At 32.4% G+C, this 59,798-nt stretch overlaps 3 protein-coding genes and 3 pseudogenes across 3 annotated transcripts; all 6 read right to left on the bottom strand.

Moving 5' to 3' along the window:
• Positions 1 to 7,112: 7,112 nt before the first annotated feature.
• On the bottom strand, positions 7,113 to 10,312 carry LOC149515506 (receptor-like protein EIX2). Its single transcript, XM_089768941.1, has one exon. It carries the CDS (start codon positions 10,310 to 10,312, stop codon positions 7,286 to 7,288), a length of 3,027 nt encoding a protein of 1,008 aa, XP_089625067.1. The 3' UTR covers positions 7,113 to 7,285.
• Positions 10,313 to 24,611: 14,299 nt separating this feature from the next.
• LOC149515505 (peptidyl-prolyl cis-trans isomerase 1-like) lies at positions 24,612 to 25,045 on the bottom strand (annotated as a pseudogene).
• A 1,033-nt stretch (positions 25,046 to 26,078) lies between these two features.
• LOC149515504 (ethylene-response factor C3-like) lies at positions 26,079 to 26,826 on the bottom strand (annotated as a pseudogene).
• Positions 26,827 to 29,193: 2,367 nt separating this feature from the next.
• LOC111296302 (receptor-like protein EIX1) lies at positions 29,194 to 32,238 on the bottom strand. The gene is made up of 2 exons (XM_089741578.1): positions 31,518 to 32,238; positions 29,194 to 31,400 (listed from the first exon to the last, which is right to left on the bottom strand). Exons 1-2 carry the CDS (start codon positions 32,236 to 32,238, stop codon positions 29,194 to 29,196), a joined length of 2,928 nt encoding a protein of 975 aa, XP_089597704.1.
• Positions 32,239 to 41,199: 8,961 nt separating this feature from the next.
• Positions 41,200 to 44,115, bottom strand: LOC149515503 (receptor-like protein EIX1). The gene has a single exon (XM_089741577.1). It carries the CDS (start codon positions 43,989 to 43,991, stop codon positions 41,388 to 41,390), a length of 2,604 nt encoding a protein of 867 aa, XP_089597703.1. The 5' UTR covers positions 43,992 to 44,115; the 3' UTR covers positions 41,200 to 41,387.
• Positions 44,116 to 54,835: 10,720 nt separating this feature from the next.
• Positions 54,836 to 55,255, bottom strand: LOC111296777 (peptidyl-prolyl cis-trans isomerase 1-like; annotated as a pseudogene).
• Positions 55,256 to 59,798: the final 4,543 nt, after the last annotated feature.

Genomic DNA, 59,798 nt, shown 5'->3' with positions numbered 1-59,798 from the left:
AATGATAAATGCATTGAAAAGTAAAGAAGGAGCCTAAACCAACTTATCTACTCTGTATGGATGAAAACTGGTAACCAATGCTTTCCATCTTTTCATAGTAAGCTAACCACTTTGATTTGTTGAATTACAAAGAAAACTTGTGACCTCCAATTTTCAACTTGAATTTTCCACAAAAGGCATTTGATGGTCCATTGAAATTTGATAATTCTAGAAAGAAGAACAAAAAAGACTTGGCAAGTTACGTCCATCAATTTTATGGGAGTAAATCCCACGGCTAGACTATTAACTCTTTAGGTCTTAGAAAAGATAATAAATAAATAAATACATATTTTTAAAAAAAAGTAAAATTACAAAAAATTTAGAGAAGCTAAGACTTTTTTCCTTATTATTTTTTGCTATAGTTACTTTTTTTTTGGTTAAATCAAGTTTTACAATATATGTTAGACTCTTAAAATTAAGAAAATTATTGAAAAAACAATATTAATTCAAATATAAAACATGATTTTATATAAAAATGAAGTTATATAAAAATCTATGAAAGTCAAACGTTTAATTTTGCAAAAATTAAAATTTAGGTTTATCTTTCCTAGTTAACATAATCAATTTTTTTATCCACTACAACTTTAATCAGTAATATTAGTTTGATTTTCACAATTCCTAGTTACAGATATTAAGATTTGAATTCTAAATTTATTAAATGTTACCTTTTAAATGTGATTATATAAATTTGAAATGCAAGGGTACCAAGGCATTTATAATTTGGAAAAAAGGTAATCACATGGAAAAAGTTATGAGTGATGGTTTATCTCATTTTGCTTTGAATAAATCCTTTCTCCTTGAAGCCAAGATCTATTCTTGCGTCCTTTTCTATTGGGAATAGTGATTGAAATCCTATAAGAGATTTATTTGGGATTGATTAGATATTGTTTGATAGACAAAAAAACTTGTAGAAAAAGAATTTTAAGAGAAAAGAGATTCTTAATAGACAAGTTTGACTTGTAGAAGAAGAATTCCAAGAGAAAAAGGATTCTTAATAGGCAAGCTTTTATACTTATAAATAGGTAAAGTCTTTATAAGGTTAAAGATGAGAAAAATATACAAGAGAGTTATAGGTTTTTATAGGATAAACACCCCATAAGACTACAAAGATTTACATCTTATGGGTGTGTATGTTTGAATGTTTATAAATGGACTAGAGGAGACTGAGAGGGTCCACATAAGTATGATGCATGGAAGTGGATTAGAGGAGATTAAGAGGGTCCATATAGGTATGATGTATGGATACATATAGGTATGTGTTTGTTTGTTTTGAAATGGTGCACATGGGTTTGTATTTGTTTAGGTTGAGAATACTCTATAGCACTAAAGAAGATTGAGAGGGCCTATGTGTATTAATTGTTGAGTGCTTGATTTGATGTATGTTTGTAATTCTCTACAACTAGTAAATTTTTTTCTTATCCATGAATGTAAGTCAATTAGGTCGAACTACGTTAAATCATTACCTTTTGTGTGATTGATTAATCATTTGATTTTGTTTCTGCTAGTGGGATTGGATTAGAATTGAAGGTTCAAGACGTGAGAAGAGCTGAAAGTTCAAGCCATGGGAAAAGGCACGCCTAGAGGAGCTCGATTAAAGAGAAGAGTTCGAGTTCAAATTTTGAGGATTGAGGATTGATGTGCGTGAAGCGTAAGGACACATAAGAGAAGATGATTGTGAGACTTTCATTGCAGGTAGAGCCAAGCATGTCTAGTATGAAGACAGATGATTTGATGAAATATAAGTCAAGGTTGAGATTGTTGGGAATAGTGACTCAAATATCTAAGAGATTTGTTTGGGATTGATTAAATATTACTTGATGGACAAGAAGACTTGTAAAAGAAGAATTTTAAAAGAAAATTGATTATTAATAGGCAAGTTTGACTTGTAGAAGAAGAATTCTAAGAGGAAAGGGATTTCTAATAAGCAAGTTTGTATACTTATAAATAGGTAAATTCTTCATAGGGTTAAGTATGAAAAAAATATGTAAGATAGCTATAGGGTTTTATGGGATAGACACCCTATAAGACTACTGGAGATTTATATTTTATGGGTGTGTATATTTAAATGTTTATGAGTAGATTAGAAGAGACTGAGAGAGTTTAAATAGATATGATGCATAGGTACATATAGGTACGTGTTTGTTTGTGTTGAAAGCAAGCACATGTGTTTGTGTTTGTTTGGGTTAAAAATACTCCATAAGACTAGAAGAGATTGAGAGGGCTTATGGGTATTGATTGTTGAGTGCTTGATTTAATGTATGTCTGTAATTCTCTACAATTAACGAATTTTTTTCTCATCCATAAATGTAGGTCAATTGAGTTGAACCACGTTAAATTACTGTTTTTTATGTTATTGATTAATTGTTTGATTTTACTTCCATTATTGTGATTGGATTGGGGTTTTTAGCCCAACACTTTCCTGATTTAAAAGCATCTGCTATTGAGAAATCATCTAGTCTTAGTGCAGCGATAGCTGATACATGAGCAGCAGTTAAGCAGTTCTCTTAAGGCCAAAATCTTCGTACAAATACCATCCACAATAGTACACCTGATTCGACATCAAGTACAATGCAGACGATATTTGTAGAAGGCAATAAAATACCTGATAGTAACTTAAAGGAAGGATCTATAAAGTCAAATTCAGCCTTAGAACAAAGCAACTACTTTGAGGAAGAGGGAAGCAGTAGCTACAATCAACTTCCTGCACATCAGAAACATCATCCTGATTCCCTTTCTATTCCATTGCTTGATTAAAGTCCATGATGTAGGTGTTCTACCGGCCCATCAGCCGTATAATTGAACATTGAATGGGGTTGAGGTGGAAGAGGATATATAGAATGGTAATTGGCATTCTTAATATATTGTCATTTTCTTATTAATTTTCTCAATGTCTTAAATAATAAAATATTTAAGACATTCAAAACAATATAATATTCAAAGATCTCAACTGCCCTCTCAAAGCTACCAAAATTGAAAGTAGTAAAACTATTAGAACAATATAAAACTACTCTTCATATTCAGGGTTGCTTGATTGTAGATGAACCACTTTTTCCTTCAAAACCAGCATGTGCAAATGCCCTGTAACAGAAATGCTTATAATCTTCTGAATTTTTCGTAGTTTATAATTCTCATGCATGGCATTGAACTGTATATGATTTCAAACTTCAATTAGAGCCATGTCTCAATCCACAATGAACAGAAAAAATTAATAAAAAATGCATTATTTTGATGCTTTCAAATTTTCTGAGTTATATTCTAGAACTTAAGGGAGGTGATCGTAAAAATCCAGTCTATATGATTGTTGTGGCAGAAAAACTGGGAAACCAATCCCAATCAAAAGGCCTTCCCCAATGCCGAGCGGACCCGTTCATATGTCTGTTCCTCCAGCACCGTCTGACTGTTCAAGAGTTCTGCTGCTGCTTCCACCACCCACCAACACCACCTTATAATTCATGAATTCCACACATTACCTTTTTATTATTATATTTTTAATTTTTCCTCTACCTGATGAATAGTTTTGTGTAATTGTTAAATCTTCGATTTTTTTTTAATGTTTTCCTGGTAATATCTGCTATTTGGACTTTATATATAAAATGTTTTCAGCAGTGTGATTGGCTGATTGCTGTTGGTCAAAGAAACAAATACCTTTATCTTTATAATCAATGAAATAATGAAAAACTTAAATGGAATTGAAGTTTCCAAAGGCTCCAATAAAAAATGGTTAGATTAGAATTGAACTTTCGAATATTAAACTTTCAATCTGATATTTTGGAAAGATCTTATATTTATGTGTTTAGAATGGTCCAGACCACTTCAACACTTCCATCACATCTATCACATGATATAAACTTTACGTGTAATGTTAATAGGCCCATCACGAAAGGGTCAACAAACGGAGATTCAATTTTTTATAGAAATGAAATGGAAAAGATACATCCATTCAATTCCACTTCCACTTCCATAAGTAATTAACTTCTTCCATGTGTTTTTTTTAATTGAAATTATCAAAAATTAAATTTTAATAATTGAAAATAAGAGTTTAACACTTTATCATCATCTACTACCTTATATAATTCAGCCATTAAAACCCAAAATTAGCGAAGAAAGTAAAATCATGATTCCTTGGCATCCAACCAATTAACAGTTGGCAATTTGACTAATGGGGTTTTCAAACAATGACCAATTGGAGAACTTAGGATAGGAAAGGAGAAATAATTAACACCAACATGTCTTAAAAAAGTATGGAATGTATTATCTAGAGGTGGAAATACCCTATGTATTAGGGGTAGACTTTCAAACATGTTTCCCTTCCTTCTTTGTTTAAGAAAAAAGAAAAAAAAAATATATAAACATATAACAAAAACCTAAAATTTAATTAGCTCAAACTATTTCTCATTTTCCGTGTTTTTTTTATACATATAGAAGTCGTAATTTATGTATAAAAAAATAGGTTGTAGATGATAAGATTTGAATATTATATTTTAAAAATGATTATATAAATTAACTAAATTAAGTTGTAAGTTTTCGTTTTTCATTTTTATTCTTCTCCGAGGCCTATAGTTAAGTTTTGCTCAAAAGTATAGTTGGCAACGGCAGCACTCCCTAGAAGTATCTCCCCTGTAAAAGCTGTTTGAGATTGAACATAAGAAATGTTAACTTTGCTAATAGATTAATAAAAAAAGCTATTAAAGTCATCTCTTCTATCTTCTACAAGATACACATTATTTAATAGATATGAATTATGCTTACCACGTAATTGAATCAACACTTGACATCATAAAATAATTAGTTATCAATTTTGAAGAAAATCGTTAGGAGCATTTGATGGTCAAGAGGTATAATGGTTTTTTTTTTTTTTCTTTGAAGCTTTCAGTAAATAATTAGAGATACTTTTATCATTTTGTACTAATTTAATATATCAAATTAATCTGATACGTTCAATGTCACATCAGCTCAGTATTATTCTTATTATCCTCTAATGATCCATCATAATTTACTTATAAATATGAAGGTCCTAGCATCGTTAAGACAGCTTGATACTACTTCATTTTCTCTCATTCCCACTTCATTTCCAACGTGAATCTTTTTGACATATGTGTCAGAGTGCAAACGCAAGAAATTTATCTTACATTTGCCTCTAACCGTCCTTTTCTTCCCCATTGCCTTTCCAAAAACACCCCAAGGTCGGAGCTCAGCCATAACAAAAATATTAAGAACATTCTAATTAAGCTTAATAATTTACAATTTAATTAAAAAGATCCATCTATTCCTATATATATAAGAGCCAAAATGCCAAAATGGTAATAGGCTTCCACAATCAGAATGAAAGCATCCTTATCCATGATTGTAACTCCGTTGCTCTTAGTAGTTATTGATGGAATCAGTGCTAGAATGTGTTACGGCAGGGATATTCTGCTGCATTTTCATCAAATCCACCGTGAAAGAATGGCTTTGCAAGCTGTCACACGGTTGAAATCCACAGGGTTTCCATCGAACACCATATATCCACCACCAGCGGCCATTATAGAAAAGTTCAAACTGCACCAATTCCAAAGATATGGCTACTACAACTGCCACCATCACCGCCGCCACCATCCTCCTTTGGGATCAGCTTAGGTGATGAAAGAAGTGGTGTCAGAGGAGGCTGAAAGTGTAATCTCCAGTATTTTTAAAGAAGAGGGCCTTATTCTTCAATACCTCCTCATCGATTAGAAGTGATAATAATTTGGATCAAATCAAATTTGGTTCAATTTTTCAAATATTATATAATATTAAAAATTTTCAAAATTTAATCTAAATTCGAACTGATCTTTTGTACAATTTAATTTGAATCAAATCGAATTTTATTAATTTAATTCAGTTCAATTTATCAAATTTTAAAATTTAATTATTTATATATATTATTTCATATAAAATTTTATATATTTAAATATATTTTCATATACAATTATTATTTTTATTTTATAAAAATTAAAAAATATATAATTTTGTTCTATTCGATTTTTTTTGTTTTTTATTTTTTGATTTAAAATTGGATCCTAACCTAATATATATATATATATTTATTTAATATTCAAGCTGAATTAAAAAAAAATCAATATAAACCAAATCAAAACTATTATTTTAAATTGATTTTTAATTTTTTCAATATTTTTCACCTTAATACCCAAACCAATGTAGTAGAAAAGGACTTCAAATCCATAAAAAAAAAAAAAAAAAGAAAAAATTGATCATAGCTATCATTTTCTCCCCTTTCTCTGACCACATTTTGATTACACAATTAATAAAATTGACAATGATATATAATTAATATGGTCTCTAATATGTTATTGTTCAAAAATATGATTGTTCATATATATAAATCGGTCAATATTTTTTATGTTTTTATCCATTACTAGAATTTGAACCCTCACTACTTTAGGATAAGTTATTTTTCATTGTTTTTAATATATTTATAATTATTTTTAATACAAAAAAAAATACTCACATGTTGAATCTTATAAATATATCAAAATTAAAAATAATTAATATACGATGATTACGTTTTTGTTGTTGGTTTGTTTTTTTCTATGAAGTGAACTTTCATTTTTTATTTTTAAATTTTTAAACTATTTGATCAAATCTATGACCTTTTTTCAATTTATTTTAAATTATGAACATTTGAATCTTATAAATATATCAAAACTAAAAATAATTAATATATTATGAATACGTTTTTGTTGTTGGCTTTTTTTGTGCGATGATGTGAACTTTTATTTTTTATTTTTAAATTTATAAACGATTTGATCAAATCTATGACGTTTTTTCAATTTATTTTAAATTATAAACATTTTAAAAACCTTTAGAAAAAGAGAAAGAAAACTACGAAAAAAATTGTTTTCCCTTGTAAAACGACACTCTCTAATTTCTATATAATTGCAATAAAAGCTTTCAGTTCCTTTGGATTAATAAAAATTTTAGTTTTTGGAATTTTAATTTTGAACAACAAATCAAATCATAAATATGACTAGAATAAGAAATATTTCAAATAAGAGGATTTATAAAAAAAAGCACCCAACTCATATTGAATAAAACTCCAACACATATTTATGAGTCAAATACATTAGCACACATAATTTTATTTCATTTTAATAAATTATAACATGAAATATCACTTCCAAATCAGAATACATGGATTAAGTAAAGAGCATGCAAATCAAATTATTACATTACCAAACACACCGAAGTGAGCTACCATTACAAATAATTACATACCAATAGTAGCCCAAAACACGTACAGCTTGTCACCAATTTGCTCCAATTTTTTATAATAAGCAAACCTCCAAGACCTGATTAAAAATAGGGGAGCCACTACTCCCCAAAACCCCATCACAAATCCAAGCACTATGCTCACATAAAGCCAATTCACCTCTGATGTTTTCTTTCCTCCACTACTACCTCCATTTGTACCATCAGGTGCTTCGCCCTTTTTGTTGCAATTTTTAGTGACTGGAGGTCCGCAAAGATGATTGCCAATGTAAGAAGACTTGTCAAAGCTTTGGAGTTGGGTGCTTGATGGGATTTGTCCTGTCAAGTTGTTGTAGGACAAGTTGAAGTGATTCAAGAAATTCAAATTGGAAAAACTTGAAGGGATTTCACCATGGAGTCGGTTCATGGACAAGTCAAGAGATTCCAACATCTCCATATTACCAATGGTCTCTGGTATCTTTCCAGTTAGGAGATTCCCTGACAAATTTAATGACAGCAGTCCCATAAGATAACCAAGTTCTTTGGGGATCTCTCCTGTGAGACTGTTAACTGAAAGGTCTATGCCGGTAACAAGTCCGAGTGTGGTACTGTATTCATCCACTCTTCCTTTCATCACCAATAATGCACCAAAATAAAACGAGTTGTCAGGGTAGAATCTCGAGAACCAATTAGCCACGTGTGGGTTGAGGTTTGTGGCCATGGCACTTAGGTTACTAAAACATTTTGGAATAGCTCCTGAAATGTTGTTATAACCAAGATCCAAGACATGAAGAGAATTAAGAGCACAAATCTGATCAGGAATATAGTCTTGAAAGTTATTTGAACGGAGGTTTAGAATCACAAGGTTTGAGAGCTTGTCTCCAATCCATGCTGGAATACTTCCCGTCAATTGATTTTCACTAAGATCAAGAACAAGCATATTAACTAAATGCTGCAATATGGATGGTACTTCTCCAAACAGGTTATTGTTACGAAGGCTTAATGACTCAATAAGACGCATAGATCCCAAGGATCTAGGAATTTTCCCAGTTAGACTGTTGTTTCCTAAATTTAGGACTTCCAACATTGGCATATTTTCCCAACAATCTGGAATTTCACCTGACAGAAGATTTGATTCAACGTGAAGAATGTTCAAAACTTTCAGGTTATTTGAGGAATTACAAAGAAAATTAAAAAGTGATCCTGAAAAAAAGTTCTTGGACAAAAATAAATCCCCCAAATCTGAGAATATTGCCTGTGGCAATGGACCTGTGAATAGGTTGGAACTCAAGTCAGCAATCCAACTTATCGGTAAATATGAAAACTCCCCGACTAATTGGTTATGGGAAAGGTTTAGATATTCAAATGAAGTCGAAAGGTTCCAAAACCAAGTGGGAATGACACCTGAAATTCCAGCATGGGAGATATCTAAACTATACATGTTCCTTTGGAATTGTAGCCACTGAGGAAATTGCCGACCAAGACGCCAGTTACCTAGTCCAATACCTTCACAGTGAAAAGGAGGAATCCAACTTGGGTTTGGTATAAACGTTAACATGTTGTTAGATGCCCAAAAAGATCTCAATATCGTGAGATTAGAAAAGTGCGTTTCTGATATATTTCCTTCCAACATATTATTGCTAACGTCTAAATGTTCCAAATTCCCAAGTTGTCCTAAAATTTGAGGAAGAGTTGCATTCAATCGATTGTATGAAATATCAAGAACTTTCAATGATGACAACTCCCCTATTGAGAATGGAATGGGACCAGAAATGGAGTTTCGGTTAAGGTAAAGGTATGCTAAAGTTTTAAATTGGCCAAGTTGATTAGGTAAATGGCCAGAAAGTTTGTTAAATGCAATATTTAATGACTCTAATCGATCCAAACTACATCTAGACAAACTCTCTATGATTTCTGAGACCTCATGATTAATTGTATTATTTGACAAATCCATCTCCCTCATATTGCAAAGACTTTCCAAATATTTGGGTTCAATCTCAAGCTGGTTATTTGAAAAATCAAGATGAGTAAGAGAACTTAAGTTTCCAATGGCACTTGAAAAATTACCTTGCAGGCCGACACTGTTAAGACTAAGGAATTGAAGTTGGTTTAAATCAGACAACCAGTTGAGTGTCGATGATGAAGAGAATGAATTCCAACTAAGATCAAGAAATTTGAGAAAAGACATGTTTTGAAAGCCACTGGGAATCATACCTTCAACTCCACTAGAGCTACGATCAATGGACACAAGACTACGAAGATTGAATATCCATGTCACCGAAGACAACATGTTTTGAGAAAGATCAAGAACAGCAAGAGATGTGTAATTAACACTGATTGGAGATGGACCATTATTTAGAGAGCATCCTGACAAGTGTAACTCCACCAAAGAAGGAAGATTGTGTGTTGCCTGCAGCCAATCAGTTGCTTTACTAAGATTTGCAAGGCTCAAACCAAGATACTGCAGAGATGAAAGACCAGAAACCCATTGAAGAGTTTTAGCTTCAAATAAGGAATTGAGTCCAAGATCAAGATAATGCAGTTTTGAGAGATTTCCAAGATTATGGGGAATTGCTCCTAGGAAATTTGCCCAAGAGAGGTTAAGATACGTCAAACTCTTCATCGAACCAATGAATTCGGGAATTGCCAGGCCTCCAAATTCATTATTACTTAAGTCTAGGAAACTGAGATGTTTCAAATCGACCAAAGATGGATTTATTTTGCCTCCTAACTTTGATCGAAAGTAAGCATCCCATTCAGCAGCCGGTGCATAAACATCAGGACTAGTTGAAAGAAGCCCCAAATGCAGCTCTTTAACATGGCCAGTCAGGCTACTGCAGAAAACACCATGCCATTCACAGCAATCCTCACCTTCAACCCAAGAAGATAGCCTGTTTGATCGATCAATGAGGTCTTGCTTGAACGTCAAAAGGGCTTGCCCCTCACTTCCAATGCAAAGCACTTTGGAATTCCCATCACAAAAGCTAATAATAGCGGCTGCGATGACAAGAAGAAACCCAAACAAGGAAATTGTAACTGCTTTCATGGTTGCGTACTGCTCATTGCTACCAACACCTAATATATAAAGTTACAGAAAAATGTTTTCTACCACATCAAGCATTAGGAAATTTCTTCGAAGACTCCAATTTAAATTTCCAACTTGAATTTTCCACAGAAAGCATTCATATGTATGAATGAAATTCGGCGTGTAGAAAGAACATCAAAAGAACTTGACAAGGAGGTCAAGTCAAGTCAAGTCAACCAAGTATATGGAGTTAAAAATTTCCAGAAAATCCAATTTCCAACTTGAATTTTCCACGGAAAGCATTTATGGTCCATTTAAATTCTACAATTCTAGAAAGAAGAACAAAAAAGACTTGACAAGTAAGTCAAGTCCACCAAATCTATGAAGTAAGTTCCACGGCCAAACAATTAACTCTTTAAGTCTTAGAAAAGAGAAAAAATATAAATAAAAATGAAAATATAGAAAAAAAAAACTACAAAAAATCTAGAGAAGCTAAGACTCTTTTTTCTTTTCTTTTCTTTTTTTTTTGCTATAGTTACTTACTTTTTTTAATATATGTATGGATCCTAAAATTAAGAAATTTGTCGAAACAAGAATATTAATTCAAATTTAAAAAGTGGTTTTATATAAAAATCTATGAGAGTAAAATGCTTAATTTTGCAAATTAAAATTTCAGTTTATCTTTCATAGTTAACATAATTATTTTTTATCCGTTAACTTTCAATACAACTTTAATCACCAAATATTAGTATAATTTTCACAATTCATAATTACAGATATTAAGATTTGAATTTTAAATTTACTGAATATCATATTTTAAAAATATTTGTATGAATCAATTAAATTAAATTTCAAAATTTTAAAACAAGATTTCAATGCTTGATTTGATTGTACTTAGTATGATTTATATAGTATCACCAAACTTTTCTTTTTTTATATCCAACAAGCAATCTAACCCCTCATATAAGCCATGAAAAAAAAATTCTTTTAAAATTATAAGGAGGGAATTTGTAAATTTTAATGACATGTATTTTGATTGATTGAATCTATAACTGATGTAATAAAAAATGTAATAATATTTTTGCATAATTGAACGATATTAATTTAAGTAATTATAATTTTATTATTTCGTATTAAATTGTATATAAACTCTAGTTGTATAATTTAAACGATATATATTTAAATATAAAAGTGTTGGGCTAGTTTTGTTTTGCCTTCTACCTCCAAGCAAATGGGGTATTAGAATCTTGACAGGCTCAAACTGTTAGGAAAATGTGGTCCAACCTCATGTAAGTGGTTTTGGACTAAGTAAAGGCCATGGGCCTTGATCTTTCATTTTACACAGAGCCCTAACTACTTAATAAAAAAGAAGTGAGATTGTTTTAAGGGTGTGTCAAAAACCAAGTAGAGAAAGAAGAAAAGCCAGAAAAAGCAGAGAGAAAAAGAAGAAGGAAGAGTTGGTTGAACGAAAGTCGATCCGTGGTTCGATTAAGTTGAAACCTTGTCAGGAGGTTTATGATTTAGAGTTTTACATTCTAACGGTAAAGATCGAGTTTGAAGCTCTCTAGGAATAAATCTAGGGTGTATTTGTTGAGTCACTTATTTGGTGAGATTTCTCCAATTGTTTCTCTAATTGTTGATTAGCTCTAGTTTTAGCTAGAGAAAAACTTTGTATACCTATTATTTGATAGTGAAGATTTTTCTGGTGGTCCGTGATTTTTTCTTTCTACACTGAAAGATTTTTCACGTAAATCTTGGTGTGCTTTATCTTTCTTGCGTTTTTAATTATTGATTGTTGTCTATTGCTTCTGTATTGTTGTGATTATTGCTTCAGGTGTAACAAGTTATATCAGAGCGAGGGTTATTTTGAGACATCGATACAAAAGTAACCCAGGATATAAGTAAATTTTGTTTGAGATCATGAAGGGTGATACAGGTTCTATGATAAAATTAACAGCATCAAATTATTCAATTTGGAAGCCTATGATGAAGGATCATCTATACTGCAAAGATTTGTATGAGTTAGTATTGAGTGATTTGGCTAAACCAACAGATATGAAAGATGAAAGCTGGAAGAAGCTAGGTAGAAAGACGCTAGCTACAATAAAAAAATGGGTTGATATCAACGTGTTCCATCATGTAGCGCAGGAGTCAGATGCTCACATTGCTTGAGAAAAATTGGCAGCATTGTATGAGAGAAAAATAGGTATGAATAAAGTTATGCTTGTTAAAAAACTTACAATTTTACAGTACAGGGATGGACGATCTGTTATTGAGCACTTGAGTGATTTTCAAGATATATGTAATCGGATGACTACTATGGAGCTTAAGATAAATGATGAAATAAAGGCATTATTTCTTTTGGGTTCATTGCCAAACAGTTGAAATACTCTAGTTGTGACTGTTCTTAATTCTGCTCCTGATTATAAGGTGACATTGAAGATGGTAAATGATAGTATACTTAATGAAAAAGCAAGGTGAAAAGATGTAGACTCTGGAAATCAAGCTCTGGTCACAGAGAACAGGGATAAAAATATCGATAGAGGTCAGGACTCAAAATGCCGTGGTAAGTCTAAACATAGATCCAAGTCTAGAGGTAAAGTGAAATGTTTCTATTATGGTAAGATGGGTTATATAAAATGAAACTGTAAAATCTTGAAGCAAGAATGAAAAGATGAGAAAGCTAAGAGTTCAGATGATGATAATATTACAGCAGTGAATTCAGATAGTGATTCAGTTACTTTGATTTATACACATGATGATTGTAATCATGTTAGTGATCCCGGCATTGAGTGGATAGTTGACACATGAGCGATATATCATTGTGTTCCTAAAAGAGAGTTGTTTACAACTTACAAAGCAGAAGACTTTGGTTGTACCAAGATAAGAAATAAGAATGTGTCACAGATTGTTGGGATTGGTGATATTGCTGTACAAACTAGTACAGGTTGCATATTAACTTTGAGGGATGTTAGACACATTTCAGATATGAGAATAAACTTGCTTGCTATTAATGTCCTTGATAAAGAGGGATATGAAAGTCGATAAAAGAATGGACAGTGGAAGCTTCTCAAAGGATCTATGATAGTTGCAAGAGGAAAACTATGCTACACAATGTATAAGACATGGATGCAATTAAACGGTAACTAGGTAAATGCCGTTGAAAATGATGCTTCAGCAAACTTGTGACATAAGAGGCTGGCACACATGAGTGAAAAGGGGTTACAGGTTTTGACAAAGCAGTCTCTTATTTCTTTAACCAAAGGTATGTCTCTTGATTTATGTAATTATTATTTATTTGGTAAGCATCATAGAGTTTCTTTTCGTAAAAGTTCTTAGAGAAAAGAAAATAGATTAGAATTAATTTATTTTGACGTATGTGGTCTCATTGAGGTTAAGTCATTAGGTGGTAGTAGATATTTTGTTACTTTTATTGATGATGTTTCACGTAAGACTTGGGTGTATATGTTGAAATACAAAAGTCAGGTACTGCAGTATTTTTAAAAATTTCATGCCATGGTTGAAAGGATGATAGGATTACCCTTGAAGTGTATTCGAACTGATAATAGTGAGGAATACACATCTAAAGGCTTTGAAAAGTATTGTTCAAAGCATGAGATCAGGCATGAGATGACAGAACCTGGAATATCACAGCATAATGGTATAGCTGAAAGAATGAATCGTACCATTATAGAAAAAGTCAGATGTATGTTGATGATGGCAAAATTACCAAAGCCATTTTGGGGTGAAGCAGTCAACACAGCTTGTTATTTACTTAACAGGTCACCATCAGTTCCTTTGGGCTTTGACATTTCAGAAAAAGTGTGGACAGGGAAAGATACTTCATACTCTCACTTGAAAGTTTTTGGGTGTAAAGCATTCATGCATGTGTCGAAATAGCAGAGATCAAAGCTTGACAGTAAAGCCATACAGTGTGTGTTTGTAGGATATAGTGATGAAGAATTTGGTTACAGGGTATGGGATCCAGTAAAAAAAAAGACAGTCAGAAACAGAGATGTGGTCTTTTATGAAAAAGAAACCATAACAGACCTTGAAAAAAAGGAAAAGATTACACGAGTTACTGTTGAGTGTGATATTTCAACATCGACAGAGATTTCACAAGAAAGAGCCACATATGGTGGAAATAAGCAAGAAACAAAACTTGGGGATATGAATGAGCCAGCCATAGTTGGTGATGAGCTAGATGTAATTAGTTTTGAGCAAGGGGAGCAATCCTCTCTACTCGAGGGTGTTGAGCAGGCGGAGCTACCTTCGATATCAAGTGATGTAGAGTCTCAGCCCAGGAGATCTACTAAAGAGCGCAGGCCATTTACCAGGTATCCAAGTTCAGATTTTATTTTAGTTACCAGTGAATGAGAGCCAGAAAGCTTCTAAGATGTGCAGACAACTCTGGATATAGAGTACTGGTTAAAAGTAATGAAAAAAGAGATTGAGTCATTACGAAAGAATGGTACTTATGATCTTGTTAAACTTTCAACAAGGAAGAGGCCATTAAAGAATAAATAGGTGTTCAAGTTGAAAAAAAATGGTGACAAACTAGTGAGGTACAAAGCTCGATTGGTAGTAAAAAGTTTTTCTCAAAAATCAGGTATCAATTTTGATGAGATTTTTGCTCCAGTTGTAAAGATGAGTTCTATTCGAGTAGTACTGGGATTAGTAGCTAGTTTGAATCTTGAGCTTGAGCAACTTGATGTTAAAACTGTATTTTTGCATGGTGATTTGTAGGAGGACATTTATATGAATCAACCTGAGGGTTTTGAAGTGAAAGGGAAAGAGCACTTAGTTTACAAATTGAAGAAAAGCTTGTATGACTTGAAACAAGCTCTATAACAGTGGTACATGAAGTTTGATTCTTTTATGGTGAGTCTTAACTATAAAATAACAGCAGCAGATTCTTGTGTGTATGTTAAACAATTTCCTAATGGTAACTTCATTATCCTATTATTATATGTTGATGATATATTGATTGTAGGATAAGATGCTAGTATGGTTTGCAGGTTGAAAGAACAATTGTCTAAGTCTTTTGATGTGAAGGATTTAAGTCCAGCAAAACAGATTCTTAGTATGGACATTATCCGAGATAAGAGAGCTGGAAAGCTATGGTTATCACAGGGAAAGTATGTTAAACGAGTGCTTGGTAGATTCAACATGCAACATACTAAATCAGTTAGCAGTTCACTTGCCAATCATTTTCATCTAAGTAAGAAATCTTATCCAGTGTCTAAGGAAGAGCAACTAGCTATGTCTATTATTCTTTATTCTTCTACAGTCGATTTTTTAATGTATCTTATGGTTTGTACAAGGCTTGACATTTCTCATGCAGTTGGTGTAGTGAGTAGATTTTTTTTTAATTCAAAAAAAGTTCACTGGGAAGCAGTGAAATAGATTTTTAGATATTTGAGGGGTACTTCAAAAATGTGTTTGACTTATGGAGTTTCACAACCAGTTCTAGAAGGGTTTACTGATGCTGACATGACAGGCGATCTTAATGGTAGAAAATTTACTTCAGGGTATTTGTTCACTTTTATAGGATGAGCTGTATCTTGGTAATCTAAGTTACAGAAGTGTGTTGCTTTGTCAACTACAGAGACTGAGTATATTGCAGCAACCAAAGCATGTAAAGAAATACTTTGGATGAAACATTTTCTTCTTGAATTGGGATTGAATCAGAAAGAGTATGTGATATTTTGTGATAGCCAAAGTGCTTTAGATTTGAGTAAAAATATCATGTACCATACTAGAACAACGTACATTCATGTTAGATATCATTTGTTACGTTCAGTGATTGAAGAACAATAGATGCTATTGAAAAAAATCTATACTAATAAGAATGTAACAGATATGTTGACTAAGATACTTCTTAGGGAAAAGCTTGAGCTTTGTAGTAACTTGGCCGGAATGAGTTCCTTGGCCAAAGTAAGTTCCAAATGAAACTGCTATGGTGATGAATCTCTTTCTAATGGGGTTGGAGGGGAAGATTGTTAGAAAAGTGGAATCCAACCTCATGTAAGTGGTTTTGGACCAAGTAAAGGCCATGGGCCTTGATATATCATTTTACACAGAGCCCTAGCTACTTAATAAAAAAGAGGTGGGATTGTTTTAAAGGTGTGTCGAAAACCAAGTAAAGAAAGAAGAAAAGCCAAAAAAAGCAGAGAGAAAAAGGAGAAGGGAGAGTTGGTTGAACGAAAGTCGATCTGTGGTCCGATTAAGCTGGAACCTTGTCAGGAGGTTTATGATTTAGAGTTCTACATTCTTACGGTGAAGATCGGGTTTGAAGCTCTCTAGGAACAAATCCATGGTATATTTGTTGAGTCACTTATTTGTTGAGATTTCTCCAATTATTTTTCTAGTTGTTGATTAGCTCTAGTTTTAGCTAGAGAAGAACTTTGTATACCTATTATTTGATATTAAAAATTTTTCTGGTGGTCCGTGGTTTTTTTCCTCTACACTGGAGGGTTTTCCATGTAAATCTTAGTGTGCTTTATTTTTTCTATGTTTTTTATTATTGATTGTTGTCTATTGCTTTTGTATTATTGTGATTATTGCTTCAGGCGCAACATAAACAACCCTACTGCTGCTAATATACAAAATAAAGCCTTCCCTTGCTCCCTCCTCCCTCCTCCCTACAAATATTTTCTATCTCTATTTTCTTCACCATTCTCCCATCACCAATTGCCAAAATCCTTTCTTTTCTTCATTTTTGAACCAAAAGCTATCTCTTTTTTCCTTTCACCCCCTATTCGCACCTTCTAAAACCCTCCCAAAACACATCTAAGCTATTCCAATCCCCAGAAACCCCAACCTGTACAGCAACAACTTTACTAACCTTTTAGGCCACCCCCATCTCCATTGCTTGCCCAATTCCATTCCTTTGACCCATGAATAAGAGTCCTATGTTTTGTTAATTGTGGTCATGAATAATAAAAGTATCATGTGTCGGAAATAAAATTGTGATCCAAGTATAATAAGGTAATCAAATATATCATAAAAGAAAGGCAAAGGGGTGAAAAAAAAAAACCCCATGAACTAAAATTCAACATTTTTTTTTATCAATTAAGCCCTTGTTAGAGAAAAGCTAGTTAATTGTTTTCGTCCAATAAAGAGCTTAATTGAATGAAAACAGATGTATAAAAGTTTAATTGAGTGAAAAAATATATGTAAAGGTTTAATTGATTTGAAATAGAAGATTTAGAGCTTGATTAATTGCAATTAAATATTAGGAACTTAAATGATTGTTAAATTGTTGTCTAAGATTTTTTTTAAACCTTATCCCTAAAAAATTCATAAAAAAAATTACATAAAATTTAGAGAAGTTAAGACTCTTTTTTCTTATTATTCTTTGCTATAGTTTTAAATCAAATTTTGCTATATACGTTTGGCTAAAATTAAGCAAATTGTTGAAAAAGAATATTAATTCAAATACAACACTAGTTTTATATAAAAATGAAGTTATAATACATTATGTACGTGATTTCAAATGTTTAATTTTGCAAAATTTTAATATATCTTTCGTAGTTAACATAATTATTTTTTTTTCACTAACTTTTAATAAATTTTAATCACCGTTCACTAGCATCATTTTCTCAATTCGTGACTAAGTCTTAAGCACGTAAATAATAATGATAAATATATTGAAAAGTAACAAACACGACGCATAAACATGCCAATTGATCTACCCCGTAAGGAAGAAAGCTTGTGACCTATGCTTTCCAACCTTTCATAGTATGCTAACCACCATGATTTGATGAAATACAAAGCAAGCTTGTGACCTCCAATTTCCAACCTGAATTTTCCACAAATAGCATTTTATGATTCATTGAAATTCGATAATTGTAGAAAGAAGAACAAAAGACTTGACAAAGGAGTCAAATCCACCAAGTCTGTGGAGTAAGTCCCACAGCCCGATAATTAACACTTTAGGTCTTAGAAATGAAAAAAAAATTACAAAAAAATTACAAAAAATTTAGAGAAACTAAGACTCTTTTTATATAGTATCACCAAAATTTTTCTTTATATGTCCAACAAGCAATGGAACTAGCCCCTCACATAAGCCATGGGAAAAATTTTCTCTTCAAACTATAAGAAAAGAATCTACTTAATGACGTATTATATTTTGATTAATTGAATTTACAATAGACGTGATAAAAAATATAATAATTTTTTATTATTTTGATGAGTTTTTTTTTTTTTTTAAATTTTATAAACAAATTTACATAATTGAACCATATTAATTTAAGTAATTATGTTTTTATTATTTCGTATTAAATGTTATATAAATTCAGTTTGTATAATTTAAAAACTCCAGGTGATATATATATATATTAAATATAAAAATGTTGGGCTAGTTGAGTTTTGCCTTAATACCACAAAGCAAATGGGTTATTATTAGAATCTTGACGGGCCTAAACAAAATAGTCTTCCTCTTCTCCCTCCTCCGCGCAAATATCTTCTACCTCTATTCTTCCTCACCATGGTTTCATCATACTCTCTTAAACCCATCACCAATTGCCAAAATCCTTTCTTTTCTTCATTTTTGAACAAAAACCCATCTATTTTTTTTCCCTTCACCACCTTCTAAAACCCATCTCAGCTATTCTAATTGTTGCGCCTGAAGCAATAATCACAACAATATAGTAGCAATAGACAACAATCAATAATCAAATACGCAGGAAAAATAAAGCACACCAAAATTTACGTGAAAAACCCTCCAGTGTAGAGGAAAAAAATTACGGGCCACCAGAAAAGTCTTCACTATCAAATAATAGTTATACAAAGTTCTTCTCTAGCTAAAACTAGAGCTAATCAACAACTAGAGAAACAATTGAAGAAATCTCACCAAATAAGTGACTCAATAAATACACACTGGATTTGTTCCTAGAGAGCTTCAAACCCGATCTTCACCGTTCAGAATGTAGAACTCTGAATCATAAACCTACTGACAAGGTTCTAACTCAATCGGACCACGGATCGACTTTCGTTCAACTAACTCTCCCTTCTCTTTTTTCTCTCTCTACTTTTCCTGGTTTTTCTTCTTTCTCTGTTTGGTTTTCGACACACACCTAAAACAACCCCACCTCTTTTTTATTAAGTAGCTAGGGCTCTGTGTAAAATAAAAGATCAAGGCCCATGGCCTTTACTTGGTCCAAAACCACTTACATGGGACTAAACCCCATTTTCCTAACAATCTCCCCCTCCAGCCCTATTAGGAGGAGATTCATCACCATAGCAGTTTCATTTGGAACTTACCTTGGCCAGGGAACTCATTCTAACCAAGTTACTGCAAAGCTCAAGCTTTTTCCTGGAAAGTATCTTAGTCAACATATCTGCTACATTCTTATCAGTATGGACTTTCTTCAATAGCATCTGCTGTTCTTTAATCACTGAACGTAACCAATGATATCTAACATCAATATGCTTTGTTCTAGCATGGTACATGGTATTCTTACTCAAATCTAAAGTACTCTGACTATCACAAAATACCACATACTCTTTCTGATTCAACTCCAATTCAAGAAGAAAACGTTTCATCCAAAGCATTTCTTTACATGCTTCGGTTGCTGCAATATACTCAGCCTCTGTAGTTGACAAAACAACACACTTCTGTAACTTAGATTACCAAGATACAGCTCCTCCTGCAAAAGTGAACAAATACCCTGAAGTAGATTTTCTACCATCAAGATCGCTTGCCATGTTAGCATCAGTAAACCTTTCTAGAACTGGTTGTGAAACTCCATAAGTCAAGCACATTTTTTAGGTATCCCTCAAATATCTAAAAATCCATTTCACTGCTTCCCAGTGAACCTTTCCTGGATTAGAAAGAAATCTGCTCACTACACTAACTACATGAGCAATGTCAAGCCTTGTACAAACCATAAGATACATTAAAGAACCGACTGCAGAAGAATAAGGAATACTAGACATAGCTAGTTGCTCTTTCTTAGACACTGGACAAGATTTTTTACTTAGATGAAAATGGTTGGCAAGTGAACTGCTAACTGATTTAGCATATTGCATGTTGAATCTACCAAGCACTCGTTCAACATACTTTTCCTGTGACAACCACAGCTTTCCAGCTCTCCTATCCCGAATAATATCCATACCAAGAATCTACTTTACTTGACCTAAATCCTTCATATCAAAGGACTTAGACAATTATTCTTTCAACCTGTAAACCATATTAGCATCTTGTCCTACAATCAACATATCATCAACATATAATACTAGGATAATGAAGTTACCATTAGGAAATTGTTTAACATACACACAAGAATTCGCTGCTGTTCTTTTATAGCTATGACTCACTATAAAAGAATCAAACTTCTTGTACCACTGTCGCGGAGCTTGTTTCAAGCCATACAAGTTTTTCTTCAATTTGCAAACTAAGTGCTCTTTCCCTTTCACTTCAAAACCCTCAGGTTGATTCATATAAATGTCCTCCTGTAAATCACCATGCAAAAATGTAGTTTTAACATCAAGTTGCTCAAGTTCAAGATTCAAACTAGCTGCCAATCCCAGTACTACTCGAATAGAACTCATTTTTACAACTGGAGCAAAAATCTCATCAAAATCGATGCCTGGTTTCTGAGAAAAACCTTTTACTACCAATCGAGCTTTGTACCTCACTAGTTTGTCACCATTTTTTTTCAATTTGAACACCCATTTATTTTTTAATGGCCTCTTCCTTGTTGGAAGTTTAACAAAATCATAAGTACCATTCTTTCGTAATGACTCTATCTCTTCTTTCATTACTTTTAACCAGTGCTCTCTATCCGGAGTAGCCTGTACATCTTGAAAGCTTTCTGGCTCCCCTTCACTGGTAACTAAAATAAAATCTGAACTTGGATACCTAGTAGATGGCCTGCGCTCTCTAGTAGATCTCCTGGGTTGAGACTCTACATCACTTGATGCTGAAGGTAGCTCTCCCTGCTCAACACTCTCAAGTAGAGAGGATTGCTCCCCCTACTCAAAACTAATAGCATCTGGCTCATCACTAACTGTAGCTGGCTCATTCATATCCCCAAGTTCTATTTCTTGCTCATTTTCACCATCTGTGATTCTTTCCTATGGAATCCCTGTCGGTGTTGAAACATCACACTCAACAGTAACCTGTGTAGTCTTCTCATTTTTCTCAAAGTCTGCTATGGTTTTTTTTTCATGAAAGACCACATCCCTGCTTCTGACTGTCTTTCTCTTTACTAGATTCCATACCCTGTAGCCAAATTCCTCATCACCATATCCTACAAACACACACTGTGTAGCTTTACTGTCAAGCTTTGATCTCTGCTCTTTCGGCACATGCATGAATGCTTTACACCAAAAAACTTTCAAGTGAGAGTATGAAGTATCTTTCCCTGTCCACACTCTTTCTGGAATGTCAAAGCCCAAAGGAACTGATGGTGACCTATTAAGTAAATAACAAGCTGTGTTGACTGCTTCACCCCAGAATGGCTTTGGTAATTTTGCCATCCTCAACATACATCTGACTTTTTCCACAATGGTGCGATTCATTCTTTCGGCTATACCATTATGCTGCGGTGTTGCAGGTTCTGTCCTCTCATGCCTGATCCCATGCTTTGAGCAATACTCTTCAAAGCCTTTAGATATGTATTCCCCACCATTATCAGTTCGAATACACTTCAAGGGTAACCCTGTCATCCTTTCAACCATGACATAAAATTTTTGAAAATATCGCAGTACCTGACTTTTGTATTTCAACATATACACCCAAGTCTTACGTGAAGCATCATCAATAAAAGTAACAAAATATCTGCTACCACCTAATGACTCAACCTCAATGGGACCACATACGTCAGAATAAATTAATTCCAATCTATTTTCTTTTCTCTGAGAACTTTTACGAAAAGAAACTCTATGATGCTTACCAAACAAACAATAATCACATGAATCGAGAGACATACCTTTGGTCAAGGGAATGAGAGAGTGCCTTGCCAAAACCTGTAACCCTTTTTCACTCATGTGTGCCAGCCTCCTATGCCACAAATTTACTGAAGCATCATTTTCAACGGTATTTACCTGGTTACCGTTCAATTGCATCCATGTCTTATACATTGTGCAACATAGTTTTTCCTTTACAACTACCATAGATCCTTTGAGAAGCTTTCATTGTCCATTCTTTTATCGGCTTTCATATCCCTCTTTATCAAGGACATTAATAGCAAGCAAGTTCATTCTCATATTTGGAATGTGTCTGACATCCCTCAAAGTCAACATGCAGCCTGTACTAGTTTGTACAATAATATCACCAATCCCAACAATCTGTGACACACTCTTGTTTCCCATCTTGGTACAACCAAAGTCTCCTGCTTTGTAAGTTGTAAACAAATCTCTCTTAAGAACACAATGATATGCCGCTCCTGTGTCAACTATCCACTCAATGCCGGGATCACTAACATGATTGCAATCATCATGTGTACAAATCAAAGTAACTGAATCACTATCTGAATTCACTGTTGCAACATTGCTATCATCTAAACTCTTGCTTTTCTCATCTTTTCGCTCTTGCTTCAAGATTTTATAGTTTCGTTTTATATGACCCGCCTTACTACAATGGAAACACTTCACTTTACCTCTAGACTTGGATCTATGTTTAGACTTACCACGACCTTTTGAGTCCTGACCTCTGTCGATGTTTCTACCCCTATTCTCTGTGACTAGAGCTTGATTCCCAGGGTCTACATCTTTTCGCCTTTCTTTTTCATTAAGCATACTGTCCTTTACCATCTCCAATGTCACCTTATAATCAGGAGCTGAATTAAGAACAGTCACAACTAGAGTATTCCAGCTGTGTGGCAATGAACCCAAAAGAAATAACGCCTTCATTTCATCATCCATCTTAAGCTCCATAGTAGTCATCCGATTAAATATATCTTGAAAATCACTCAAGTGCTCTGTAACAGATCGTCCATCCCTGTACTGTAAAGTTACAATTTTTTTAACAAGCATAACTTTATTCATACATGTTTTTCTCTCATACAATGTTGCCAATTTTTCTCAAACAATGTGAGCATCTGACTCCTGCGCTACATGATGGAACACGCTGATATCAACTCATTTTCTGATTGTAGCCAGCGTCTTTCTACCTAGCTTCTTCCAGCTTTCATCTTTCATATCTGCTGGTTTAGCCGAATCACCCAATACTGGCTCATACAAATCTTTGCAGTATAGATGATCCTCCATCATAGGCTTTCAAATTGAATAATTCGATGCTGTCAATTTTATCATAGAACTTGTATCACCCTCCATGATCTCAAATAGAATTTACTTCTATCCTGGGTTGCTTCTGTATCGATGTCTCAAAATAACCCTCGCTCTGATACCACTTGTTGCACCTGAAGCAATAATCACAACAATACAGAAGCAATAGACAACAATCAATAATCAAATACGCAGGAAAAATAAAGCACACCAAGATTTACATGGAAAACCCTCTAGTGTAGAGGGAAAAATCACGGGCCACCAGAAAAGTCTTCACTATCAAATAATAGTTATACAAAGTTCTTCTCTAGCTAAAACTAGAGCTAATCAACAACTAGAGAAACAATTGGAGAAATCTCACCAAATAAGTGACTCAACAAATACACCATGGATTTGTTCCTAGAGAGCTTCAAACCCGATCTTCACCGTTCAGAATGTAGAACTCTGAATCATAAACCTCCTGACAAGGTTTTAACTTAATCGGATCACGGATCGACTTCCGTTCAACCAACTCTCCCTTCTCCTTTTTCTCTCTCTGCTTTTCTTGGCTTTTCTTCTTTCTCTACTTGGTTTTCGACACACACCTAAAACAACCCCACCTCTTTTTTATTAAGTAACTAGGGCTCTGTGTAAAATAAAAGATCAAGGCCCATGGCCTTTACTTGGTCCAAAACCACTTACATGGGACTGGACCCCATTTTCCTAACACTAATCCACAGCAACCCCCCAAACCTCTACAGCAACAACTTTACTAACCTTTTAGGCCACCCCCATCTCCATTGCCTACCCAATTCAATTCGCTTAACCCATGAATAAGAGTCCTTGTCTATGTTCTGTTAATTGTGATCTAGTATAATTCAAGTATCATGTGTTGGAAATAAAATTGTGATCCAAGTACAATATAAATGAAATTGATCAGTTCCTCTCCTAACCAAAAATGTATAATCTGATAAAACATGACACTGAAACAAATTTTCCTTCAGGAATGCCTCAAATTTCTATTGGAACGTACATTATCAGTGACTAACAAAGTGGATAGAGTCCAAATTGCCATGTAGAAACATAAAAAAGATACAGTACTTCATCATTCCCAGCTTCTCCAATTATCTTTTGGCTGGCCACAGTCTTCGATCACAACTGGTTGCAAAGTTCTCCCACTGTCTGAGCCAGCTTTTTCCATCTCCTTGACAACGCTTATCCATCCACTACTTTACCAAACACAACATGCTTTCCATCAGGCCATGGAGTCTTCTCAGTGCAAGTAAAGAATTGGGAACCATAGGTGTTTGGTCCAGCATTGGCCATTGACAAACAACCAGGTCCGGTATGTTTGAGCATGAAATTCTCATCTGCAAATTTCGTGCCATAGATTGAGTCACCACCAGTGCCATTTCCCCTTGTGAAATCTCCACCTTGACACATGAAGCTCGGTATGATTCGGTGAAATGCTGAGCCTTTATGGTGCAAGGGCTTCCCAGACATTCCGAAACCCTCCTCCCCAGTGCAGAGTGTTTGCAATTATATTGTGGGCTAACACGGTCAGTTAATCCGGATTTAGGTCAATTAATTTCAAATTACAAATAATTATAGTGGTATTATGTTGTAATATATTCGAACATGTAGTACGATTTTAATTACATATGATCCTAGTCTAATTTTGTATTTGAATCTATAACATGATGGGTCAATTTTGACTAATATATAAATATATATACGAAGTCGGTCCATCAGATTTTATACTTTTAATTTGAGAGGTAAATAGCAGTTCTCTCCTTTTGTACTATGCAAGCCGTTGATTGAGCACAATAGGCGGCATCGAAAAGCTAATGATGGTAACAACACATCCATGGGCTTGGATTTAAGGGGATTGAGTTCACTTCCACATTAAAAACAGTTTTAGTTATAAATTACGATAGTGATTCGGTAAGCCTGCAGCCAAATTGGTTATAGTTCAATTAGAGCTTCATCTAGTTCAAAATTGGGTCCAAATTGCCGTTGCAATTGCACATATTGCTCAAGGAAAAAGTAGTTAATATTCTTCTTTCCCGAAAAGAAAATAAAAAACCTTGATTGAAAAGAAAACAGAATGGCTGTACTGATAAGGATGTGGTTGAAATATGGACAGAAATCTTATAAATTCGAAAAAATATTTTCTTTTATACCCAAAAATAAAAAGAAACGAGAATACAAATTGGCACAATGACCTTTATTTTCAAGTGTTCTTTTAAGCAACAAAGAAAATAAAACTACTACTAATATATGATTAATATAGATGACAACTCTATGAATTCAAAATAACTAGAAATTGTTATCATATATATATATGTATATATAGAAGAATGAAAATTTGTAGAAATGTTCAACTAGTATGTAATATTATTGTTGGCTAAAATTATGCATAGCACTAAACTTTGATTGTACATCATCTCAAAGATTTACAAATTCACAGACGATGTCCAACAAAAAATTTGGTCCTCCTCCACTATCTCAATTGAAAAGGGAGAAGAAACAAAAAAGAAAAGAAAAAATGTTGGTGTTTGAACTCAATTATTCACCAATAAGGAGTTGCACTCTCAGATATACTTAGAAGCTTCTCCAAATAATCAGCTCCTAAATCCTCAAACACCAGGATATTTTCCCTCCCCATTTCCTCCTTTCTTGATCTTCGTGTTCCCTGATCTTTTGCTCTTCATGGAGTACCTTTTCTCAATTGTCAAAGTAGGTGAACAACTTTCTTCAAGTCCATAGTTCATTTCTTGAAGTGAATCATAAACTGTATCCATTGGAAAACTGAGTATCACCATCGGACCTCGCATTGCGAGTGTAGCTTGATCATACACTAGCTGTAGCCTCAGCTATATCCAACGTTCCAGGCCAAAGCCTAACACCATTCTTTATGGAATCCCTTATCTCAGCTGCCTATTTTCCCCATGGCCTCTTCCTAACTCCTCTATTCTAAACCTCCTTTCCTGTCTCATCTTCATTTGCATTCAAGTTCACTTAATAATCCTTTCTAAAACTATTAACGGATGTGGTATCGAAAGTGTTTTCCTATGCTTGATTTAGGACTCCCAAAGGAAGATTACACGGGAGTCATTTCCATTGAAAGGGTTTGGTTATGGAGATAATTGAATGATTCTAGTGAGAAATTTTTTGAGAAATATAGGAAGAAGAGGATTCAAGAGACAATTGGAGATTTGGGTATTGAAAAAATGAAGAGTCCATGTATGAAAATCAGGTCATTCTTATTATGGAAACGATTCTTCTTAGATCTTATAATTAATTCTCTTTGATTTTGCCTTTTGGTTTTGGTCATAGGAAATGAAATTTGAAGCTCAGTGTTATATATACAGTAATTACAAGCAAGGGAGGGAAAGGCTATATTATTCAAATATTTATTTTTAAAAAGTTTAAAAAAAAGAAAGAAAGAAAGAACAAATTAAAGAAACGATGGAAAGAGAGTAAAATTATATGAACAAGTTATTAGCGTCGAACATCATTATTTAGTCGTTAATAGTAGAATCAACAGCTGAGTCAAAAGGAATACTTGTCGGGGCATTGTGGCCAGATCAAGTTAAAATTCTCTTACATCACCCATGATGTTTCACTTTTATGTCCTGCCTATACCTTATATTTTTAGCTAATTAAAATTGTAAATCACTATGCTTAGAATGATCGATTACAATGTTAATTACCTTATATTGATCAACAAGATTTGATTAATATAGTCAGGTTATAGTTAAATTTGTCGTAATTTTATTTTTTATACAAAATAAATTATAATTTGAGAATTAAAAAAGAATTATAAGTGCATAAATTTAGATTTTAATCCGATTAGAAGTTCTTTTTAAAATATTTGTATAAATCACTTAGATTAGACTTTGAATTTATAAAAAAATTACTTTATATATATATATGCTTTTCATTTAAATTATATAATATAATCATATTATTGACAATGGTTAATTTTAATTTTTCATGTACCACTAATAAGTAAATGCTGTTGAAATAAAAATTTACCTATCTAATAATAACATATAATATAAAATAAATAATCAACATTTTTTAAAATATTATTTTATGGTGTGATTTTAACAAAATAAAAAAGATATATTTTTACATTGAATAGTTATTTCATATAATCCTTCTTTTATTAATTATGTCAAAATTTGTTATAAATAAGTTTCTTAAACTAGCATAATTGATGTTATAATAACTTTTTGAATTGATAATAAGATGAAAAAGTCAGTGGTCACTTTCTAGGTGCCATTATAGGTTGGTTTTACCTCTTCACACAAGTGCTACTTTTTTTTCATTTTTTTTTCTTCAAATTCACACCCTACATAAGCATAACCTTCCAGCCTTAATTGGATGATTTGCCACTCTTTAATTAGTCTCTAATATTTTATTGGCCAAAAATTTTATTGTTCATATATACATTGGTCATTATTTTATATATTTTTATCCATTACTAGAATTTGATCCCATTATTTATAATTATTTTTAATAAAAATAAAATAAAATTTTAACTTATGTAAATCTATCAAAATTAAAAAATATTTAATTAAAACGTCACTAAATTAGCGGCATGTCAAAGATACAAATGCGATTAATATAATGACATTTTTCAAATATAAAATTTTTCAGATACAAACACTATTAATATAGCGACGTTTTATAAAAAACATCCTTATTTTTCATGACGTGTGCATAGGCGACATTCTTACTAGCATTTTTCGCAAACGTTGTAAATTTTTTAGTGACGTTTATAAACGTCGCTAAACGTAAAAAAAAATTATACTAAAAATCAAAATCCTTGTAGTGTACAAATTAAATCTTATAAATATATCAAAAATAAAAAATATTTAATTTATTATGGTCACGTTTTTTGCTGTTGGCTTTTTTTGCTATGATGTGTACTTTTATTTTTTATTTTCAAATTTATAAATTATTTGATCAAATCTAAGATTTTTTTAATATATTTTAAATCATAAACATTTTTCAAAACTTTTAGAAAAAGAGAAAGAAAAATGCGACTAAATTTTTTTATGATGATTTAGATTTAAAAGAAAAATACGACCAAAATTTTTTATGATGATTTAGATTTGCGTTTAATTTTTTAATTTTTTTGCCTTTTATATTTTTATATTTATTATTATTTTCAAATTTTTGATAAATAGAATTAAAAAAAATACATAAAATAGGGTAAAAAGACTATTAGGCTTGATTCATTAATGGGTTTGTAGGGTGGAGTGAATTGACAAAAACGGGCTGGTTAAATCCGGCCCATTTCCAAATACTTTTTTTTTTCCCGTAAACTCTACAATTTTTATATAGTTACAATAAAAGCTTTCAATTCCTTTGGATTTATAAAAATTTGTAGTTTTTGAAATTTTACTTCTGAATAAAAAACCAAAATCATAAATAAGACTAGAATAATAAATATTTCAAATTAAATGATTTATAAAAAATTTTATCTTCAACTCATATTGAATTAAATTCAAACATACATATGAGTCAAATTCATTAGCATAATTTTATTTTATTTCAATAAATTACAACATGTAATACCACTTCTGAATTCGAATACATGGATTAAGTAAAGAATATGCAAATCAAGTTATTACATTACCAAACACACCGAAATGAACTGCCAATACAAATAATTACATACCAATAGTAGCCCAAAACACGTATAGCTTATCACCAATTTGCTCCAGTTTTTGATAATAAGCTAACCTCCAAGACCTGATGAAAAACAGAGGAGCCACAACTCCCCAAAACCCCATCACAAATCCAAGCACTATGCTCACATAAAGCCAATTCACCTTAGATCTTTTCTTTCCTCCACTGCTACCTCCATTTGTAAAATCAGGTGTTCCGCCATTTCCGCTGCAATTTTTAGTGACTGGAGGTCCGCAAAGATGATTGCCAATGTAAGAAGACCTGTCAAAGCTTTGGAGCTGGGTGCCTGATGGGATTTGTCCTGTCAAGTTGTTGTAGGACAAGTTGAAGTGATTCAAGAAATTCAAATTGGAGAAACTTGGAGGGATTTCACCATGGAGTCGGTTCATGGACAAGTCAAGAGATTCCAACACCTCTATATTGCCAATGTTCTCTGGTATCTTTCCTGTTAGGAGATTCCCTGACACATTTAATGACCGCAGCCACTTGAGATTACCAAGTTCTTTGGGGATCTCTCCTGTGAGATTGTTAACTGAAAGGTCAATGCCAGTAACAAGTCCTAGTATGGTACTGTATTCATCCTCTCTTCCTTTCATCACCAATATTGCACCTAAATTAAACCAGTTAACACCGTTCAATGAAAATATGGGGTAACGCCAGTGTTGGCCGAAGGGTTTTGTGGCCATGGCACTTAGGTTGCTAAAACATTTTGGAATAGCTCCTGAAATGTTGTTATAACCAAGATCCAAGACATGAAGAGAATTAAGAGCACAAATCTGATCAGGAATACAGTCTTGAAAGTTATTTGAACGGAGGTTTAGAACCACAAGGTTTGAGAGCTTCTCTCCAATCCATGCTGGAATACTACCCGTCAATTGATTTTCACTAAGATCAAGAACAAGCATATTAACTAGGTGCTGCAATATGGATGGTACTTCTCCAAACAGGTTATTGTTACGAAGGCTTAATGACTTAATAAGACGCACAGATCCCAAGGATCTAGGAATTTTCCCAGTTAGATTGTTGTTTCCTAAATTTAGGACTTCCAACATTGGCATATTTTCCCAACAATCTGGAATTTCACCTGACAGAAGATTTGATTCAACGTGAAGAATGTTCAAAACTTTCAGTTCGTTTGAGGGATTACAAAGAAAATTAGAAAGTGATCCTGAAAAAAAGTTCTTGGACAAAAATAAATCCCCCAAATATGAGAATATTGCCCGTGGCAATGGACCTGTGAATAGGTTGGAACTAAAGTCAACCGTCGAACTAATCGGTAAATATGAAAACTCCCCGATTAGTTGGCTATGGGAAAGGTTTAGATATTCAAAAATTGACGAAAGGTTCCAAAACCAAGTGGGAATGACACCTGAAATTCCAGCATGGGAGATATCTAAATTATACATTTTCCCTTGGAATTGTAGCCACTGAGGAAATTGCCGACCAAGACGCCAGTTACCTAATCCAATACTTTCACAGTGAAAAGGGGGAATCCAACTTGAATTTGGTTTAAACGTTAACATGTTGTTAGATGCCAAAAGAAATCTCAATCTTGTGAGATTAAAAAAGTGCATTTCTGATATATTTCCTTCCAACATATTATTGCTAACGTCTAAATCTTCCAAATTCCCAAGTTGTCCTAAACTTTGAGGAAGAGTTGCATTCAATCGATTGTATGAAACATCAAGAACTTTCAATGATGACAACTTCCCTATTGAGATTGGAATGGAACCAGAAATGGAGTTTCGGTAAAGGGAAAGGTATGCCAAATTTTTAAATTGGCCAAGTTGATCAGGTAAATGGCCAGAAAGTTTGTTAGATGCAATATTTAATGACTCTAATCGATCCAAACTACATCTAGACAAACTCACTATGATTTCTGATACCTCATGATCAATTCCATTGTTTGACAAATCCATCCCCCTCAGATTGCAAAGACTCTCCAAACATTTGGGTTCTATAATTTCAAGCTGGTTATTTGAAACATCAAGATGAGTAAGAGAGCTTAAGTTTCCAATGGCACTTGAAAAATTACCTTGCAGACTGACATTTTTAAGACCAAGGAATTGAAGATGGTTTAAATTAGATAACCAGCTGAGTGTCGATGATGAAGAGAATGAATTCAAACTAAGATCAAGAAATTTGAGAGAAGACATGTTTTGAAAACCATTGGGAATCACACCTTCAACTCCAGCAGAGTTAAGATCAATGGACACCAGACTACGAAGACTGAATATCCATGTAGGCACCAAAGACAGCTTGTTTGCAGAAAGATCAAGAACAGCAAGAGATGTGTAATTAACACTGATTGGAGATGGATCATTATATAGATAACATCCTGACAAGTGTAACTCTACCAAAGAAGGAAGTTTGTTTGTTACCTGCAGCCAATCAGTTGCTTTACCAAGATCTGCATGACTCAAATCAAGATACTGCAGAGACGAAAGACCAGAAACCCATTGAAGAGTTTTAGCTTCAAATAGAGAATTGTATCCAAGATTAAGATAATGCAATTTTGAGAGATTTCCAAGCTTATGGGGAATTGCTCCTTGGAAATTTGCCTGATAGAGGTTCAGATATGTCAAACTCTTCATCGAACCAATGAATTCGGGAATTGCCAGGCCAGTAAAGTCATTATTGCTTAAGTCTAGGATACTAAGATGTTTCAACTCGATCAAAGAGGGATTTATTTTGCCTCCTACCTTTGATCGAAAGTCAACATAAGCATGCATTGCAAGAACAACTTTCACATCCTCATCAGGACTATTTGAATGAAGCCCCAAGTGCAGCTCTTTGACATGGCCAGTCAGGTTATTGCAGAAAACACCAAGCCATTCACAGCAATCCTCACCTTCAACCCAAGAAGATAGCCTGTTTGATTGATCAATGAGGTCTTGCTTGAACTTCAAAAGGGCTTGCCTCTCACTTTCAATGCAAAGCACATCGGAATTCCCATCACAAAAGCTAATAACAGTGGCTGCGATGACAAAAAGAAATACAAATAAGGAAATTGTAACCGCTTTCATGGTTGCATACTGATCATTGCTACCAACACATAATATATAAAGTTAAAGAAAAATGTTTTCCACCACATCAAGCGCTAGGAAATTTGTTCGAAGACCTCCAATTTAAATTTCCAACTTGAATTTTCCACAAAAAGCATTCATATATATGAATGAAATTCGACCTGTAGAAAAAACACAAAAAGAACTTGACAAGGAGATCAAGCCAACCAAGTCCATGGAGTAAGTCCCACGGCCAGCCAATTAACTCTTTAGGTCTTAGAAAAGAGGGAAAAAATGAAATAAAAAATGAAAAATTTAGAAAAAAAAAAAATTACATAAAATTTAGAGAAGTTAAGACTCCTTTTCCTTTTTTTTTTTTTTTTTTTGCTATAGTATTTTTCTTTTCTTTTTTTGTTAAATCAAATTTTGCTATATATGTTTGGCTAAAATTAAGCAAATTGTTGAAAAAAATATTAATTCAAATACAACACAGGTTTTATATAAAAATAAAGTTAAAATACTTTGTGTATGTGATTTCAAACGTTTAGTTTTGCAAAAATTTTAATTTATCTTTAGTAGTTAAAACAATTATTATTATTTTATTAATTTTTAATATAATTTTAATCACCGTTCATTAGCATCATTTTTTCAATTTATGACTAAATCTTAAACACGTAATGATAATCATAAATGTATTGAAAAGCAACAAACACGAAACATAAATAGGCCAGTTGATCTATCCCGTACGAAGAAAGCTTGTGTGTCACGTCCTGGACCGGCACATCGGGCGCTCCGCACAGATTCTGACTTAAGTCTGGAGCCCGTGACATGTGGCCTATGTTTTCCAACTTTTCATAATAGGCTAACCACCTTGAAGAAAACTTATGACCACCAATTTCCAGCTTGAATTTCCCACAAAAACCTTTTTATGGTCCATTGAAATTCGACAATTCTAGAAGAAGAAAAAAAAACCTTGATAAGTAAGTTAAGTCCATCAAGTCCATGAAATAAGTCCCACAGCCGGGGCAATTAACTTTTTAGGTCTTAGAAAAGAGAAAAATAAATAAATAAAAAATTAAAATTTAGAAAAAAATAAAATTACAAAAAATTTAAAGAAGCTAAGACGCTTTTTTCTTATTATTTTTTGCTATAGTTTTTTTTTTTGTTAAATCAAAATTTTGCTTTATATGTTTGGTGCCTAAAATTAAGAAAATTATTGAGAAAAGAATATTAATTCAAATAGAAAACATGATTTTATATAAAAATGAAGTTATATAAAAATCTATGAAAGTAAAACGTTTAATTTTGCAAATTAAAATTTCAGTTTATCTTTCATAGTTAACACAATTATTTTTAGCTAATTAAAAATTGTGTAAATCACTATGCTTGTTCAATTACATAGTTAATTAACTTATATTGATGAACATGATTTGACTAATATAGTTGGGTTATAGTTCAGTTTCCCGTAATTTTATTTTTTATGCCAGCTAATTCACTTGTTAGGTCTTAGAAACGAGGAAAAAATGAAATGAAAAATGAAAAATTTAGAAAAAAAAATTACGTAAAATTTAGAGAAATTAAGACTATTTTTCATTATTATATTTTGCTATAGTTTTTTTTTTTTTTGGTTAATTCAAATTTTGATATGTATGCTTGGCTAAAATTAAGCAAATTGTTGAAAAAGAATATTAATTCAAATACAACACTGGTTTTATATAAAAATAAAGCTATAATACTTTTTATATATATGTCATTTTAAACATTTAATTTTGCAAAATTTGAATATATCTTTCGTAATTAACCCAATTATTTTTTTTTTTTATTTTAAATATAACTTTAATCACCGTTCATCAGCATCATTTTTTCAATTCAAGACAAAGTCTTAAACATGTAATGATAATGATAAATGCATTGAAAAGTAAAGAAGGAGCCTAAACCAACTTATCTACTCTGTATGGATGAAAACTGGTAACCAATGCTTTCCATCTTTTCATAGTAAGCTAACCACTTTGATTTGTTGAATTACAAAGAAAACTTGTGACCTCCAATTTTCAACTTGAATTTTCCACAAAAGGCATTTGATGGTCCATTGAAATTTGATAATTCTAGAAAGAAGAACAAAAAAGACTTGGCAAGTTACGTCCATCAATTTTATGGGAGTAAATCCCACGGCTAGACTATTAACTCTTTAGGTCTTAGAAAAGATAATAAATAAATAAATACATATTTTTAAAAAAAAGTAAAATTACAAAAAATTTAGAGAAGCTAAGACTTTTTTCCTTATTATTTTTTGCTATAGTTACTTTTTTTTTGGTTAAATCAAGTTTTACAATATATGTTAGACTCTTAAAATTAAGAAAATTATTGAAAAAACAATATTAATTCAAATATAAAACATGATTTTATATAAAAATGAAGTTATATAAAAATCTATGAAAGTCAAACGTTTAATTTTGCAAAAATTAAAATTTAGGTTTATCTTTCCTAGTTAACATAATCAATTTTTTTATCCACTACAACTTTAATCAGTAATATTAGTTTGATTTTCACAATTCCTAGTTACAGATATTAAGATTTGAATTCTAAATTTATTAAATGTTACCTTTTAAATGTGATTATATAAATTTGAAATGCAAGGGTACCAAGGCATTTATAATTTGGAAAAAAGGTAATCACATGGAAAAAGTTATGAGTGATGGTTTATCTCATTTTGCTTTGAATAAATCCTTTCTCCTTGAAGCCAAGATCTATTCTTGCGTCCTTTTCTATTGGGAATAGTGATTGAAATCCTATAAGAGATTTATTTGGGATTGATTAGATATTGTTTGATAGACAAAAAAACTTGTAGAAAAAGAATTTTAAGAGAAAAGAGATTCTTAATAGACAAGTTTGACTTGTAGAAGAAGAATTTCAAGAGAAAAAGGATTCTTAATAGGCAAGCTTTTATACTTATAAATAGGTAAAGTCTTTATAAGGTTAAAGATGAGAAAAATATACAAGAGAGTTATAGGTTTTTATAGGATAAACACCCCATAAGACTACAAAGATTTACATCTTATGGGTGTGTATGTTTGAATGTTTATAAATGGACTAGAGGAGACTGAGAGGGTCCACATAAGTATGATGCATGGAAGTGGATTAGAGGAGATTAAGAGGGTCCATATAGGTATGATGTATGGATACATATAGGTATGTGTTTGTTTGTTTTGAAATGGTGCACATGGGTTTGTATTTGTTTAGGTTGAGAATACTCTATAGCACTAAAGAAGATTGAGAGGGCCTATGTGTATTAATTGTTGAGTGCTTGATTTGATATATGTTTGTAATTCTCTACAACTAGTAAATTTTTTTCTTATCCATGAATGTAAGTCAATTAGGTCGAATTACGTTAAATCATTACCTTTTGTGTGATTGATTAATCATTTGATTTTGTTTCTGCTAGTGGGATTGGATTAGAATTGAAGGTTCAAGACGTGAGAAGAGCTGAAAGTTCAAGCCATGGGAAAAGGCACGCCTAGAGGAGCTCGATTAAAGAGAAAAGTTCGAGTTCAAATTTTGAGGATTGAGGATCGATGTGCGTGAAGCGTAAGGACACATAAGAGAAGATGATTGTGAGACTTTCATTGCAGGTAGAGCCAAGCATGTCTAGTATGAAGACAGATGATTTGATGAAATATAAGTCAAGGTTGAGATTGTTGGGAATAGTGACTCAAATATCTAAGAGATTTGTTTGGGATTGATTAAATATTACTTGATGGACAAGAAGACTTGTAAAAGAAGAATTTAAAAGAAAATTGATTATTAATAGGCAAGTTTGACTTGTAGAAGAAGAATTCTAAGAGGAAAGGGATTTCTAATAGGCAAGTTTGTATACTTATAAATAGGTAAATTCTTCATAGGGTTAAGTATGAAAAAAATATGTAAGATAGCTATAGGGTTTTATGGGATAGACACCCTATAAGACTACTGGAGATTTACATTTTATGGGTGTGTATATTTAAATGTTTATGAGTAGATTAGAAGAGACTGAGAGAGTTTAAATAGATATGATGCATAGGTACATATAGGTACGTGTTTGTTTGTGTTGAAAGCAAGCACATGTGTTTGTGTTTGTTTGGGTTAAAAATACTCCATAAGACTAGAAGAGATTGAGAGGGCTTATGGGTATTGATTGTTGAGTGCTTGATTTAATGTATGTCTGTAATTCTCTACAATTAGCGAATTTTTTTCTCATCCATAAATGTAGGTCAATTGAGTTGAACCACGTTAAATTACTGTTTTTTATGTTATTGATTAATTGTTTGATTTTACTTCCATTATTGTGATTGGATTGGGGTTTTTAGCCCAACACTTTCCTGATTTAAAAGCATCTGCTATTGAGAAATCATCTAGTCTTAGTGCAGCGATAGCTGATACATGAGCAGCAGTTAAGCAGTTCTCTTAAGGCCAAAATCTTCGTACAAATACCATCCACAATAGTACACCTGATTCGACATCAAGTACAATGCAGACGATATTTGTAGAAGGCAATAAAATACCTGATAGTAACTTAAAGGAAGGATCTATAAAGTCAAATTCAGCCTTAGAACAAAGCAACTACTTTGAGGAAGAGGGAAGCAGTAGCTACAATCAACTTCCTGCACATCAGAAACATCATCCTGATTCCCTTTCTATTCCATTGCTTGATTAAAGTCCATGATGTAGGTGTTCTACCGGCCCATCAGCCGTATAATTGAACATTGAATGGGGTTGAGGTGGAAGAGGATATATAGAATGGTAATTGGCATTCTTAATATATTGTCATTTTCTTATTAATTTTCTCAATGTCTTAAATAATAAAATATTTAAGACATTCAAAACAATATAATATTCAAAGATCTCAACTGCCCTCTCAAAGCTACCAAAATTGAAAGTAGTAAAACTATTAGAACAATATAAAACTACTCTTCATATTCAGGGTTGCTTGATTGTAGATGAACCACTTTTTCCTTCAAAACCAGCATGTGCAAATGCCCTGTAACAGAAATGCTTATAATCTTCTGAATTTTTCGTAGTTTATAATTCTCATGCATGGCATTGAACTGTATATGATTTCAAACTTCAATTAGAGCCATGTCTCAATCCACAATGAACAGAAAAAATTAATAAAAAATGCATTATTTTGATGCTTTCAAATTTTCTGAGTTATATTCTAGAACTTAAGGGAGGTGATCGTAAAAATCCAGTCTATATGATTGTTGTGGCAGAAAAACTGGGAAACCAATCCCAATCAAAAGGCCTTCCCCAATGCCGAGCGGACCCGTTCATATGTCTGTTCCTCCAGCACCGTCTGACTGTTCAAGAGTTCTGCTGCTGCTTCCACCACCCACCAACACCACCTTATAATTCATGAATTCCACACATTACCTTTTTATTATTATATTTTTAATTTTTCCTCTACCTGATGAATAGTTTTGTGTAATTGTTAAATCTTCGATTTTTTTTTAATGTTTTCCTGGTAATATCTGCTATTTGGACTTTATATATAAAATGTTTTCAGCAGTGTGATTGGCTGATTGCTGTTGGTCAAAGAAACAAATACCTTTATCTTTATAATCAATGAAATAATGAAAAACTTAAATGGAATTGAAGTTTCCAAAGGCTCCAATAAAAAATGGTTAGATTAGAATTGAACTTTCGAATATTAAACTTTCAATCTGATATTTTGGAAAGATCTTATATTTATGTGTTTAGAATGGTCCAGACCACTTCAACACTTCCATCACATCTATCACATGATATAAACTTTACGTGTAATGTTAATAGGCCCATCACGAAAGGGTCAACAAACGGAGATTCAATTTTTTATAGAAATGAAATGGAAAAGATACATCCATTCAATTCCACTTCCACTTCCATAAGTAATTAACTTCTTCCATGTGTTTTTTTTAATTGAAATTATCAAAAATTAAATTTTAATAATTGAAAATAAGAGTTTAACACTTTATCATCATCTACTACCTTATATAATTCAGCCATTAAAACCCAAAATTAGCGAAGAAAGTAAAATCATGATTCCTTGGCATCCAACCAATTAACAGTTGGCAATTTGACTAATGGGGTTTTCAAACAATGACCAATTGGAGAACTTAGGATAGGAAAGGAGAAATAATTAACACCAACATGTCTTAAAAAAGTATGGAATGTATTATCTAGAGGTGGAAATACCCTATGTATTAGGGGTAGACTTTCAAACATGTTTCCCTTCCTTCTTTGTTTAAGAAAAAAGAAAAAAAAAATATATAAACATATAACAAAAACCTAAAATTTAATTAGCTCAAACTATTTCTCATTTTCCGTGTTTTTTTTATACATATAGAAGTCGTAATTTATGTATAAAAAAATAGGTTGTAGATGATAAGATTTGAATATTATATTTTAAAAATGATTATATAAATTAACTAAATTAAGTTGTAAGTTTTCGTTTTTCATTTTTATTCTTCTCCGAGGCCTATAGTTAAGTTTTGCTCAAAAGTATAGTTGGCAACGGCAGCACTCCCTAGAAGTATCTCCCCTGTAAAAGCTGTTTGAGATTGAACATAAGAAATGTTAACTTTGCTAATAGATTAATAAAAAAAGCTATTAAAGTCATCTCTTCTATCTTCTACAAGATACACATTATTTAATAGATATGAATTATGCTTACCACGTAATTGAATCAACACTTGACATCATAAAATAATTAGTTATCAATTTTGAAGAAAATCGTTAGGAGCATTTGATGGTCAAGAGGTATAATGGTTTTTTTTTTTTTCTTTGAAGCTTTCAGTAAATAATTAGAGATACTTTTATCATTTTGTACTAATTTAATATATCAAATTAATCTGATACGTTCAATGTCACATCAGCTCAGTATTATTCTTATTATCCTCTAATGATCCATCATAATTTACTTATAAATATGAAGGTCCTAGCATCGTTAAGACAGCTTGATACTACTTCATTTTCTCTCATTCCCACTTCATTTCCAACGTGAATCTTTTTGACATGTGTCAGAGTGCAAACGCAAGAAATTTATCTTACATTTGCCTCTAACCGTCCTTTTCTTCCCCATTGCCTTTCCAAAAACACCCCAAGGTCGGAGCTCAGCCATAACAAAAATATTAAGAACATTCTAATTAAGCTTAATAATTTACAATTTAATTAAAAAGATCCATCTATTCCTATATATATAAGAGCCAAAATGGTAATAGGCTTCCACAATCAGAATGAAAGCATCCTTATCCATGATTGTAACTCCGTTGCTCTTAGTAGTTATTGATGGAATCAGTGCTAGAATGTGTTACGGCAGGGATATTCTGCTGCATTTTCATCAAATCCACCGTGAAAGAATGGCTTTGCAAGCTGTCACACGGTTGAAATCCACAGGGTTTCCATCGAACACCATATATCCACCACCAGCGGCCATTATAGAAAAGTTCAAACTGCACCAATTCCAAAGATATGGCTACTACAACTGCCACCATCACCGCCGCCACCATCCTCCTTTGGGATCAGCTTAGGTGATGAAAGAAGTGGTGTCAGAGGAGGCTGAAAGTGTAATCTCCAGTATTTTTAAAGAAGAGGGCCTTATTCTTCAATACCTCCTCATCGATTAGAAGTGATAATAATTTGGATCAAATCAAATTTGGTTCAATTTTTCAAATATTATATAATATTAAAAATTTTCAAAATTTAATCTAAATTCGAACTGATCTTTTGTACAATTTAATTTGAATCAAATCGAATTTTATTAATTTAATTCAGTTCAATTTATCAAATTTTAAAATTTAATTATTTATATATATTATTTCATATAAAATTTTATATATTTAAATATATTTTCATATACAATTATTATTTTTATTTTATAAAAATTAAAAAATATATAATTTTGTTCTATTCGATTTTTTTTGTTTTTTATTTTTTGATTTAAAATTGGATCCTAACCTAATATATATATATATTTATTTAATATTCAAGCTGAATTAAAAAAAAATCAATATAAACCAAATCAAAACTATTATTTTAAATTGATTTTTAATTTTTTCAATATTTTTCACCTTAATACCCAAACCAATGTAGTAGAAAAGGACTTCAAATCCATAAAAAAAAAAAAAAAAAGAAAAAATTGATCATAGCTATCATTTTCTCCCCTTTCTCTGACCACATTTTGATTACACAATTAATAAAATTGACAATGATATATAATTAATATGGTCTCTAATATGTTATTGTTCAAAAATATGATTATTCATATATATAAATCGGTCAATATTTTTTATGTTTTTATCCATTACTAGAATTTGAACCCTCACTACTTTAGGATAAGTTATTTTTCATTGTTTTTAATATATTTATAATTATTTTTAATACAAAAAAAAAATACTCACATGTTGAATCTTATAAATATATCAAAATTAAAAATAATTAATATACGATGATTACGTTTTTGTTGTTGGTTTGTTTTTTTCTATGAAGTGAACTTTCATTTTTTATTTTTAAATTTTTAAACTATTTGATCAAATCTATGACCTTTTTTCAATTTATTTTAAATTATGAACATTTGAATCTTATAAATATATCAAAACTAAAAATAATTAATATATTATGAATACGTTTTTGTTGTTGGCTTTTTTTGTGCGATGATGTGAACTTTTATTTTTTATTTTTAAATTTATAAACGATTTGATCAAATCTATGACGTTTTTTCAATTTATTTTAAATTATAAACATTTTAAAAACCTTTAGAAAAAGAGAAAGAAAACTACGAAAAAAATTGTTTTCCCTTGTAAAACGACACTCTCTAATTTCTATATAATTGCAATAAAAGCTTTCAGTTCCTTTGGATTAATAAAAATTTTAGTTTTTGGAATTTTAATTTTGAACAACAAATCAAATCATAAATATGACTAGAATAAGAAATATTTCAAATAAGAGGATTTATAAAAAAAAGCACCCAACTCATATTGAATAAAACTCCAACACATATTTATGAGTCAAATACATTAGCACACATAATTTTATTTCATTTTAATAAATTATAACATGAAATATCACTTCCAAATCAGAATACATGGATTAAGTAAAGAGCATGCAAATCAAATTATTACATTACCAAACACACCGAAGTTAGCTACCATTACAAATAATTACATACCAATAGTAGCCCAAAACACGTACAGCTTGTCACCAATTTGCTCCAATTTTTTATAATAAGCAAACCTCCAAGACCTGATTAAAAATAGGGGAGCCACGACTCCCCAAAACCCCATCACAAATCCAAGCACTATGCTCACATAAAGCCAATTCACCTCAGATATTTTCTTTCCTCCACTACTACCCCCATTTGTAACATCGGGCGTTCCGCCATTTTTGTTGCAATTTTTAGTGACTGGAGGTCCGCAAAGATGATTGCCAACGTAAGAAGAATTGTCGAAGCTTTGGAGTTGGGTGCTTGATGGGATTTGTCCTGTCAAGTTGTTGTAGGACAAGTTGAAGTGATTCAAGAAATTCAAATTGGAAAAACTTGAAGGGATTTCACCATGGAGTCGGTTCATCGACAAGTCAAGAGATTCCAACATCTCCATATTACCAATGGTCTCTGGTATCTTTCCAGTTAGGAGATTCCCTGACAAATTTAATGACAACAGTCCCATGAGATGACCAAGTTCTTTGGGGATCTCTCCTGTGAGACTGTTAACTGAAAGGTCTATGTGGGTAACAAGTCCGAGTGTGGTACTGTATTCATCCACTCTTCCTTTTATCACCAATAATGCACTAAAATGAAACGAGTTGTCAGGGTAGAATCTCGAGAACAAATTAGCCACGTGTGGGTTGAGGTTTGTGGCCATGGCACTTAGGTTACTAAAACATTTTGGAATAGCTCCTGAAATGTTGTTATAACCAAGATCCAAGACATGAAGAGAATTAAGAGCACAAATCTGATCAGGAATATAGTCTTGAAAGCTATTCGAACGGAGGTTTAGAACCACAAGGTTTGAGAGCTTGTCTCCAATCCATGCTGGAATACTTCCCGTCAATTGATTTTCACTAAGATCAAGAACAAGCATATTAACTAAATGCTGCAATATGGATGGTACTTCTCCAAACAGGTTATTGTTACGAAGGCTTAATGACTCAATAAGACGCATAGATCCCAAGGATCTAGGAATTTTCCCAGTTAGACTGTTGTTTCCTAAATTTAGGACTTCCAACATTGGCATATTTTCCCAACAATCTGGAATTTCACCTGACAGAAGATTTGATTCAACGTGAAGAATGTTCAAAACTTTCAGGTTATTTGAGGAATTACAAAGAAAATTAAAAAGTGATCCTGAAAAAAAGTTCTTGGACAAAAATAAATCCCCCAATTCTGAGAATATTGCCTGTGGCAATGGACCTGTGAATAGGTTGGAACTCAAGTCAGCAATCCAACTTATCGGTAAATATGAAAACTCCCCGACTAATTGGTTATGGGAAAGGTTTAGATATTCAAATGAAGTCGAAAGGTTCCAAAACCAAGTGGGAATGACACCTGAAATTCCAGCATGGGAGATATCTAAACTATACATGTTCCTTTGGAATTGTAGCCACTGAGGAAATTGCCGACCAAGACGCCAGTTACCTAGTCCAATACTTTCACAGTGAAAAGGAGGAATCCAACTTGGGTTTGGTATAAACGTTAACATGTTGTTAGATGCCCAAAAAGATCTCAATATCGTGAGATTAGAAAAGTGCGTTTCTGATATATTTCCTTCCAACATATTATTGCTAACGTCTAAATGTTCCAAATTCCCAAGTTGTCCTAAAATTTGAGGAAGAGTTGCATTCAATCGATTGTATGAAATATCAAGAACTTTCAATGATGACAACTCCCCTATTGAGAATGGAATGGGACCAGAAATGGAGTTTCGGTAAAGGGAAAGGTATGCCAAATTTTTAAATTGGCCAAGTTGATCAGGGAAATTGCCAGAAAGTTTGTTAGATGCAATATTTAATGACTCTAATCGATCCAAACTACATCTAGACAAACTCTCTATGATTTCTGAGACCTCATGATTAATTGTATTATTTGACAAATCCATCTCCCTCATATTGCAAAGACTTTCCAAATATTTGGGTTCAATCTCAAGCTGGTTATTTGAAAAATCAAGATGAGTAAGAGAGCTTAAGTTTCCAATGGCACTTGAAAAATTACCTTGCAGGCCGACACTGTTAAGACTAAGGAATTGAAGTTGGTTTAAATCAGACAACCAGTTGAGTGTCGATGATGAAGAGAATGAATTCCAACTAAGATCAAGAAATTTGAGAGAAGACATGTTTTGAAAGCCACTGGGAATCATACCTTCAACTCCACTAGAGCTAAGATCAATGGACACAAGACTACGAAGATTGAATATCCATGTCACCGAAGACAACATGTTTTGAGAAAGATCAAGAACAGCAAGAGATGTGTAATTAACACTGATTGGAGATGGACCATTATTTAGAGAGCATCCTGACAAGTGTAACTCCACCAAAGAAGGAAGATTGTGTGTTGCCTGCAGCCAATCAGTTGCTTTACTAAGATTTGCAAGGCTCAAACCAAGATACTGCAGAGATGAAAGACCAGAAACCCATTGAAGAGTTTTAGCTTCAAATAAGGAATTGATTCCAAGATCAAGATAATGCAGTTTTGAGAGATTTCCAAGATTATGGGGAATTGCTCCTACGAAATTTGCCCAAGAGAGGTTAAGATACGTCAAACTCTTCATCGAACCAATGAATTCGGGAATTGCCAGGCCTCCAAATTCATTATTACTTAAGTCTAGGAAACTGAGATGTTTCAAATCGACCAAAGATGGATTTATTTTGCCTCCTAACTTTGATCGAAAGTAAGCATCCCATTCAGCAGCCGGTGGATAAGCATCAGGACTAGTTGAAAGAAGCCCCAAATGCAGCTCTTTAACATGGCCAGTCAGGATATTGCAGAAAACACCATGCCATTCACAGCAATCCTCACCTTCAACCCAAGAAGATAGCCTGTTTGATCGATCAATGAGGTCTTGCTTGAACGTCAAAAGGGCTTGCCCCTCACTTCCAATGCAAAGCACTTTGGAATTCCCATCACAAAAGCTAATAATAGCGGCTACGATGACAAGAAGAAACCCAAACAAGGAAATTGTAACTGCTTTCATGGTTGCGTACTGATCATTGCTACCAACACCTAATATATAAAGTTAAAGAAAAATGTTTTCTACCACATCAAGCATTAGGAAATTTCTTCGAAGACTCCAATTTAAATTTCCAACTTGAATTTTCCACAGAAAGCATTCATATGTATGAATGAAATTCGGCGTGTAGAAAGAACATCAAAAGAACTTGACAAGGAGGTCAACTCAAGTCAAGTCAACCAAGTATATGGAGTTAAAAATTTCCAGAAAATCCAATTTCCAACTTGAATTTTCCACGGAAAGCATTTATGGTCCATTTAAATTCTACAATTCTAGAAAGAAGAACAAAAAAGACTTGACTTGTAAGTCAAGTCCACCAAATCTATGAAGTAAGTTCCACGGCCAAACAATTAACTCTTTAAGTCTTAGAAAAGAGAAAAAATATAAATAAAAATGAAAATATAGAAAAAAAAAACTACAAAAAATCTAGAGAAGCTAAGACTCTTTTTTCTTTTCTTTTTTTTTTTTTTGCTATAGTTACTTACTTTTTTTAATATATGTATGGATCCTAAAATTAAGAAATTTGTCGAAACAAGAATATTAATTCAAATTTAAAAAGTGGTTTTATATAAAAATCTATGAGAGTAAAATGCTTAATTTTGCAAATTAAAATTTCAGTTTATCTTTCATAGTTAACATAATTATTTTTTATCCGTTAACTTTCAATACAACTTTAATCACCAAATATTAGTATAATTTTCACAATTCATAATTATAGATATTAAGATTTGAATTTTAAATTTACCAAATATCATATTTTAAAAATATTTATATGAATCAATTAAATTAAAATTTAAATTTTTAAAACAAGATTTCAATGCTCGATTTGATTGTACTTAGTATGATTCATATAGTATCACCAAACTTTTCTTTTTTTATATCCAACAAGCAATGGAACTAACCCCTCGTATAAGCCATGAAAAAAAATTCTTTTAAAATTATAAGGAGAGAATTTATAAATTTTAATGACATGTTGTATTTTGATTGATTAATCTACAACTGATGTAATAAAAAATGTAATAATTTTTTTGCATAATTGAACGATATTAATTTAAGTAATTATAATTTTATTATTTCGTATTAAATTGTATATAAACTCTAGTTGTATAATTTAAACGATATATATTTAAATATAAAAGTGTTGGGCTAGTTTTGTTTTGCCTTCTACCTCCAAGCAAATTGGGTATTAGAATCTTGACAGGCTCAAACTGTTAGGAAAATGGGGTCCAACCTCATGTAAGTGGTTTTGGACTAAGTAAAGGCCATGGGCCTTGATCTTTCATTTTACACAGAGCCCTAACTACTTAATAAAAAAGAGGTGGGGTTGTTTTAAGGGTGTGTCGAAAACCAAGCAGAGAAAGAAGAAAAGCCAAAAAAAGTAGAGAGAAAAAGGAGAAGGGAGAGTTGGTTGAACGAAAGTCGATCCGTGGTCCGATTAAGTTGAAACCTTGTCAGGAGGTTATGATTCAGAGTTTTACATTTTGAACGGTGAAGATCGGGTTTGAAGCTCTCTAGGAATAAATCCAGGGTGTATTTGTTGAGTTACTTATTTAGTGAGATTTCTCTAATTGCTTCTCTAATTGTTGATTAGCTCTAGTTTTAGCTAGAGAAGAACTTTGTATACCTATTATTTGATAGTGAAGATTTTTTTGGTGGTCCGTGATATTTTATCTCTACACTGGAGGATTTTTCACGTAAATCTTGGTATGCTTTATCTTTCCTGTGTTTTTTATTATTGATTGTTATCTATTGCTTTTGTATTGTTATGATTATTGCTTCAGGTGCAACAAGTTATATTAGAGCGAGGGTTATTTTGAGACATCGATACAGAAGCAACCCAGGATAAAAGTAAATTTTGTTTGAGATCATGGAGGGTGATACAGGTTCTATGATAAAATTGACAGCATCGAATTATTCAATTTAGAAGCCTATGATGGAGGATCATCTATACTGTAAAGATTTGTATGAGTTAGTATTGAGTGATTTGGCTAAACCAGCAGATATGAAAGATGAAAGCTGAAAGAAGCTAGGTAGAAAGACGCTAGCTACAATCAAAAAATGGATTGATATCAACGTGTTTCATCATGTAGCGCAGAAGTCAAATGCTCACATTGTTTGGAAAAAATTGGCAGCATTGTATGAGAGAAAAATATGTATGAATAAAGTTATGCTTGTTAAAAAACTTACAACTTTACAGTACAGGGATGGACGATCTGTTACAGAGTACTTAAGTGATTTTCAAGATATATGTAATCGGATGACTACTATAGAGCTTAAGATGGATGATGAAATGAAGGCGTTATTTCTTTTGGGTTTATTGCCAGACAGCTGGAATACTCTAGTTGTAACTGTTCTTAATTCTGCTTCTGATTATAAGGTAACATTAGAGATGGTAAAGGACAGTATGCTTAATGAAGAAGCAAAATGAAAAGATGTAGATCTTGGGAATCAAGCTCTGGTCACAGAAAATAGGGATAGAAACATCGACAGAGGTCAGGACTCAAAATACCATGGTAAGTCTAAACATAGATCCAAGTCTAAAGGTAAAGTGAAGTGTTTCTATTGTGGTAAGATGGGTCATATAAAATGAAACTGTAAAATCTTGAAACAAGAGCAAAAAGATGAGAAAGTCAAGAGTTCAGATGATGATAATGTTACAGTAATGAATTCAGATAGTGATTCAGTTACTTTGATTTGTACACATGATGATTGTAATCATATTAGTGATCCCGACATTGAGTGGATAGTTGACACAGGAGCGACATATCATTGTGTTCTTAAGAGAGAGTTGTTTACAACTTACAAAGCAGAAGACTTTGGTTGTACCAAGATAAGAAATAAGAGTGTGTCACAGATTATTGAGATTGGTGATATTATTGTATAAACTAGTACATATTACATATTGACTTTGAGGGATGTTAGACACATTCCAGATATGAGAATAAACTTGCTTTCTATTAATGTTCTTGATAAGGAGGGATATGAAAGTCGACAAAAGAATGGACAGTGAAAGCTTCTCAAAGGATCTATGGTAGTTGTAAGAGGAAAACTATGCTACACAATGTATAAGACATGGATGTAATTAAACGGTAACCAGGTAAATGCCGTTGAAAATGATGCTTCAGCAAACTTGTGACACAAGAGGCTGGCACACATGAGTGAAAAGGGGTTACAAGTTTTAACAAGGCAGTCTCTTATTCCCTTTGACCAAAGGTATGTCTCTTGATTCATGTGATTATTATTTGTTTGGTAAGCATCATAGGGCTTCTTTTCGTAAAAGTTCTTAGAGAAAAAAAATAGATTAGAATTAATTTATTCTGACGTATGTGGTCCCATTAAGGTTAAGTCATTAGGTGGTAGCAGATATTTTATTACTTTTATTGATAATGCTTTACGTAAGACTTGGGTGTATATGTTGAAATACAAAAGTTAGGTACTGTAGTATTTTTAAAAATTTTATGCCATGGTTGAAAGGATGACAGAATTACCCTTGAAGTGTATTTGAACTGATAATGGTAGGGAATACACATCTAAAGGCTTTGAAAAGTATTGTTCAAAGCATAGGATCAGGCATAAGATGACAGAACCTAGAACATCGTAGCATAATGGTATAGCTGAAAGAATGAATCGTACCATTGTAAAAAAAGTCAAATGTATGTTAAGGATGGTAAAATTACCAAAACCATTTTGGGGTGAAACAGTCAACATAGCTTGTTATTTACTTAACAGGTCACCATCAGTTCCTTTAGGCTTTGACATTTCAGAAAGAGTATGGACAGAAAAAGATATTTCATACTCTCACTTGAAAGTTTTTGGGTGTAAAGCATTCATGCATGTGTCAAAAGAGCAGAGATCAAAACTTGACAGTAAAGCCACACAGTGTGTGTTTATAGGATATGGTGATGAAGAATTTGGTTACAAGATATGGGATCCAGTAAAGAAAAAGATAATCAAAAGCAGAGATGTGGTCTTTCAAAAAAAAAACCATAACAAACCTTGAGAAACATGAGAAGACTACACGAGTTACTGTTGAGTGTGATGTTTCAACACCGACAGGATTCCACAGGAAAGTCACAGATGGTGAAAATGAGTAAGAAATAGAACTTAGGGATATGAATGAGCCAGCCATAGTTGGTGATGAGCTAGATGCAATTAGTTTTGAGCAGGGGGAGCAATCCTCTCTACCTGAGAGTGTTGAGCAGGCGAAGCTACCTTCGGCATCAAGTGATGTAGAGTCTCAGCCTAAGAGATCTACTAGAGAGCGCAGGCCATCTACCATGTATCCAAGTTTAGATTTTATTTTAGTTACCAGTGAATGAGAGCCAGAAAGCTTTTAAGATGTGTAGGCAACTCTGGATATAGAGCACTGGTTAAAAGCAATGAAAGAAGAGATGGAGTAATTATGAAAGAATGGTACTTATGATCTTGTTAAACTTTCAACAGGGAAGAGGCCATTAAAAAATAAATGGGTATTCAAGTTAAAAAAGAATGGTGACAAACTAGTGAGGTACAAAGCTCGATTGATAGTAAAAGATTTTTTTTAAAAACCATGCATCGATTTTGATGAAATTTTTGCTTCAGTTGTAAAGATGAGTTCTATTCGAGTGGTACTGGGATTAGCAGCTAGTTTGAATCTTGAGCTTGAGCAACTTGATGTTAAACTGCATTTTTGCATTATGATTAGAATGAAGACATTTATATGAATCAGCTTGAGGGTTTTGAAGTGAAAGGGAAAGAGCACTTAGTTTGTAAATTGAAGAAAAGCTTGTATGACTTGAAACAAGCTCCGTAACAGTGGTACAAGAAGTTTGATTCTTTTATGGTGAGTCTTAGCTATAAAAGAACAACAGTGAATTCTTGTGTGTATGTTAAACAATTCTCTAATGGTAACTTCATTATCTTATTATTATATGTTGATGATATATTGATTGTAGGATAAGATGCTAGTATGGTTTGCAGGTTGAAAGAACAATTGTCTAAGTCCTTTGATGTGAAGGATTTAGGTCCAGCAAAGTAGATTATTGGTATGAACATTATCTGAGATAGGAGAGCTGGAAAGCTATGGTTGTTACAGAAAAAGTATGTTGAACGAGTGCTTGGTAGATTCAACATGCAACATATTAAATCAGTTAGCAGTTCACTTGCCAACCATTTTCATCTAAGTAAAAAATCTTGTGTAGTGTCTAAGGAAGAGCAACTAGCTATGTCTAGTATTTCTTATTCTTCTGCAGTTGGTTCTTTAATATATCTTATGGTTTGTACAAGGCCTGACATTGCTCATGCAGTTGTGTAGTGAGCAATTTTTTTTTAATCAGGGAAAGGTTCACTGGGAAGCAGTGAAATAGATTTTTAGATATTTGAGGGGTACCTCAAAAATGTGCTTGACTTATAGAGTTTCACAATTAGTTCTAGAAGGGTTTACTAATGCTGATATGGCAGGCGATCTTGATGGTAGAAAATCTATTTTAGGATATTTGTTCACTTTTATAGGAGGAGCTGTATCTTGGTAATCTAAGTTACAGAAGTGTGTTGCTTTGTCAACTACAGAGGCTGGGTATATTACAGCAACCAAAGCATGTAAAGAAATGCTTTGGATGAAACATTTTTTTCTTGAATTGGGGTTGAATCAGAAAGAGTATGTGATATTTTGTGATAGCCAAAGTGCTTTAGATTTGAGTAAGAATGCCATGTACCATGCTAGAACAAAGCACATTGATGTTAGATATCATTGGTTACGTTCAATGATTGAAGAAAGTCTATACTGATAAGAATGTAGCAGATATGTTGACTAAGATATTTCCTAGGGAAAAGCTTGAGCTTTGTAGTAACTTGGCTGAAATAAGTTCCCTGGCCAAGGTAAGTTTCAAATGAAACTGCTATGGTGATGAATCTCTTCCTAATGGGGCTAGAGGGGGAGATTGTTAGGAAAATGGGATCCAGCCTCATGTAAGTGGTTTTGGACCAAGTAAAGGCCATGGGCCTTGATATATCATTTTACACAGAGCCCTAGCTACTTAATAAAAAAGAGGTGGGGTTGTTTTAAGGGTGTATCGAAAACCAAGTAGAGAAAGAAGAAAAGCCAGAAAAAGTAGAGAAAAAAAAGAGAAGGGAGAGTTGGTTGAACGGAAGTCGATCCGTGGTCCGATTAAGTTGAAACCTTGTCAGAAAGTTTATGATTCAGAGTTTTACATTCTGAACGATGAAGATCGGGTTTGAAGCTCTCTAGGAATAAATCCAGGGTGTATTTGTTGAGTCACTTATTTGGTGAGATTTCTTCAATTGTTTCTCTAGTTGTTGATTAGCTCTAGTTTTAGCTAGAGAAGAACTTTGTATACCTATTATTTGATATTGAAGATTTTTTTGGTGATCCGTGATTTTTTCCCTCTACACTGGAGGGTTTTTCACGTAAATCTTAGTGTGTTTTATTTTTTCTACATTTTTTATTATTGATTGTTGTCTATTACTTCTGTATTGTTGTGATTATTGCTTTAGGCACAACACAAACAACCCTGCTGCTGCTAATATACAAAATAAAGCCTTCCCCTGCTCCCTCCTCCCTCCTCCCTACAAATATCTTCTATCTCTATTTTCCTCACCATTCTCTCATCAACCTCTCTCAAACCCATCACCAATTGCCAAAATCCTTTCTTTTCTTCGTGTTTGAACCAAAACCTATCTCTTTTTTCCTTTCAGCCCCCTTTCCTGCCTTCTAAAACCCTCCTAAAACCCATATAAGCTATTCCAATCCCCAGCAACCCTAACCTCTACAGCAACAACTTTACTAACCTTTTAGGCCACCTCTATCTCCATTTGCCTGCCCAATTCCATTCTTTTGACCCATGAATAAGAGTCCTATGTTTTGTTAATTGTGGTCATGAATAATAAAAGTATCATGTGTTGGAAAAAAAATTGTGATCCAAGTATAATAAGGTAATCAAATATATCATAAAAGAAAAGTAAAGGGGTGAAAAAAAAACCCCCATGAACTAAAATTCAACATTTTTTTTATCAATTAAGCCCTTGTTAGAGAAAAACCAGTTAATTATTTTTGTCCAATAAAGAGCTTAATTGAATGAAAACAGATGTATAAAAGTTTAATTGAGTGAAAAAATATATGTAAAGGTTTAATTGATTTGAAATAGAAGATTTAGAGCTTGATTAATTGCAATTAAATATTAGGAACTTAAATGATTGTTAAATTTTTGTCTAAGATTTTTTTTAAACCTTATCCCTAAAAAATTCATAAAAAAAATTACATAAAATTTAGAGAAGTTAAGACTCTTTTTTCTTATTATTCTTTGCTATAGTTTTAAATCAAATTTTGCTATATATGTTTGGCTAAAATTAAGCAAATTGTTGAAAAAGAATATTCATTCAAATACTACACTAGTTTTTATATAAAAATGAAATTATAATACTCTATGTATGTGATTTGAAACGTTTAATTTTGCAAAAATTTAATATATCTTTCGTAGTTAACATAATAATTATTTTTTCACTAACTTTTAATAAATTTTAATCACCGTTCATTAGCATCATTTTCTCAATTCGTGATTAAGTCTTAAGCACGTAAATAATAATGACAAATATATTGAAAAGTAACAAACACGGCGCATAAACTTGCCAATTGATCTACCCCGTAAGGAAGAAAGCTTGTGACCTATGCTTTCCAACTTTTCATAGTATGCTAACCACCATGATTTGATGAAATACAAAGCAAGCTTGTGACCTCCAAATTCCAACTTGAATTTTCCACAAATAGCATTTTATGATTCATTGAAATTCGATAATTGTAGAAAGAAGAACAAAAGACTTGACAAAGGAGTCAAATCCACCAAGTCTATGGAATAAGTCCCACGCCCGGGAATTAAGACTTTTGGTCTTAGAAATGAGAAAAAAATTTACAAAAAAATTAAAAAAAATTTAGAGAAACTAAGACTTTTTTTTTTTTTTTTGCTATAGTTATTTTATTTATTTATTTATTTATTTTTGTATATTGTTAGCACATAAAATTAAGAAAATTGATGAAAAAAGAATATTAATTCAAATATAAAACGTGATTTTATATAAAAATGAAGTTATATAAAAATCTATGAAAGAAAAACATTTAATTTTGCAAATTAAAATTTCATATATCTTTTGTAGTTTAGGTGGGTTTGAAATTAGAAGAGAAGTTTTTGATTGGAAACATTTGAAGCTTGAAGTAGATGAGACTCAGTATGGATTTGTTACTTGTTATAAGGTCGAATGTGAGATTTATACATTTTAGAGAAGTTAAAAGATTCCTTTTTGCTTATTATTTTTTGTTATAGTTATTTTCTTTTTTTTTTGTTAAATCAAATTTTACTATATTTGTTTGATTAAAATTAAGTAAATTATTGAAAAAGAATATTAATTCAAATAGAGCACTGGTTTTATATAAAAATGATGCTATAATACTTTATATATATTAATGTGATTTTAAACATTTAATTTTGCAAATTTTTAATATATCATTCACAGTTAACGCAATTAATACTTTTTTTCATTAATTTTCAATATAATTTTAGTCTCCATTCATTTGTATTATTTTCTCAATTCATGACCAAGTCTTAAATACGTAAATGATAATGATAAGTGCATTGAAAAGTAACAAACACGAAGCCTACTTTGCAAGAAAGAAAGCTTGTAACCAATGCTTTCCACCTTTTCTTAGTAAGGTAACCACAATGATTTGTTGAAATACAAAGAAAAATTGTGACCTCCAATTTTCAGTTTGAATTTTCCAAAAAAGCATTTATGGTCCGTTGAAATTCGACAATTGTAGAAAGAAGAACAAAAAAGACATGACAAGTAAGTCAAGTCCACCAAATCTATGAAGTAAGTCTCACGGCCAGGTAATTAACTCTTTAGGTCTTCGAAAAGAGAAAAAAATTAAATAATGAAAAATTAGAAAAAAATATAATTACAAAAAATTTAGAGAAGCTAAGATTCGTTTTTCTTATTATTTTTTGCTATAGTTATTTTCTTTTTTCTTTTTTGTCATATCAAATTTTGCTATATATGTTTAAACGCCTAAAATTAAAAAATTGTTGAAAAAAGATTATTAATTCAAATATAAAATGAGATTTTATATAAAAATGAAGTTATAAAAAATTCTATGAATGTAATACGTTTAATTTTGCAAATTGAAATTTTAGTTTATCTTTCATAGTTACCACAATTATTTTTTTATCCATTAATTTTTAATACAATTTTAACCACAAAATATTAGTATGATTTTCATAAGTCCTAATTATAGGTATTAGGATTTGAATCTTAAATTGAATGTCACCTCTTATAGGTGATTGTATGAATTAATTAAATTAAATATGTTGATTTGATTGTACTTAGTATAATTTATATAGTATCACCAAAATTTTTCTTTATATATCCAACAAGCAATGGAACTAGCCCCTCACATAAGCCATGGAAAAAATTTTCTCTTCAAACTATAAGAAAAGAATCTACTTAATGACGTATTATATTTTGATTAATTGAATTTACAATAGACGTGATAAAAAATATAATAATTTTTTATTATTTTGATGAGTTTTTTTTTTTTTTTTAATTTTGTAAACAAATTTACATAATTGAACCATATTAATTTAAGTAATTATGTTTTTATTATTTCATATTAAATGTTATATAAATTCAGTTTGTATAATTTAAAAACTCCAGGTGATATATATATATATATATATATATATATTAAATATAAAAATGTTGGGCTAGTTGAGTTTTGCCTTAATACCACCAAGCAAATGGGTTATTATTAGAATCTTGACAGGCCTAAACAAAAGAGTCTTCCTCTTCTCCCTCCTCCCCGCAAATATCTTCTACCTCTATTCTTCCTCACCATGGTTTCATCATACTCTCTTAAACCCATCACCAATTGCCAAAATCCTTTCTTTTCTTCATTTTTGAACCAAAACCCATCTGTTTTTTTCCCTTCACCTCCCTTTCCCACCTTCTAAAACCCATCTCAGCTATTCTAATCCACAGCAACCCCCCAAACCTCTACAACAACAACTTTACTAACCTTTTAGGCCACCCCCATCTCCATTGCCTCCCCAATTCAGTTCGCTTAACCCATGAATAAGAGTCCTTGTCTATGTTCTGTTAATTGTGATCTAGTATAATTCAAGTATCATGTGTTGAAAATAAAATTGTGATCCAAGTACAATATAAATGAAATTGATCAGTTCCTCTCCTAACCAAAAATGTATAATCTGATAAAACATGACACTGAAACAAATTTTCCTTCAGGAATGCCTCAAATTTCTTTTGGAACGTACATTATCAGTGACTAACAAAGTGGATAGAGTCCAAATTGCCATGTAGAAACATAAAAAAAAATACAGTACTTCATCATTCCCAGCTTCTCCAATTATCTTTTGGCTGACCACAGTCTTCGATCACAACTGGTTGCAAAGTTCTCCCACTGTCTGAGCCAGCTTTTTCCATCTCCTTGACAACGCTTATCCATCCACTACTTTACCAAACACAACATGCTTTCCATCAGGCCATGGAGTCTTCTCAGTGCAAGTAAAGAATTGGGAACCATAGGTGTTTGGTCCAGCATTGGCCATTGACAAACAACCAGGTCCGGTATGTTTGAGCATGAAATTCTCATCTGCAAATTTCGTGCCATAGATTGAGTCTCCAGCAGTGCCATTTCCCCTTGTGAAATCTCCACCTTGACACATGAAGCTCGGTATGATTCGGTGAAATGCTGAGCCTTTATGGTGCAATGGCTTCCCAGACATTCCGAAACCCTCCTCCCCAGTGCAGTGTTTGCAATTATATTGTGGGCTAACACGGTTAGTTAATCCGAATTTAGGTCAATTAATTTCAAATTACAAATAATTATAGTGGTATTATGTTGTAATATATTCGAACATGTAGTACGATATTAATTACGTATGATCCTAGTTTAATTTTATATTTGAATCTATAATATAATGGGTCAATTTTGATTAATATATATGTCATAACGTCCAGATCCGGGGATCTATCGCTAGACGTGAACTTTCAGGGAGTCGCCACCAATCTTTTTTATCTAGGTGCGATTGGCCACCTAAAGAATCTGTCCTTTCAGGGAACACTTAAGTTTAAGGGTCCCTAAAAGAATAGGTTCAGATCTACAAACCAGAACATGATTTGAGAGTTCGGTTACGTGTGAGGAAAGTTATAGCACCCTCACAACGCCCATCAAAAGATGGTACCAGCTTAAATTTGTGTTATCCAATTAGCCTTAAAATTTTACCAAGTAATTAGTTATTGAAAATTATTCTCAATTGACTCTAATACTTTCAACAGAAAATTGAGAAAATTCCCTCACCTCAGAAGTATGCAAGAAAGAACTATTGTTTCACTTGCAGAGGCTCCGTCGTCGGATTGTTTAAAGAAAAATCAAAATCAAAATCAAAATAAGAAGGAAGGAAAGAATGATTGTTCTTGTGCAGGGAAAATTAATACTTTCAACTTTTCCCCAAAAATATTCTTTTGAAACTTTAATTTCGAGGAAAATTGATACTTTCAACTTTTCCTCAAAAATTTAAAAATTTATTTTTAAGGAAAATTGATACTTTCAACTTCTCCCAAAAGTATTTTTTGAAAACTTTGATTTTAAAGGAAAATTTATACTTTCAACTTTTCCTCGAAAATCTTTTTTTTGAAAACTTTGATTTTAAAGGAAAATTGATACTTTCAACTTTTCCTCGAAAACCTTTTTGAAAAATTTATCTTTAAGGAAAATTGATACTTTCAACTTTTTCTCAAAAACCTTTTTTTTGAAAACTTATTTTTAAGAAAAATTGATACTTTCAACTTTTCCCTAAAAATATTTTTTTTTGGAAATTTTGATTTTTATTTAAAAAAAATAGAATAATAAAAAAATAAAAAATAAAAAATAAAGGAAAGTAAAACAAAAATAAAAATAAGATAAAGATAAAAAATATTAAATAAATCTAATCTAATAAATAAAAAAAATTAAATTAAAAAAAAATATGGAGCGGCTCGGATCGCAGCTCGGCTCGGTTCAAGGAAGAAAAACGGCTCGGGGGAGAGACTTGGAAGCTCGGCTCGGCTCGGCTCGGCTCGGGGGCTGGCACGAGCGGGTCAAGAAACGGGTCGACGCTCGGGTCGGGTCGGGTTTTCGGCAAAACGCGCGGATCTTCTGGTTACTTAAAGCCAAAACGACGTCGTTTTGAGAGGGTATAAAAGGTACTTCCCTCTTTTTTTCAGCAGAACCCTTTTCCTCTCTCTCTCTCTCTCTTCTTCCTTTTTCCTCTCCCTTCTCTCTAAAAGCTGAAGAACACCGGTGGAATTTTTATCGGATTCTGGAAAATGTCACCCGGAATCTGGAAAATTTTGCCGGAAGTTGGTCGGAAGATCATCGATTTCTGGGAATCTTACCGGAAACTGGGTAGGTCGCCGGAAACTTCAAGGTTCGTCGAAATTGTTGCCGGAAAATTCAAATGTCGCCAGAATTTTCGTCGGAATCTGAAAATTTCCCAGAAATTTTCAAAAAAATTTTTCGCCAAAAATTTCTAAAAAAATTATTTTCGATCCCTACAACTATCCTAACTCTTCTCAACCTTCTTTAGCCTTCGAAAACTCTTCTATACACCTCTTTTCTCTCCAATTCAGTAGCTTTGCTCATTGTTTTTTTTTTTTGTCTTTCATTCTGTTCCAGGAGGTGCCTTTTATAGGGGTTGATCAGGAGTTCCTGATCAATCCCAATTCCTCCTTGGACGGGGATTCAATCTTTGAATCCAATTGGACTCTTCTGATTGAGTTCCCCTCCACAGTGGGATTCTTCATCTTTTAATCCCAGCCATCCAAAAAAGAAAACAAAGAAAAAATAATAATAATAATAATAAAAAATCAGATACGGATCAAGAAAAGAGAGAAGAGAAAAAAAATTATTAATAGATAATTAGGGACACAATAAGATAAACCAACCAAAAAAAATATTACAAGAAAAAGAGAAAAAAAATAATTATAATATAATAATAAATATATAACTATATAAATATAATACATATAAATATTAACAGAGAAAAAAAATAAATAAATAAAGATATACATATATTAATATATAATAATAATAATGAATAATAAAATATGTAAAATACAAAAGAAGAAAAAAGAAAAAGAAAGAAAAGAAAAAAAAAACATAAGATAAAAATTGGATTGGGCTTACCCATTTGGGCCAGGCCCAATTGGGCTGGGCCTGGACCCAATTGGGTGTCTACAGCTGCCCATCTTTGCACATTTTCAGTGAAACAGAAATTGCGCAAAGACGTAGACACCCAATCCAGACTCAACTCAACATTGTCATTTTTTTGTTTTTTGTATTTTTTTTTGTGTTTTTTTGTGTTTTTTTTTTGTTTTTTACCAAAGCTCCTCTAAACAGAGGCACCACAACTTTGAAAAATAAATTGCTCCTCTAAACAGAGGCACCACGACTTTGGAAAATAAATTGCTCCTCTAAACAGAGGCACCACGACTTTGGAAAATAAATTGCTCCTCTAAACAGAGGCACCACGACTTTGGAAAGTAAATTGCTCCTCTAAACAGAGGCAACGAAACTTTGAAAAATAAATTGCTCATTGACAATCATGTCCAAAGGAGTTGAAAGTTGTGTTTGAAGGAATTTCAGGAGATTATGCCCAAAGGTCTTGTAAATCAATCCTGATACCAAAAGATATCATATTTCAAGGATTAGGAACTTACCTGACAAGCTTTTTCTTTTTCAATTTTGCAAAATATCTTCATATCTGTCTTCTCCATGTAGGATGTTGGAACACCCTTGCTTCTTGAATTTATACACTATACTTTCCTGAAAGTAGTGTATGCTGTGCAAATGCATATGAATTTCAATGCATGCTATGCAAATGTTGGTCAATTAATTCCTGTTCAATGTATGGCACTCAAATTTCTCAGGCTTTTTTCTTAGGCATCAAGCCCTTTGATTCTTCAGAGATCCAATTACACTGCTCTTCTAAGATCGAACCAGTGTAGCTCTTAATTGTTTCTCCCACTCATATTCTTCCTTGTTCAGTTTCTCAATACTTTGGAATAAGCTTCATCAATCGATCATCACTTGACCATCATTCAATGAATTTCTCAGCACTAACAAATTTCAAAATAAGTTTCATCCACCATCACTGGGTCAATACTCATAGGTGTCTCAGCATTAACCATTCCAAGATAAACTTTGTCCACTAATTGATCTCATCATTCAATCATAATTTGCAAGTCATATCGACCAATTCATCCTTGTACTCATCACTTGGTTGTATCACTTTTCAAGATTTGCCCCATTATATCCTTCATTTGATCACCTCATATATTTTTTCAAATCATCTCTTTTAGGTTTCTACCATTTCTTCATTTTGTTACCACCATCATCTTAGATTTCTTTTCAAATGAATGTAAGATTCTTTTAAACACATATTCATTCATTCATTATCATTTCAAATCTTGACAAATACAATGCAATCAAGCATTTTCTCAATTCACGTAGGGGTGAAATAATAAGAGAACATAAGGTGAATTATCACTGAAGATCTATTTTGGTATAAAACAAATGAGAAAGGACATAAATTGGATATATGTCATTGGGATGGATGGTATGTCTAAATGATGAATATTCAGACAATTCTCAACATTAATCTAGGATTCTTTTTCAAAAACTCATTCCATTTACTATTGAAGTCAACTTGAGCTTGGCGAACTTTGCCCCAGTCTTTGAGGGATCTTCAGATATCTTTGATCTTCCATTCATGTGAGCCATTTGACCTAGATCTTTTTTTTTTTACCAAAATCACCTTTTGAGGTTTTCAATTTGAATCTTTTTTTTTCATTTTCTCATTTTTCCATTTTTTTCTCATTTTTTCTTTTTTTTTCTTTTTTTTTCCTCATCTTCTTTTTTTTTTGTCAATTTTTCATCCATTGTTGATATCTTCTATACATTCAACTTTAAAGCATGATTCCATTGCTTCATCATGAGCATACCTTCGCTCAACCTATGATCATTCAAGTTGAGTATTCACACTTGATCCAAATAGACTTTTCAAGGTTGTAATGTAGGCCAAGGTGAAGGGTCATAAAAAAAAGGATATAATAGGCTCAAAACATGTATTAAAAAGGTTCAAAACCAAAGGATCATTTGATACAACTTGGCATTTTGCCCCTACATCGTTTCACTATTTTTTCTTTCTTCACACAAAGGATTCTCATTACTTTGCCCTAAATCATGTGTGTCATTTATTTTTCTTTTGCTTTTCTTTCTCTTTCCATCTTTGAGACCTTTTGTGG

Source organism: Durio zibethinus, chromosome 12 (genome assembly GCF_047325235.1).
Source record: "Durio zibethinus cultivar Kanyao isolate XHJ-2024 chromosome 12, ASM4732523v1, whole genome shotgun sequence".
Lineage (NCBI taxonomy): Eukaryota > Viridiplantae > Streptophyta > Magnoliopsida > Malvales > Malvaceae > Durio > Durio zibethinus.
This window is presented reverse-complemented; position numbering and strand designations above follow the sequence as displayed.

Coding starts and splice junctions, on each gene's coding strand:
- LOC111296302 (XM_089741578.1), bottom strand. CDS start 32,238: ATGAAAGCGGTTACAATTTCCTTATTTGTATTTCTTTTTGTCATCGCA. Junction 31,401..31,517: donor TAATGATCCATCTCCAATCA/GTGTTAATTACA, acceptor ACTCTGCTGGAG/TTGAAGGTGTGATTCCCAAT.
- LOC149515506 (XM_089768941.1), bottom strand. CDS start 10,312: ATGAAAGCAGTTACAATTTCCTTGTTTGGGTTTCTTCTTGTCATCGCA.
- LOC149515503 (XM_089741577.1), bottom strand. CDS start 43,991: ATGAAGAGTTTGACGTATCTTAACCTCTCTTGGGCAAATTTCGTAGGA.